Source organism: Astyanax mexicanus, chromosome 1, assembly GCF_023375975.1.
Source record: "Astyanax mexicanus isolate ESR-SI-001 chromosome 1, AstMex3_surface, whole genome shotgun sequence".
In the NCBI taxonomy this organism is placed as follows: Eukaryota; Metazoa; Chordata; class Actinopteri; order Characiformes; family Acestrorhamphidae; genus Astyanax; species Astyanax mexicanus.
The window spans coordinates 55,428,318-55,500,406 of NC_064408.1; the positions used below are offsets into that span (position 1 = coordinate 55,428,318).

General features: G+C 39.4%; 1 protein-coding gene and 1 pseudogene across 1 annotated transcript; one reads left to right on the top strand and one right to left on the bottom strand.

Moving 5' to 3' along the window:
- Positions 1 to 6,588: 6,588 nt before the first annotated feature.
- On the top strand, positions 6,589 to 30,395 carry LOC103036947 (desmoplakin). Its single transcript, XM_022662057.2, has 13 exons — positions 6,589 to 6,951; positions 12,411 to 12,504; positions 12,852 to 12,979; positions 18,090 to 18,240; positions 19,959 to 20,084; positions 21,252 to 21,311; positions 21,514 to 21,681; positions 22,069 to 22,173; positions 22,266 to 22,361; positions 24,531 to 24,656; positions 29,491 to 29,643; positions 29,772 to 29,926; positions 30,171 to 30,395. Exons 1-13 carry the CDS (start codon positions 6,773 to 6,775, stop codon positions 30,370 to 30,372), a joined length of 1,743 nt encoding a protein of 580 aa, XP_022517778.1. The 5' UTR covers positions 6,589 to 6,772; the 3' UTR covers positions 30,373 to 30,395.
- A 4,634-nt stretch (positions 30,396 to 35,029) lies between these two features.
- On the bottom strand, positions 35,030 to 45,212 carry LOC125782269 (uncharacterized; annotated as a pseudogene).
- Between the last annotated feature and the right edge of the window lie 26,877 nt (positions 45,213 to 72,089).

The window sequence follows — 72,089 nt, forward strand, 5'->3', positions numbered from 1 at the left end:
ACATGATACTTTACTGAAAACTATGAAAACACAAAGATTTTTTCAAGATTTTCTGGTCTTTTTTAGATGCACGAGTACAGGGGTATTTAATTAGAATTCAGTATGGTCCAGTTGGAGAAAATTTCATCAGTCCAAGGTCCGGACTGTCGCCAGTGTAAACTTGTATTATGATTCAGTGCTATAACCTATAATATATATATATATATATATATATATATATATATATATATATATATATATATATATATATATATATATATATATATATATATAATAGCTTATAGCACATAGGATATATACACCTGTCTTCGGCGTGTCTTTAGTTTCCGCCCGTTCTGTGTTGCTGAATGTCTGTTGTTGTTGAGTGTGTGTTGTTGAGGGTGTGTTGTTGAGTGTGTGTTGCTGAGTCTCTGTTATTGTTGACTGTGTGTTTTTGAGGGTGTGTTGTTGAGTGTCTGTTGTTGAGTGTGTGTTGTTGTTAAGTGTGTTGTTGTGTGTGTTGTTGAGGCTGTGTTGTTGTTGAGGGTGTGTTGTTGTTGAGTGTGTGTTGTTGAGGCTGTGTTGTTGTTGAGGGTGTGTTGTTGTTCAGGGTGTGTTGTTTAGTTTGTTTTGTTAAGGCTGTGTTGTTGTTGAGGCTGTGTTATTGTTGAGGGTGTGTTGTTGAGTGTGTGTTGTTGAGGGTGTGTTGTTGTTGAGTGTGTGTTGTTGAGGCTGTGTTGTTGTTGAGGCTGTGTTGTTGTTGTTAAGGCTGTGTTGTTGTTGAGGGTGTGTTGTTGAGTGTGTGTTGTTGGGGGTGTATTGTTGTTGAGTGTATGTTGTTGAGGGTGTATTGTTGTTGATGGTGTGTTGTTGAGTGTGTGTTGTTGTTGAGTGTGTGTTGTTGAGGCTGTGTTGTTGTTAAGGCTGTGTTGTTGTTAAGGCTGTGTTGTTGTTGAGGGTGTGTTGTTCAGGGTGTGTTGTTGAGGCTGTGTTGTTGTTGAGGGTGTGTTGTTGTTGAGTGTGTGTTGCTGAGGCTGTGTTGTTGTTGTTGCGGCTGTGTTGTTGTTGAGAGTGTGTTGTTGAGGGTGTGTTGTTGTTGAGTGTGTGTTGTTGAGGCTGTGTTGTTGTTGAGGCTGTGTTGTTGTTGTTGCGGCTGTGTTGTTGTTGAGGGTGTGTTGTTGTTGAGTGTGTGTTGCTGAGGCTGTGTTGTTGTTGTTGCGGCTGTGTTGTTGTTGAGAGTGTGTTGTTGAGGGTGTGTTGTTGTTGAGTGTGTGTTGTTGAGGCTGTGTTGTTGTTGAGGCTGTGTTGTTGTTGTTAAGGCTGTGTTGTTGTTGAGGGTGTGTTGTTGAGTGTGTTGTTGTTTAGGGTGTGTTGTTGTTGAGTGTGTGTTGTTGAGGCTGTGTTGTTGTTGAGGCTGTGTTGTTGTTAAGGCTGTGTTGTTGTTGAGGGTGTGTTGTTGAGTGTGTGTTGTTGGGGGTGTATTGTTGTTGAGTGTGTGTTGTTGAGGGTGTATTGTTGTTGAGGGTGTGTTGTTGAGGGTGTGTTGTTGTTGAGTGTGTGTTGTTGAGGCTGTGTTGTTGTTGAGGCTGTGTTGTTGTTGTTAAGGCTGTGTTGTTGTTGAGGGTGTGTTGTTGAGTGTGTGTTGTTGGGGGTGTATTGTTGTTGAGTGTGTGTTGTTGAGGGTGTATTGTTGTTGAGGGTGTGTTGTTGAGTGTGTGTTGTTGAGGCTGTGTTGTTGTTGAGGCTGTGTTGTTGTTGTTAAGGCTGTGTTGTTGTTGAGGGTGTGTTGTTGAGTGTGTGTTGTTGGGGGTGTATTGTTGTTGAGTGTGTGTTGTTGAGGGTGTATTGTTGTTGAGGGTGTGTTGTTGAGTGTGTGTTGTTGAGGCTGTGTTGTTGTTGAGGCTGTGTTGTTGTTGTTAAGGCTGTGTTGTTGTTGAGGGTGTGTTGTTGAGTGTGTGTTGTTGGGGGTGTATTGTTGTTGAGTGTGTGTTGTTGAGGCTGTGTTGTTATTGAGGCTGTGTTGTTGTTGAGGATGTGTTGTTGAGTGTGTGTTGTTGGGGGTGTATTGTTGTTGAGTGTGTGTTGTTGAGGGTTTATTGTTGTTGAGGGTGTGTTGTTGAGGGTGTGTTGTTGTTGAGGGTATGTTGTTCAGGGGTACGTTTCCCAAAAGCGTAGTTGCTAACTACGCAGGTGTTTCTCAAAAGCGTAGTTGGAACTATGGAGGTAACCACGTTAGTAACTTACATAGTGCGGACCTTAGTTAAGCTACTCAGGTGTTTCCCAAAACCATAGTTCCAGCGAACCTTCGCAACTACCGTGGTTCATCTGCGTCGTTCCAACTACAGCTCTAGACCTGTCGTTAGAAGCTTAGTTCCTGGTGATTAGTGCAGACGATGGACGGTAGGATTCAGAAAGCTGATAAATCACATTAATATTGCTGCACGAGGATTTAAGATGTCAAGTGTACCTAATTATTCTTTTTAATGTTTGTGTTTATTACATTTATTGAGCCACTTCACTTTTACCCATGTGCGCCCAAGGAAAATAATCAAATTCAGTACTCAAATGTATTTTGAAAATGTAAGTTAATGGCCGATTTTTAATGTATTTAACATTTAGCTTTATAAAATGTTAATAAAAGATAACTTGTGCTATGAACATTTATGAATTAGTTAATAATTATTTTTTAAACCCACTGTGCTATATGCACTCTCTGAATAAGGGGACCAAACTGTCACTGGGGTGATACTCTAAAATGGCTTTAACGTAAACACCTGTACCCTAAGGACCTTTGAGGGTATATTTGCATTGTTTGTACCCAGTAAATGTATCCATACAGTAGGCAAGAATGTGTCTTTTAATAATATGTTCATAACAAGAAAAAAACTAAGTAAAATGTGTCTTAAAATAAAAGTGAAAATTATAGAGACATGTACTAAGCAGAATTACCTAATTAATCCTCTGGAGGTAACAGGGCCAAACAGTGTGAATAAAGAAAATGGATCATTTACCCAAGACGTCGTGTGTGTTTCTAGGCCTATACAAATGTTATCAATTAGTCTTTGTTAAATAATATATATCACAGGAAATAAGTAGAAATGTGTAGGCTACATTAATAGATATTTTAAAAATAAGAAAATTAATTGCCATTATGAAAAAAACATTAAGAGAATAAAACCACGACTGGGATTTGAACTAGGTTTCCATCCGGTGTTCTGTCGAGTTTTGCTACTCTGTCAAACCATACTACCCTAGTGCATATTTAAATATAAAATTGCTAGAAAAAGCCCCATATTTAAACGTGCTTTCAGTAGGATATTTGGAAAGCCTGAATCAAAATATCAGGAGACACTTTAAAGTTATTAGGGGTGATTAAAAGCCTTATTTTTTTTCATTGCTTAAATTTTATGGCACTTATTTTTACTTTCATTATTATCAACTGTCATTTACGCATACTCAGACAAATAATGGCAAGGGTTTCTGGTTGTTTAATGCACCCAAGAAGAACAGAATTACCATAAAAATAATTTTTAAAAAATGGGCACTGGTGTTAAGAAGCACATCTCGATGGGTTGCACAATTTGACAGAACACCGCCCGCTGCACCGCCGTAGGTGCTCTGCTGAACCACTCAGTAACACCTATTTCTCAGGTCTCATATTAATAAGACTCATTCAGGGGTGCATTTCCCGTACAACGACGGAGCCTAGCATTGAACTAACGTGGTACGATGCATTGTTAAACTAACTAACATCTGAAGTACGACCGTTTCCCGAAACCATCGTACTTTGTTGGTACCACAGAAGTCTGAACTATGTTGGTTTGAACCACTGTGGTCTTAACTAAGGTGTTTCCAGATGTGTTCGGCCAGACTTTCCCAGCAGAAAATGTGCAAAACTCACAATCTTTAAAATATTATGCAAAAAATATGTTAATAATGTATCATTTAGGCTATTTATATTGTAATTATCACCAGAACATAACGGACAACAATACTATTGATAAAATAACAATGAACTGCAAGTAAAATGTACACAATAATTGCTATATATTAATTATTATTTGTAGCAGACAGTGTTACTTAAAAAAAACATACACATATTTGCTATTGCAATATTTTTTTTAAATAAAATAATCACCATTCTGAATGAGTCTTATTCAAATGAGACCTGAGAAATGTGTGTTACTCAGTGGTTCAGCAGAGCGCCTACAACGGTGCAGCGCGCGGTGTTCTGTCGAATTGTGCAACCGATCGAGATGTGCTTCTCAACACCAGCGCCCAAGCGTGGAAACATTTTTTATTTATTTATTGTTTTTTTTTATGGTAATTCTGTTCTTTTTGGGTGCATTAAACAACCAGAAACCCCTTGCCATTATTTCTGAGTATTACAAATGCGTAAATGACAGCTGATGATAATGAAAGTAATAATAAGTTAGCAATAATAAAAAACATAAGGTTTATAATCACCCCTAATAACCCTAAACTGTCTCCTGATATTTTGATTCAGGCTTTCCAAATAATCTACCGAAAGCATGTTGAAATATGGGGCTTTTTCTAGCAATTTTATATTTAAAAATTAAATATGCACTAGGGTAGTACAGTTTGACAGGGTAGCAAAACTCGACAGAACACCGGATGGAAACCTAGTTCGAATCCCAGTCGTGGTTTTATTCTCTTAATGTTTTTTTTTCATAATGGCAATTAATGTTATTATTTTTTACATATATATTAATGTAGCCTACATATTTCTACGTATTTCCTGTAATATATAATTTAACAAATACTAATTGATAACATTTGTATAGGCCTAGAAACACACGTTGTATTGGCTAAATGATACATTTTCTTTATTCACACTCTGTCTGGTCCTGTTACCTCCAGAGGATAATTAGGTAATTCAAAACACCTGCTTATTACATGTCTCTATTTATTTTAAGACACTTTTTACTTAGTTTTTTCTTGTTATGAATATATTATTAAAAGACACCTTCTTGCCTACTGTATGGATATATTTGTTTCACTGTGTACAAACAATGCAAATATACCCTCAAAGGTCCTTAGGGTACAGGTGTTTACGTTAAAGCCATTTTAGAGTATTACCCCAGTGACAGTTTAATAGCCTTATTCACAGAGTGCATATAGCACAGTGGGTTTAAAAAAATAATTATTAACTATTTCATAAATGTGCACAGCACAAGTTATCTTTACTCAAGAGATGCCTGCTTGAATAATTGACATACATCTTTCCAAGACTGTAAAATACATTTTAGCTAAAGAGCACTTCAGTGCACTCTTTTCACTACACTGAATTCATGTTTGCCAAATAAAGCTAAATGTTAAAGACATACATTAAAAAAGGAATGAATTTTATTATTTTACCTGGGCGCACATGGATAAAAGTGAAGTGGCTCAATTAATGTAATTAACACAAACATTAAAAAATAGGTACACTTGACATCTTAAATCCTCGTGCAGCAATATTAATGTGATTTATCAGCTTTCTGAGTCCTACCGTCCATCGTCTGCACTAATAACCAGGAACTAAGCTCCTAACGACAGGTCTAGAGCTGTAGTTGGAACGACGCAGCTGAACCACGGTAGTTGCGAAGGTTCGCTGGAACTATGGTTTTGGGAAACACCTGAGTAGCTTAACTAAGGTTCGCACTATGCAAGTTACTAACGTGGTTACCTCCATAGTTCCAACTACGCTTTTGGGAAACACCTGCGTCTCAGCTGCATCGTCCAGACTATGTAAGTTGCTAACGTAGTTAGCAACTACACTTTTGGGAAACGTACCCCAGAATGGTGATGTATATATATTTTATTTGAAAAATATAGCAATAACAAATATGTGTATGTTTTTTTTTTTAAAGTAACACTGTTACAATTAATAATTAATATATAGCAATTATTGTGTGGATTTTACTTGCAGTTCATTGTTATTTTATTAATAGTATTGTTGTCGGTTCATGTTGTGGTGATAATTACAATATAAATAGCCTAAATTATACATTAGTAACATATTTTTGGCATCATATTTTAATAGATTGTGAGTTTTGCACGATTCCTGCTGGGAAAGTCTGGCTGAACACTTCTGAAATCACCTTAGTTAAGACCATAGTGGTTCAAACCAACATAGTTCAGACTTCTGTGGTACCAACAAAGTACGATGGTTTCGGGAAACGGTCGTACTTCAGATGTTAGTTTAACGATGCATCGTACCACGTTAGTTCAATGCTAGGCTCTGTCGTGAAACGCACCCCAGGGTGTGTTGTTGAGGCTGTTGTTGAGGCTGTGTTGTTGTTGTTGAGGCTGTGTTGTTGTTGTTGGGGCTGTGTTGTTGTTGAGGCTGTGTTGTCGTTGAGGCTGTGTTGTTCAGGGTGTGTTGTTGAGGCTGTGTTGTTGTTGTTGAGGCTGTATTGTTGTTGGGGCTGTGTTGTTGTTGGGGCTGTGTTGTTGTTGAGGCTGTGTTGTTGTTGAGGCTATGTTGTTGTTGTTAAGGCTGTATTGTTGTTGTTGGGGCTGTGTTGTTGTTGAGGCTGTGTTGTGGTTGAGGCTGTGTTGTTCAGGGTGTGTTGTTGAGGCTGTGTTGTTGTTGAGGCTCTGTTGTTGTTGAGGCTGTATTGTTGTTGTTGAGGGTGTGTTGTTGAGGGTTTGGCTCTTGGGGCGCTCGAGAGCTGGTTCCTATACGGAGTTTCTCTGTTAGTTAGTCGACGCTTCTCTCTCTCTCTCGATCTGCCCGTGGATCTAAACTTCACCACTCGGGAAAAACTCTCCTCTTCCGGACTGAACCATGAGTCTGTACGGCTCTCAGCGGGGGCCGCCGACCACGACCCGGCGGATGGGCTCGCGAAGCGACCTGGCTGGGGGGAGCGGTGACAGCTATCAGCTAGTGCACAGCGGTAACAGATACACGCAGGAGTTCATGGAGGAGCAGAGTTTCAGTCTGCCCCGAGGATCAGCGCGATCACGGTAAACATTTATTTTCTGTATTCCGCTTTCCGCCGCTTATAGCTTTTAAACGGGTAACTTAATGGTAACAAGCAGATGCTTTCTTAAACATTACAGCAAAACGAAATTCACGCGCATCGGTTTTTTACTGGGTGGGTAAAGCTTTGTAGATACCGAACTTTTTGTAAAAGGTAAGTTTAGGTCAGTGCTGCTGGAGTTTTTAAACATCTCAGGGTCACTGCTGGACTAGAAAGTCCCCAAGCAACGTTCCTTGTGCGCTAATAAAGGACTAGAGAATAACCAACACAAACTGTGCAGCAACAGTCTCTAAATTTAAATCTAAAGGTGGAGCAGCTAACGTTACCTGTAGGTGTGTCTAATAGAGAGGACAATGCGTGGCACAATGATCCACTCATACCAGCACAACACACACTAACACCTCATACACCATACCAGTAAAGTCACTTCAGTGCAGAGAATAATGACCCACCACCAAAATAATAGCTGCTCTGTGGAGTCTGTGGTGGAGCTGGGTGATACCGGGAATTTTTGTATGATCCGATACCAAGTAAATGCAGGGCCAGTATTGCGATACCGATACTTTTTAATATCTAAGGTTCATATATCCAAAGTATCTAAAATATCAGGATAGAATTTCGCCAATCATTGCACATGACCACAAAATACTTAATCACAATCAACATGTGATGCACGTTCAACAACAAAAGAGGAGAGGAGAGGGGGGGTGCGCTGCTCTGTGCGGCGCAGCAACACTCTTACACACAGACTTTGATGAATCCGCGTGTGCAGCAGTTACTCGAGGATTGATGTTTTATAGGAGTATTGCTCAATATCAGTACCAGCTTTGGTATTGATATTTTTTTAATATTTGGATCGATCCGCCCACCTCTAGTCTGTGGGGTTCTGACCATTGAAGAACTGGGTGAAAGGAGGATAATTAAGTATGCAGAAAAAAACTGCATTTCCTATAGAATTATAGAACTAAGACTCACGGAGGTGGCCGTAAAGTTATGCATAATCTGTTTCATGGCTAAAATGCTGCTGAATTTTAAATTCCACCAAAGTTAATATTAAAGAAAGTTTGCATTGCATCCCAAATTTAAAACGACATAGCTAGCAAATAAATAAAAAGACATTCTTCATTTTTTGAGGTTGAAAATACTGAAAGTAGAAATCCAGCAGAATTTTGCTTACATTTTTAAAAACAATTATTCAAGTTTAAGTTAAAGTTGACCTGCTTCCTTCTTCAGTTGTGTTTGGGCCAGTGCAGGCCTGGGGGATATTCCAGAAAGCAGGTTAAGTGACAAAACCGGGTAAGTAAACTCAGAGTTAACGGAAACTCCGGATTTTCCGTTCCAGAAACCAAGCTTAGAGAGAACCTGAGTCAGTTACTATAGCAACTTACGCTCTGAAGCTAACCTGCTCACTGGCAGGTTAACTTACACTGAACTCAGAGTTACGGCCACTTTTCTCATGCAAGCGGATCCAGTTGATATTGAAGCACGTTACCGTTTTTTACTCGCTGTCAATTTTATACCTACACAATATTTTAAAGCCACACATTTAAAATATCACGCATCGTGAATAATCCCTTACATCTTTGAAGACTTGCGCTCTGTTTCTTTGCCAATGGGTCTTTTTTGTACAATGTAGGAGACGCTGACGCTGTTGGTCAGTCCGCAAAGTATGTCTAGCTTTAAAACAGTTTTGTGGTGTTCCCTGGGCATAAGCCTTTAATGAACATTAATTAAAGAGGAATTCCACAGAATTGCAGGTTTGTCTTTATAACAAAAATTACAAAATTATCAGACAAATGGGAAGTAAAAGATGAATAGCTCTGCAAAATTTTATATTTTAGGATTTCCAAGAGTCATTGGATGCATAGATGGAACCCACATTCCAATTAAAGCACCTGCCTTAAATGAAGGGGATTATGTAAACAGCAAATACTTCCACAGCATTAATATACAAGTATTGATCATAAATTTACTACTTTTTAAAAAAAAAAAAGGACTAATATTTAATACATTACAAAAACACATTTTCTCCTCTATTAAGATTATATGTGATGCTACCAACATTACTAATGCTGAAGCCAAATGGCCATGCTCTGTACATGATGCAAGGATTTTTCGAGAGTCTGCACTATACCGTAAATTTGATCAGGCCTATGTTTTTGATTTATTTATTTCCTAAAGAAAAAAAAATGCCAACAAGTGAATTTTCTTGTCCTTATTCTTGGTAAAAACAGATATATACACTCACAGCAACTACTCTCACCTTTAATTTATATTCCAGCAACTCAATTTCCAGTCTTGTCTGTTTTATTTGCCATTTTATGTGTTCCTTTTGTAGATCACACTTCTCAATTTATTTTTTTAGGTGAACCTAGTTTAAATCTTTAACAGCCATCTTGAAAGAAAGAGACAAAAATACCATGTTATGCTCAAATAAATAGCTTTGTGTTCAGAATAGTTTTGATATTTGTTGAGACATAAGCATTCTCACCGTTCCAAGCTGAGCTTTGGAGGTGGATAGTTCCTCATCAGATTCCTGATAATCAGTCACATTCCGTTATAGGACAGTCACGCACATTACTATGTTTAATCAAATGAAATATTATAATCAACATATTTAACATAGTGTACCTCCATAGGCCTCCCAGGATCATCCCATTCTTAGGCAGAAGAGACTGTTTCATCATCATCCTGAATTTAGATTTTTTTGTTAAACACTGATATTTATTCACATCAAGTAAGATTTGGGAACATTAAGGTAACTTACAACTGCAGAAGGCTCATTTAGTTGCATCATTTTAGTAGCATTAAACATGTTAAGAATATCAATGCAGTTCACAGTTTATAAACTATAAACTAATAAATGTAATGAACATGCCTTTAACATAATGAGGTGTGTTCTGGGGGGTTGATGGCTCAGATGAGCTCCCTCCAGTGATTCCATGAGGGATGGGCCTCGTACTGTTCTGTGAAAGTGCCAGCTCTTCTGCCCGGGTAAAAGGTGGCGATGGTGCCCCCCCTCTTGTTTTTCTTACCTCAGCCTTTTTCCTATTAGCTACAAAACCATAATCAACTGTAGGGCAAACTAAGCTTGATAAAAGTAAAAACATTAGGTAGTTGTGTACAAGTCATACCACTTTGGACTATGTTTTTATATTTCATCTTCACTTGCTGCCATGTGTGTTTAATCCCACTTGGATTACACCTAGATTAATTTAAAAAAAGAAAAGGGTACAAATCAAGACAAATAAAAATGTTTAAATAATAATAACAACTTAACAATTAAATTAAACAACAATTAAAATATTTTCCATGTCTTTTCACTAAGTGTATTGTTGTGAGTTTTTTTTTTTTTTTTTAACTCACGCATTTACTCTGTCAGCTATTTTTGCCCAAGCTGACTCATTTGCTTTGCTGCTGCTGCTGAATTGCTTTTATGTCTGAATATGATTTTATACTGCCTTGTGCTTTCCCTCATTCATTTTCATGGTCAATCCCTGTTTCAGCACTCCATTGAGAATGCCTGTTTGTAGGTAACCGTGAATGCGCTTCAGCTGGGTTTAACCTAATCAGAGTTGAGTAACCTAACTCTGATCAGCTGCTGTGGAACTGAAAACTCTGAGTATGACGCGGTGAGGTAAGTCAACTCGGAGTTCAGGGTTAGGTTTGGAGTTTGTTGAACCCGCTTTCTGGAATACCCCCCTGGTTTGTGATGAATTCAGTGGTATCCAGTGTTCAGGGCATGGGAAGGACACCAACAAAGACTGTGCGAAAAATGTAATCTCCACATTGTGACCACTGCATATCCAACGTGCTTCAGGCATTCACCTTTAGGAGACATTTTAACATTATACACACATACAGTGGCATGAAAAAAAGTTGTGGCACCCTGGTCAGAATATCTAAAACTGTAAATACATTAGTGAGTGGTTGCCTAATTTACAAACACTAATTAAAGGTGACATGTTTATATTTTAAACAAAGTAGTCATTTTGGGTCCATTTTTACAGCACTTAACATGGTCAGTATTAGAGGTAGAATATGGTTATTATTTTTGTGGCTTCTTTGGAACAGGAAGGGGACTGTGAGAGCCATGGCTTAACTCACTCTTTTGCAGTCAAACAAGGGTTTTATTTTGCCTTAATAGATGTCATGTGAGCAGTTTCCTCAAATTTCTAGATCTTCAATGTGTGATTAGCTTCCTACAGAAATTATGGTAGGGTAGGCTTTTAGCCTACTCCCCATTTTGTTCACAGTCTCTCCTCATAGATATTGTGCACTGCTTACACAGTCTAATGGATACCAGCAGGAGGTTTTTCTGTTAGCTCTTCTTCAAAGGGGACCTCACTCGGTTAGCTAGCATTACCTTGTACCCTTTTTAGCCCTGTTTCCACATTCTCCAAAAGCAGCCATTGCATTTAGCCCCAAAAGGCTAGTGGGGTGGTTTTGTTTTACAAAAGTATAGTAGAAATAACAAAGTTATATAGTTTTGGGTTTTACAGATTTTATATATGTGGCTTTGCTTTTTAAATGAGAATCACGATTCGATGTAGTTTGATGTTTGGGTCGCTTTTAGCTTTGATTTTGACAAACATTTGCTATTTCTTCATTTCCATAAGCTTCTACAATGCCCAACATTTATTTTTGAGTTGAATACAGTTTTTTTCCCTAAGATATGTATTGATGATGGGAGATTTGGATGACTGTACAAAGCCTTCAGCACATCCCAAAGATTCAGGTCTGGACAATTCATGTGTGAAAATGATTCCTTAATGCTTCCTGTTTCCTACTCTTTGTCATAATTTGAGCCCTTCACATCCGTTTGCATTGAAGATGTGGAAATACTCTTACTTTCACTATTAAACATATGTCTGTGTTACTACTGTTGTTTTTCTACCATTTGATTTAATAGTTCAATTGTAAATGTCTTTAAGTGATCTGTAAAGCTGTAAAGTACCCCTATAGCATATTCATGCTTGGCCATCAATGAAAACAACTGTGCTGGCTCAGTCCTATAATTACCTTCTGGTAGCTCTGTCTTTGTATAAACCTCAAAGAGTAAGAAGCTGTATAAAACTGCTACAGACCATATTACTAAATAGGTTATATGAATGACCTAAAAACTAGTCCCAAAAAATACTAAAATTGTCTCATGATGTTTAATTCGAAAAGGCTCTTTTGTGTTGATTTCAAATAAATATAAACAAACATACAATGTGATCAACATTATATTGGCATTCAACAAATGAACAAAATAACAAATGGCTTGTTTTTTAGCAAGTAGGTTATGCTGTTAATATACACATTACACATTTGCTGTTGTATTTTCTTGTGTTTATAAAAGTGTTAATGATAAGTGTATGTACTTAATCACAATAACAATCGCAATGTTGTTAGAAGTGCTTAAGTGATCCAGCTGACCCTATTTCCTTTCTCCTGCAGAGGGCCACCCTGGGTTATTATCCAACAGAAATCTTCCATTCTCAAGGACCAGTTCCACGACTCCCTGCGTAAAGCAGAATATGTTTTACAAACAGTGAGTATGGAGCATGACCAAAGAGAGTGAAAATATAAGCCAGCTACAATTTTTTTTATTAATGCTAGTACACTGACTGAATTCCATCGGGTTGAACTGCCAAAATGTCCTTTCTATAAATCCTTTTGTATGATTTTGTCTTTGGTGTGAAAGTATTGCAGTAATGTTATAATATGCTGTGAATTTTATTGTAAGCTGTCTCCTACCATTGTGGGAGTGTTTGTTATTGTAGTAAACTGTTGCGATATTTCTCTGTGTGAGGCTGTCAATTGATGATTTTCCTGTGTTTAGTGGGACAGTGCTATTGTACTGTGTGACCATTGTGTTTGTTTTTGATGGTGTTGCAGGGTGTAGATGGAGGACGGGGTGCATTTGAACAATACATGGCCTCTGCCAGAGAGATCATCGAACAGCTCAAGGGCCTTGCTGTGGAGCTCAAAAACACTGGGCAGTCCAATGACAGTGTGGTCATCAGGTTAGATACGTAAATACACAAAAAAGTTTATCTCACACATACAGACAATGACAAACTATAGGAAGCCTTAATAAATTAATACAGAGTATTCAAGACATGGTGAAATGCATGAGCAGAGAGGTTCAGTGAATGATTTGATCAAAGAGTGAATATTATATATCTAATTATATTTGACTTTCATATTAAATGGTTTTTGATTGACCAAATTTAATGTAAATTCAGTCTGAAGTATCTACTGCTGTGTCAAGTCAAGTGGTTTTTATTGTCATTTCAGCTATATACAGAGTACATAGTGAAACGAAACAACGTTCCTCCAGGGACCATGGTGCACATAAACACAGTGTAGACAGAACAATAGTGCAGCAGTACAAAAGTGCAGACAGACAATACAACACAATACAGACAAAGAATAATAAATAACAAGACAGTGTGCAAATTATGCAGTGTGCAAAAAAGACCAGTGAGGTAGTAATTACCTCTATTACACAGTGTGCAATAGAGTCCAGTGAGGTAATAGGGTTTTTAGTGCTTTCCATTTTCTGGGGTAAGTGGGGTAAGAGTGTGTGTGCGTGTACAGAAAAAACATCAGTTCAGTCTCTGCAGTTGAGGAGTCTGATGGCTTGGGGGTAGAAGCTGTTGCAGAATCTGGTCGTGCTGGACCGGATGCTGCGGTACCTTCTTCCCGAAGACAATGCTGGTTGCTTTGCGGATGCTGCGGGTGGTGTAAATGTCCGTGATGGAGGGGAGAGAGACGCCGATGATCCTCTCAGCTGTCCTCACAATACGCTGGAGGGTCTTGCGGTCAGAGACGGTGCAGGTCCCAAACCAGGCAGTGATGCAGCTGCTCAGGATGCTCTCAATGGTCCCTCTATAGAAGAGTGTGAGGATGGGTGGAGGGAGACGGGCCTTTCTCAGCTTCCGGAGGAAGTAGAGATGCTGCTGGGCTTTCTTGGCTGTAGAGCTGGTGTTCAGGGTCCAGGTGAGGTTATCTGCTAAGTGGACACCAAGGAACTTGGTGCTCTTAACAATCTCCACAGAGGACCCGTCGATGTTGAGTGGCGAGTGGGTGTGTTGTGCTCTCCTGAAGTCAACAACCATTTCCTTTGTCTTGTCCACATTCAGGTGAAGGTTGTTGACTGTAGACCAGTCTGTCAGCCGCTGCACCTCCTCTCTGTATGCTGACTCGTCGCCTTTGGTGATGAGACCCAGCACGGTTGTATCATCGGCCAACTTGATAAAGCTGTTAGACCTGTGTTTTGCAGCACAGTCATGAGTCAGCAGGGTGAACAGCAGAGGACTCAGGACACTGCCCTGGGGGGCCCCAGTGTTCAGTGTGATGGTGCTGGAGGTGCTGCCCCCGAACCGGACTGACTGGGGTCTCCCCGTCAGAAAGTCCAGGATCCAGTTGCAGAGGCGGGTGTTGAGGCCGAGCGAGCTTAGCTTCCTGATGAGGTTCTGTGGGATGATGGTGTTGAATGCTGAACTGAAGTCTATAAACAGCATTCTGACGTAAGTGTCCTTCTTCTCCAGGTGGGTGAGGGAGAGATGAAGGGTGGTGGTGATGGCATCGTCCGTGGAGCGATTGGGACGATACGCAAACTGCAGGGGGTCCAGTGAAGAGGGCAGTTGTGTCTTGATGTTCCTCATGACTAGCCTCTCGAAGCACTTCATGATGATGGGTGTAAGTGCAATGGGACGGTAGTCATTGTGGACTTCTTCGGCACGGGAACGATGGTGGTGGACTTGAGGCACGTTGGGACAGTGGCGCTGCACAGGGAGATGTTGAAGATGTCCGTGAGAACATCTGTCAGCTGGTCTGCGCACTCCCTGAGCACTCTGCTGGGGATGTTGTCTGGTCCTGCAGCTTTTCGTGGGTTGACTCTGCGCAGAGTGTTCCTCACATCCACTGCAGTCAGGCACAACACCTGCTCGTCCGGCTTGGGCATGGTCTTTCTCGCCATCGTGTTGTTTTGTGCCTCAAACCGTGCATAAAAGTTGTTCAGGGCATCAGGGAGGGAGGCATCACGTTCACAGGACGGTGGCATTGTCCTGTAGTTGGTGATTGCCTGCTCTTGACAGGTCGCATCTCGCTTTCCTCAGGGCCACCTTGTCACCCACTCTGAAGGCGGAGTCGCGGGTCCTCAGCAGCGCACGTATCTCAGCAGTCATCCAAGGCTTCTGGTTTGGGCGTGTAGTGATGGTCTTGGAGACAGTGACATCATCAATACACTTGCTGATGTAGCCAGTGACTGATGCTGCATACTCCTCCAAATCAACAGAATCGCCTTCAGTAGCAGCCTCCCTAAACATGTCCCATGCAGTGCACTCAAAACAGTCCTGAAGGGCAGAGATGGAGCCTGCCGGCCAGCGTCTGATGAGTGGTGTGTATGTTGGAGTCAGCCAAACACACATGTGGTCCGAGAAAGCGAGGTGGGGGCGGGGCTCCGCCCGGTACGCGCTGGGGATGTTTGTGTAAACAAGATCCAGCGTGCTCGCTCCTCTCATTGCAAAGTCCACATGTTGATGGAATTTAGGGAGCACTGACTTGAGATTTGCGTGGTTGAAATCTCCGGCGATAATAAACAGTCCGTCTGGGTGTTTGTTCTGCAGATCGCTGATAGTCCGATAGAGTTCACACAGAGCCTCTTTAGCATTAGTACCAATGCTAGCGCTGGGTGGGATGTAGACAGCAGCTATTAGCACGGCAGAGAACTCCCGTACTAAATAAAAAGGTCTGCACTTGACTATCAGGAACTCCACCAGCGGAGAGCAGTGTTTGGCGACAGTCACAGCGTTGTTACACCATTCCGTGTTGATGTAAACACACACGCCTCCACCGCGGGTCTTCCCGGATAGAGCCCGCGCTCCTATCCGCTCTGAACGCGGTTAGCCCGGCTAGCTGAATGGCGCTGTCCAGAATGTTGTCATTCAGCCACGATTCCACAAAAAACAAAGCACAGCAGTCTCTGAACTCACGCTGGGTTGTTCGCTGAAGTTGGATGTAGGCCAGTTTATTGTCAAGGGAACAGACGTTTGCCAGAAAGAGCGATGGTATAGCCGGCCGGCTAGGACTAGCCTTTAGCCTCGCGAGGATCCCGGCTCTCTTTCCGCGCTTCCGCTTACGCTCGCACCGCTTGCGATGACACTTCCGCTGGGCTCCGGCGTCAGGAAACACCGTGGGCTGGTGGCCTGGGTCTCTTAGCAGGCTAAGCTCAAGAACCTGTGTCTGCAGAACCTCGTCTGGTAGCGTGTTTTCTGGCTGATTTCTCCACTGTAGCAGGGTCTGGCGGTGGCAGAACATGTGCACGGGTGTTCCGATGCACATATTTGCAGGAAATAAACGGAAAAAACGACAAATAGTAACACAAAAGCACCATTTAACGGACCCGGAGCGGCCGCTGCGTGTTAACGCGCCGCCATCTTGGGTGGGTACTCATTATAAAGTTTCTATACATGGAACTTCTGTTTCCAGCTATTTGGGAGCATATGTGCGGACACCACATAGCTAGAGCTAGACTAACTAGAAAGTAGGGTTGCAGCGGTAACCGGTTTCACGGTATACCATGGTATTAAAATGCATGGTTATCATACCGTGTGTGTTTGCTTATTACCGGTAAAACGCAAGCCAGCGGAGAAACTCACCCGCGCATGCGCAACTCTGCTCCGCTTCAGCTACTCAGCACACAGCGGTGAGAACAGCAGAAAGTGCATCAGACTAAACAAATCTCCGTCCGCCTAAAAAAAGGCGAAACTAACATCAGCAGTGTGGGACTATTTCAGAGACCCGCCAAACGCACCCGAGGATGGTTATCCGATTTGTAATCAATGTGGCCGTAAAGTCACAGCTAAAGGTGGACATATGTCAAACCTGTTCTCCCATCTCCGAGAACACCACCCCGCTGTGCAGCGCGAAGTATGTGTTTAGTTTAAAACTTTAATCTGAACCTAAATAAAACCTCTTTGTAGTCGTGCACAACCCATGCGGGAAGCGCCCGCAAAAGCGCTGAGTTATCCGAAATTTGGGCACGCAGGTACAGGCGTGAAGTGCGTGCTACGATGGATTCACGTGTCCGTGTAAAGGTCCTGGCCGGACTGGATGTGAAAGACGCCATTCATTTACATGCGTTCATAGAAGTTCAATAGAAGTCTCTATTGTGAGGATCATGTCAGAAATAAATCCCCTCTTTCTGCAGTATCTGGTTATATACCAACTTGGCAGTAAAACGGACGTTTACAACAGTTGTTGATCAGACACTGACCCAGGCTCAGTTTATCAGATATTAAATAATTTAAACTTAAATAATTGTACTGTATATTTTAAATACAGGATCTTTACTTCTTAGAGGACATGTAATGTGTGTAACGTGTGTGTGTATGTGTGTATACATATATTATATATATTTATATATATATTTTTTTATATACACTCTTAATGCCCTTAAGAGTAGTGGAAAAAACTGGTTTCCTTCACCTGATAATTTTTTTAAGGAGACATTAAAATTATAATTGTTCCAGGTTTCTACAATAAATAATTAATTGAACAAAAAACCTTTGTTTTAATTTCTTTAAGGGTCAGTTTAATAATATATGTAACAAACTGTGATACCGTGATAACCGTGATACCGCGGTATTTTCTGAGACGGTTATCATACCGTGAAAATCTCATACCGTTGCAACCCTACTAGAAAGCTAAAATATTCACCCACTTTCAAAGAACAGGAGCTGTGTCTGTGGGCGAAGAAGCTAAAAAAAACATTCAAATGTCTGCTTTTAGTATTCTGTAGAAGTAAAATCTGTTCTGAAGCGCCAGTGAAGGGGATGCGCCAGTGCCGTAGTGAGGTTGTCGGAGATGACACTATCTTAATAGCTAATCCCAATTCCAACACAAAGTAAACAAACAGGGCCCCCTCCTTGTCATCAATCAAAAGATGTATATATTTAGTTTCAAAATGCATATATCTAATATATGTATAATATATAGTTTTCTATATTAATTACATGTTCCTACAATTACCTAATGTTGGTTCTTGGACAGTAAAGTCATTCTTATTATGTCTACCACGGGTCTCTTTTTCTCTTAATTTCTTTCTCTTTCTTTGTTTCTTTGCAGTGTGGAACAGTGCATTGAGCAGTTGACAGCAGTTCAAATGGCTGCAAGTGGCTCTCTTCAGAGGAAAAGTGGAGGCAGCAGAGAAAATGCAGACTGGGATGAGCCTGGCAAAAACTTCCATGATGCCATTGCTTGGATCAAGCAACAGAAGGTAGATAAAAAATGTGCCAAATATAGGAATGAGTTTTTTTTTTTATTATCTCATTTGATTAACTAATGTAGAACCATTCTAATTCTAATGTAGAACCATTTTTCCCACATATTAATGTGTCCTTTTACCACAGCAGTAGTCCTTTACATTGCGCGAATCAGTTATTTGCCTTCTGCTGTAGCAAAAACAACAGAATATACATATACAGTGGTGGTTGAAAGTTTAACCGTTTAGAATTTTCTATATTTATGCTTAAATATGACCTGACACAAAATCGCATTTGAAGTCCTAAAAGTAGAAAAAAAGAACCCAGTTGAATGAGACAAACCTATTATATTTAATAATTTATATATTGTGGAAAATAATCCAGTATTACAGATATATAATCAAAGTCTCCTCTTCAAAACACACATTTTTGAAGTGTATCATGGCATAAGCAAAGGGGATTTCTGAGGACCTCAGAAAAGTATAGTTATAAGGTTGAAAATGGTTAAAAACCATCTCTAAGGAGTTTGGACTCCAAAATATAGTCAGATTGTGTACAAATGGAGAAAATGTAAAACTATTGATATCCTTTCCAGGAGTGATCAATCAACAACTGCACTTTGAAAGTGCAGTTATTGCTGCAAAGGGCCGTCACACCAGATACTGAAAGCAAAGGTTCACATACTTTTGCCACTTACAAATATGTAATACTGGATCATTTTCTTCAGTAAATAAATTATCAAGTATAACTTTTTTGTCTTTGTTTAACTGGGTTCTCTCCATCTACTTTTAGGACTTTTGAGAAAATCTGATTATGTTTTAGGTCTTATGCAGAAATATTGAAAATTTTAAATACCTTTGCAAGGGTTCGCAAACTTTCAAGTACCACTGTATTTATATATTTTACAAGGGTCTGTACCTTAGAATAACACACACAAATAAATCAGTTCTCCAAGTTTAATTTGACTGCCTGTAAATTAGTTCTGTGTTCTTTATTTCATAATTTTGCCCCGTTCATTCTGAGAAAAAATACAGATATTTGAAAAACAACAAATACAAAATTTCCACCCCACAAAATGGGATAAACAGTCATGTACATTCCATATTCAGCCAAAACAAAATAAGGGATTCAAACAGAAGTCAGCTCAGGGCCTCTGATCCAAATAGAATGAAAAGAGTGGTTGACCCACACTATAAAGAGCAGAGTGAGTTAAGCCGATACTGGGCATACTGCCATTACTCTGTGAAACCCAGCTCATTGAAACAGCCTTTTCCTTGTGATTTGCAGTCCTCCCTCTCGTGGCAGGTGTGTTCTATAAAACAAAAGCCATTTTTTTAGTTTATCAGGTTCCCTGCTGCCTTTCATAAAGAATCCAAACAAGAATCTGGAGCAGCAGAGATAAAAAAACATTCAAAATTCCACTCTGTACATATATTGCATGCATACAAACCATACCATTCAGCAAGTGTGCCTTAAAGTTTACTTAAAATATACTGCTGTTCACAAAAGCTAAGCATAAATCTTTCAAGGAGAACAGAGGACAGGGAGAGGGACAAAGGAGACAGAGCGGAGAATGATGATACCATTTCCATAATACCCAGCCACATTGCATTGAATAGAATATAGAATTTAAGCAATGAATTCAAGAGATTTATATTAACAAAATGATCAGTACTCTACATCCTGTTAAATGAACAAGAACCTGTGATTGTCGCTTTTTTTTTTTTTTTAGCGTCTGATCGAGACATCACCGTGGGGAGATGATGCCAATTCCATAGATCAGCAGATAATTAATCATAACAAATATCATAGCACAATCCAGAGAAGGATGGAAGTGGAAAGGGCTCGAGAGGAACTGGTGAGTTCAATTCTGGTTCAAAAAGAAGACTGCATTATGCACTTCCAACATTTCTCTGATGTGTTCCCTCCCGTGTTTTTTGTAACTTATAAATCAGACATCTACGGACATCTGAGCTTCATTTTAAACACAATTGAGGTATTGAGCATATATAAGTAAAACAGATAAAACTGTGGTAAAACAATAAAGTATTGTGAAGAAAACAATTAGGACATACTTCATTACATTTTGTCTGGTAAGTTGTTCATCTCTCAATAGTGTTCATGAGGCTCATATGTCCAGATGATTTTAAATACCGTGGCAAGTGGCAATTCCCATTGGAATTTCATGTTTTGTTTTTTTCCCATAAATTTGTCATAAAATTTATACATGTCAAGGGTACTGACAAATGTAATGTGCCAAAAATGATTTAGATCAGTTTACGATTATTTTTGTCTTAATTAAGAACAACTATAAAAACAGTGCAAGGAGAAAAAGTATGTGGAGTTTTGAGTTAATCGGCTTAAAAAAGATAATTAGACTCAAGTTTTAGTATAACTAGAGTCTTGGCAGTTTGGAGGTTTATTAGAGTGGATTAGAGCTATTTTGACTGATAAACACTCATATCTTTGCTCCAAACACAAAGGCCATGCTGTGCTGAAAAGAGCTTTTAGAGTATCTATGGAAAAAGATGTAACATGATTTCACCAGTCTACAGTAAGACAAATAATCTAGAAATGGAGAAGAAATTTAGCTACTCCTGCCAAGAAGTGGAATCCCAGTGAAATTGACCCCAAGAGCACAATGTAAACAGTAAAGAGTCTATAATCCATAAAACCGTGAACAAGCAGGGTGTCTATGGCAGGACACTGAGAAGGAAGTCTCTGCTTCCTAAAGAAGCATTGCTGCATGCCTGAAGATTGCGAAAGAGCACATTGACACTTCACATTGGTACTGGCAAAATGTTTTTGCTTATTATATTATATATTATATTTATGACAAATGTATGCATAAGTCCATGGAATTCCAAAGGGTTCACATACATTTTCTTGCCACTGTATGTTTAAAACTAGAAATATTCCCATAAGGGGGAAAATGACTGTAGATATGAATATAAAACTGTTTAAAAATCTGGTTTAGGTAGGTAAATTACTGAGACCTATTCATGAGTTTTTTTTTTCTTTTTAGATGGACAGAAGAGATAAGGCCAACTTGTATTTGCTTGAACAGGAATGGGACAATCTACAAGTAAGACACAACATCTAAACAGCAAACATACTAACTATGTGCTTAAATACAGTCAATGTAAATAATGTTCCAGTGAACTGCATGTACTGTTGTAGTAAAACATTTTATTCAGTTTATTTTTTCATATTCTTTATTCATATTATTATTTAGATTTAGAAATATTAGTAGTCACGTATTGGCTCTGTTATTGTGTTCCTTGCAGAAGCTGTCATTTGCACGCAGTGCTCAGCTGCGTGAGCTACAGAGCATTATTGAGGAGATCTCTCGAGCGATAATGTGGGTAAATGATCGGGAGGAGGAGGAGCTGGTGTTTGACTGGGGCAACAAAAATGTTGATGTCTACATACCCAACAAGCAGGGAAGCTACTCTGTAAGACTATGAATACAATTGTTCACTTTTGATATTGTGGACTTACCATGATAATTAGGTTTTCTTTTCTTTTTTTTTCATTTAGAGACCATTACTGCCTGAATAGAAATGTGTATGTTTTTGTTCAGACAATATTCAGCAACTATTTCATTAATCTCTGTTTAAATTGCTAATTGCTGGTGTATTTCATGAAAAACTGCCACTGCCTGCTGGTCATTCTTCCTTTCAGCACAATTTTTAAAAAGTGTCCTTAAGGGGATGCAGATAGCAAGTTTGCACTAGGGAGGGATGAAATGTTTCATTTGGGGATTTTTTTATGTTTTATATTTATGTTACACTCAAATAGAGATAAAAAAAATTGTTAAATGTGTTCCGTTTCTTCCACAGAAACTGATGAGTGAGTTGGAGGAGAAAGAAAAAGATTTGAATAAACTGAAGCTGAAGGTGGACAGCCTGCTGATGAGGAAACACCCTGCCTCAGACAGGATTGAGGTGAGGAGCATTTGTCTTTGTGCACAGGCTGTCTGTCACACAGAGGATTACTTGTCCTCTTGAACCCTCCAATGCCTCTGTTTTTCTCTCAGGCCTACATGGAGACTCTTCAGACCCAGTGGAGCTGGCTCCTTCAGATCACTAAATGTATCTATGTGCATCTGAAAGAGAATGCAGCATACAGCCAGGTGCCAGACACACACACATTGTTTTAACAATGATCATTTAATTTGATTAAAATATACAACCTTTTTTTCTGAGAGTCTATCAATTATAAAACAAAATAAATTTGAACCTTGTACGATTTTGTAGTAAAAGTAATAAAAATGAAATATATAGCTTCTTCATTTTGTGGTGAATTACTTTATAATCCAATTACTTTCATCAAAGAAAAATTAGTAAATGTATTGAAATGTAATGCAAAACTTTGTAAATAATATAAGAGTATGTAGTACATACCATTTAGCTTAGTTTGCTAAGTGTTATCCCAGCAGTAACAATGCTATTGCCTGTTGTTAGAAATTTGGCCTTGAGGAATCAGGAGTCAGATTCAGGAGTCAGTTGAGTTTATTCTTGTGCAGACAGAAAACCTACATGGGCACAGGCTTAATTGTTCAATGCTCCCTCTCTGTGTCTGCCTGACTAGTCTATCTGACTTGTCTGACTGTTACTGTCTGACTTACTAAAACATTTTAGTAGGACTTTACATATAGTATAAATTGCTTGGAACATAGCAGGAGGAATTAGGGAAGGGGGTTAGGGAGGAGTATGTGGGGGGTGTTATTATTGGGTTGATGGTCATCAGGTGGCCGTCACCTTGGTTGGGATTTTAAATTATCATGTAAATGACTTATAAATAGTGCTGGACGATATGGCCAAAATTTATATCACGATATATTCCTTAAATTTCGGTCAATACGATATAATTTCGATATCGATATAAATACTTAAATAGGCCTCAGAAAACTGCTAAGAAGCCCTGCAATCCCTGCAGCACTGCGAATTTAAATTATTATGTAACTGTGTATTTGCACACTATCTATCAATCTATCTATCTATCTATCTATCTATCTATCTATCTATCTATCTATCTATCTATCGGAAATCTGTACCTACTACTGTCTGAAAATTTAATTTAAGCCTTTGAAACCTCCTTTCACAAAAACTTTAATACTTTAGAAATAAAAGTAGTCAAAATAAATCAATGCTCAATATTATTTGCATATAGCAAAATAATAACATGACATCCCTGTCAAACATAAGCCTATATAACTATTACCAATAAAAATAACTTTAAATTACAACAGAGGCCGAGCTTCTTATTCTTTGTGAACAAATTTAACAGATTAAAACAAAAGTGTTTCAACTACGATATAGAATACAAGAAGCCTTTATAAATAAAGCGACAAGATTTTCCCGTCAAATAAACAAACCTACAGGCTTTATCAACTATGAATAACTTAGTTACAACATAAGCTGTAAAAGTGCTTCAGTCAGTAACGTTATAAGAAAAATATTGTATGTAGTGGAGTTGCTTGAAGTGGTGGAACAGATTAGATGTATTAACATTACCGCTGCTGGTCGGCTGCACTCTCCGGCACAATTTGCAGCAAAGCGGCAAGGGAGCGAACCCGCGGCCGGCCTCGAGGACCCGCGGCCGAGCGAGCGGACTGGCGTCCGGCCTCAAGGACCCGCGGCCGGCCTCGAGGATCCGGGGCCGACCGAACCGAGTCTACCTTAGCCTTGGATCCGCTCGTCCCGGCTCCGTTTGGCTCCAGCGCGAAACATTTTTGCTGCGTAGCGAAGCGGACCCGAGCCTAGCCATTTTAACCTAGCCTTGCCTAGCCTAGCCTATTTGGCTACGTGCCTGTGTGGTTGCGTCATCACGCATTGATGTAGCCCAGCTACAGGGGCTGAATGTGTTGAGCTCTGCGGCGAGCTAACGCCAGTAAAAAACGCCTGTCCGTGATTCTGTAAATAATACATATCGATATACCACAAAACTGATATCACCGTTATTGAAACATTTCTTATCGCGATAAATACCGATATCGAATTATTGTCCAGGCCTACTTATAAACAATGTTGACTATCTGTAGAGACGTTTGACCATTAACTCTTTTTAGCAACGTTATGAGTGTAAAGGGGAATGGGGGTTATGAGTCTAAGGAAAGCTCTATTGCTGTTAACATAATCTCTCAATGTTGAAAACTTAATAAAAGTACAATTTGTTGTTGACAGTTTCTCTTACTGTGCAATGATCAGAATAGTAATTTTAAATAAATGCCTGGGTCTATGGTATACTTATTACAAACTGTAGTGGTATTATACTAACACATGTTTTACTTCTTTTTTAGTATTTTTCTGAAGCAAATGAGACATATAGCAAACTGCAGTGTCAGCATGAGACCATTCGCAGTAAATTTACCTGTGACAAAACAACACCCCTGCAAAATTTACAAGACTTGCTTAAAGATCTGGAGGTAACCTTCTCAAACACTCACTGCTTCACCTTTTTTTAAACAGTCAGTATTTCCTGTTGTTCAGTGTAGGGTTGGACCCGAATATTCGGGTATTCGGATATTCGTTCGTTGAGTAGGTATTCGGTTTTTAATTTTGGTATTCGGATATTCGTTTTTTTTCTCCTTTCCAGAGTTCCACCTCACTCTAACCACTTCTGTTCTCGCGGGTCCCGTCAGAATATCTTGCGCGCGGGACAGAACTGAACTGTTATTGGCTGGAGCGGGAGTTTAATCCAGACGATGCGGGAGCAAATTAATAAATAGTTAAGAAAACTGTAATAATTGTAAAAAAAAAAAACCTAAAGAAAACTCTCAACGCGCAGGACACACACACGCACACACCGATGGTGTTTGGACTGGGGTAAGGAACGGGACCGCACTATTCAGCGCTGCTGTTTTAATAAATATATAAGTAAATTTGAAGCATTAAATGTAGTTTATTTAATTTATATTAGGAACGTGGGGCGGGAGCGGCAGAAATGTGTATGTGGCGGGCGGGCGCGGGATTAAAAGAAGCAATTTTTTTGCGGCGCGGTAACGAGACAGAAACGCGGGAGCGTGGAAGAGTGGGTTTAAAAATCAGTCTCGCGCAGACCTCTATTATACATGATAAAAAAAAAATGCAGGCTCTTCGAAACTGATTTATATAATAAAACGTAAGGGGTAATGTGGCAACAGTAGGGGCTAAATCGGTTACAAAAGCCTGGCCTACAAAAATGATGTCTGAACGAATTTCCTCTTATCTAATATAATTTAAAATGGTTTAAAAATATAAAATAATTTCTAAGCAAACGAAATATTTAATATTGAGCTTATAGCCCAAGTGCAAAAATACAAAATCAGTAATACGGCTATGCCCTGCACAATCCTTAAACCGAAATAGACCAAGTACAATAACGTCATTAACAATGACTTTCCTCTACTCTAATATAATTTAACATGGTTTAAAAATATAAAATAATTTCTAAACAAACGAAATATTTAATATTGAGCTTATAGCCCAAGTGCAAAAATACAAAATCAGTAATATGCCCTGCACAATCCTTTAACCGAAATAGACCAAGTACAGTTTACAATGACTGTCCTCTAATATAATTAACAATGTTTAAGAATATAAAATACTTCCTGAACAAACGTTTTTTTTGTTTGTTTTTTAAGCAAATAGCCTAAGTGTGAAAACACAAACAGCAATTTACTGGGCTGGCTTGTGCAGCGGAGAAACCGTGCAGCAGCAGCCTCCTAGCCTGCTTACGCAGCGGATAAGCCGCGGTGTGGGGAAGCAGAAATTCCGGGATGAAAACACAAAGAAATCTGGGCTAAAAACACAGAAAAAATATGGGGTGAAAACACAAAAATCCGGGATAAAAACACCAAAAATCCGGGGTGAATATGTCTCGTCGGTCAGAGCAAATTGAACATTTTGCAGTGGATTAAAGGGGCCGTGATTTGCTTTTTTTTTTTTACCTCTTTTTTTAAAAACGAATATTCGAATATTCGCTTCGAATCAGTGCCGAATATCCGGAGCTCAAAAAACGCTATTCGGGCCAGCCCTAGTTCAGTGAACATGGCTCTCTTGGATATTTACAGTGGTATGAAAATTTTTTGATAATTTCCCTTTATAAATATATACAGTGCTGGCCAAAAGTATTGCCACCCCTGCAGTTCTGTCAGATAATACTCATTTTTTTCCAGATAATTATTGCAATCGCGAATGCTTTGGTATTAATATCTTCATTTATTTGTCTTGCAAAGAAAAACACAAAAGAGAATGAAAAAAAAGTCAAATCAATTATCATTTTACACAAAACTCCAAAAATGGGCCGGACAAAAGTATTGGCACCCTTAGCCTAATACTTGGTAGCACAACCTTTAGACAAAATAACTGCCAACAACCGCTTCCGGTAACCATCAATGAGTTTCTTACAATGCTCTGCTGGAATTTTAGACCATTCTTCTTTGGCAAACTGCTCCAGGTTCCTGAGATTTGAAGGGTGCCTTCTCCAAACTGCCATTTTGAGATCTCTCCACAGGTGTTCTATGGGATTCAGGTCTGGACTCCGGTCTCCAGTGCTTTCTCTCAAACCATTTTGTAGTGCTTTTTAAAGTGTGTTTTTGGTCATTGTCCTGCTGGAAGACCCATGACCTCTGCGGGAGACCCAGCTATCTCACAGTGGGCCCCACATTATGCTGCAAAATTTGTTGCCATGCACACGGTCAAGCAGTCCAGTGCCAGAGGCAGCAAAGCAACCCTAAAACATCAGGAAACCTCCGGCATGTTTGACTGTAGGGACCATGTTCTTTTCATTGAAGGCCTCGTTTTTTTCCCTGTAAACTCTATGTTGATGCCTTTTCCCAAAATGCTCTACTTTTGTCTCATCTGACCAGAGAACATCCTTCCAAAACTTTTTTTGGCTTTCTTAGGTAAGTTTTGGCAAACTCCAGCCTGGCTTTTTTATGTCTTTGGGTCTTCCCGCATGGGTTGTGTACGACTACAAAGAGGTTTTATTTAGGTTCAAATTAAAATTATAAACTAAACACATACTTTAGGCTGCACAGCGGGGTGGTGTTCTCGGAGATGGGAGAACAGGTTTGACGTATGTCCACCTTTAGCTGTGACTTTACGGCCACATTGATTACAAATCGGATAACCAGCCTCAGGTGCGTTCGGCGGGTATCCGAAATAGTCCTACACTGCTGATTTTAGTTTTGGCTTTTTTTTAAGCGGACGGAGATAATGTTTAGTCTGATGCACTTTCTGCCGTTCTCACCGCTGTGTGCTGAGTAGCTGAAGCGGAGCAGAGTTGCGCATGCGCGGGTGAGTTTCTCTGCTGGCTTGCGTTTTACCGGTAATAAGCAAACACACACAGTATGATAACCGTGCATTTTAATACCATGGTATACCGTGAAACCGGTTACCGCTGCAACCCTAGACGCCGACGGATAGTACAGGTTGACACTGTTGTACCCTCGGACTGCAGGGCAGCTTGAACTTTTTAGATGTTAGTCTGGTTTCTTTATCCACCATCTGCACAATCGTTGAAATCTCTGGTCAATTTTTATTTTCCGTCCACATCTAGGCAGGTGCCTTGGGCTTTAAACTTCTTGATGAAACTGCGCACGGTAGTCACAGGAACATTCAGGTCTTTGGAGATGAACTTGTAGCCTTGAGATTGCCCATGCTTCCTCACAATTTTGCTTCTCAAGTCCTCAAGTTCTTTGGTTTTCTTTCTTTTCTCCATGCTCAATGTGGTACACACAAGGTCACAGGACAGAGTTTGAGTCAACTTTAATCCATTTTAACTGGCTGCAAGTGTGATTTAGTTATTGCCACCACCTGTTATGTGCCAGAGGTAAGTAACTGGTGCTGTTAATTACACAAATTAGAGAAGAATCACAAGATTTTTCAAAGGGTGCCAATACTTTCGTCCAGCCCCTTTTTATGTTTGGTGTGGAATCATATCCAATTTGGCTTTTTGACAATTCTTTTTTGTGGTTTTCCATTGAAGACAAATTAAATGAACATTTTAATATCAAAGCATTTGTAATTGCAATCATTTTCTGGGAGAAATGGAGCATTATCTGACAGAATTGCAGGGGTGCCAATACTTTTGGCCAGCACTGTAGCGGATGAACACAGTTCAATTTGAGATGTGCAATGAAGTTTATAGGATTTACAGATGTGTTTAAGAAGGTTTTAAAACCAAATTAAGCAGGTGCATAAATTTGGGCACCCCAGCAGAATTATTATAAAACATCTCCAGTTGAGTCAGGTTTGATGGTTTCTGAGCATGAACAGTCTGCTTCAAATCACACCACAGATTTTTTTATAATATTCAGGTCTGGGGACTGAGATGATCATTCCAAAATGTTGTCCTTGTGTCTCTGCATAAATGCTTTAGTAGACTTTGAGCAGAGTTTAGGGCCGTTGTCTTGTTGAAGTATCCAGCCCCAGCACAACTTCAACTTGATTCTTGAACATTGTTCTCATGAATCTGCGGATATTGGCTGGAATCCATGAGACCCTTAACTATAACAAGATTCTTAGTACTTGCACTGATCACACAGCCCCACAGCATGATGAACCACCACCAAATTGTAGGTCTTTGGAGCTGGTCTGTGGGTTGACTATGACTGTTCTCCCCATCCTTCTCTTCTACTTATCTGAGATTTTTCTTATCCTGCCACTTCCGGCTTCAACTAGAACTATGCCTGTTGTCTTCCATTTCCTCACTATGTTCCTCCCAGTGGAAATTGACAGCTGAAATCTCTGAAATAGCTTTTTATATTCTTCCCCTAAACCATGATGTTGAACAATCTTTGATTTCGGGTCATTTGAGAGTAGTTTTGAGGCTTCTATGTTGCCACTTTTCAGAAAAGATGCAAAGAGAAGAAAAACTAGCAATTGGCCACATTAACCCTTTCTTATAATTGGATTCACCTTTGTATGTAGGTCAAGGATTAATAAGCTTAACAAACTAAAAACTAGTGTTTCAATAATTGGAGCTAAAGGTATTCAAATCAATAAAACAAGGGTGCCCAAATTTAGGCACCTGCCTTATTTTGTTTAAATAATTATTGCACACCTTCTGTAAATCCAAAAAACTTCATTTCACTTCTTAGATATCACTGTGTTCATCTGCTATATTAAATATTTACTGAAATTGCTGATCTAAACAACTAATGATTTATAAAGGAAAGTAATGAAAATGATCAGGAGTGTCCACATTTTCACATTTCACACTACTGTATAAGACTTGAGTCTTGACAAGGTAGTGTGCTTTATGTGTGTATGCAGAGAGAGCGTGACTGTCTGATGGAGCATAAGCAACAAGTACAGCACCTTGTGAGTAAATCCAAGAGCATTGTGAGACTGAGACCAAGAAACCCAGAGGACAAGAGCAGTGGTCCTGTTATAGTACAGGCATTGTGTGACTTTAGACAAGATCAGGTAAAAGACAGAAACGCACACAAACAATTTAACATACTGTTATTAGTATAGTAGGTAGATTTTGATTAAAGGGTCTTGTATTATTGTTTTTCTCTTGTCCTCTTTTTGTTGCTTTTTCTCGCATACAGAAGGTGATCTGTAAGGGAGATGAAGGAATTCTAAAGGATAACACTGTGCGCAGTGTCTGGCGTGTGACTGGACCTGGAGGTTTGGATATGCAGGTTCCCTCCATCTGTCTGCTAGTGCCCCCACCCAACCCACTGTCCGTCAGCATAGCCAACAAGTATGAAACCCATTTCTCAATTTCTCCTTTTCTAACCTTAAAAAGCCTTTGAGTTATTGTGGTAGAGCCATGCATGATTATGGGTCTATAAATAGTCAACAAAATTATTTCTTTTTAGGACCACCGCCAATATGAAAACATTTGTGTTTGTTGCAAAATGTCCAGTTTGCTTTGATCTTTAACTCTGCAGGAGCACCATTGAGTGATTAATGTAATAAATATCTGCTTACTTGTTGCATTGCAGGAATGAGCAGTATTATGAAGCTATTCTATCACTGTGGAACCAGCTTTACATCAACATAAAAAGCCTTATCTCCTGGCAGTACTGCCTTCAGGACATCAACCGCATCAACTCCCTTACAATCTCCATGGTAAACCACATGTACACAGCTTGTGTTCATAAGAAAGGCCTTTTTCTCTCAAATTTTGTTCGCTGTTGGGTCTAAATCTGTGTTCGTGAGCCCTTCTCCTTTGCTGAGATAAACCATCCACCAATCACAGGTGTGGCATATCAAAATGCTGATTAGACAAAGTGATTATTACACAGGTGTGTAACAGCAAAAGACCACTCTGAAATGTGCAGTTTACTGTGTTGTGAGAATCTAGGGGGTTCAGGAAACTAGTCAGTATCTGATGTGAACATCATTTGCCTCTCGCAGATACATAAATGTCCAGATACATATACGCTGATACGCTGACAAGAACAGCTTCCAGGAACTGGGTACAGATCCTTGCAACATGGGGCCGTGCATTGTAATGCTGCAACATGAGGTTATGGTCATGGATAATTGGCACAACAATGGGCCTCAGGATCTCATCATGGTATTTCTGTGCATTCAAAATTCCATCCAAAAACGCAGCTGTGTTCGTTCTCCATAACTTAAGCCTGCCCATACCATAACCCCACTGCCACCAAGGATTACTCGCTACAATACTAACATTTGCCCACTTGCCCAAGTCGGTTGCGACGATGAACTGCAGTCATGTGGACCCCCGATGAGGATGACAAGCATGCAGATGAGCTTTCCTGAGACGGTTCCTGACAGTTTGTGCAGAAATAATTTGATTATGTAGAGAGTTTGTTACAGCAGATGTACACCGAGCGGGTGGTCTCAGACAATCTTGGAGCTGGTTTGTTTACAAGTGGTCTGCGGTTGTGAGGCCAGTTGGATGTGCTGCCAAATTTTCTGGAACGTCGTTGGAGAAGGATTATGATGGAGAAATCAAATCAAATCAAATTTATTTGTATAGCGCTTTTTACAACAGGTGTTGGCACAAAGCAGCTTTACAGAAACATGATTACAGGACAAAGAATCAGGCAAAACATTACACATAGAAAATACAGAATACAGAACCCCCAGTGAGCGCGGAGGCAAGGAAAAACTCCCTCAGAGCTGTAGGAGGAGGAAGAAACCTTGGGAGGACCAAGACTCACATTTGAGGGGGGACCATCCTACCACTGGTCAAACGACTTTTAAATTAAAATTTAAAAAGTCTTTTATACATCCATATAGGTTTTATGTACTCAGGAGTGTAATAGCGCAACTAATGGCTTGGATGTAATCAGTAGTGGAGAATAAGATGGACGATGAGCAGCTGATCTGTGGTGGTGGTGGAGAAGAGCTGACTTCAGAAACTTCCATCAGTCTGGCCGGACAGGAGACGCGAGAGCCTGAGGGTCCAACATCGGTATCGGGTCAGACAGGTGGGCAGTCAGTAACTCGGAGGAAAGCAGAGAGATGGAATTAGTTTTGACTGGATTTATGCAAAACTGAGAATATTAAAACATTATCAGAGTGTGGCTAATGACTCCGGCAGATCTAAATAAAACAGCCTAACTAAAGGCAGAGAGCCAGAAGGTAACATAGACATGGAGGCTCCCTGAAACACTGGCATTCACCCACTCCACCGTCCACAAACCTGAGTGACCGTGTGCAGTGGGAGAACAACAGCACCAGCATCTCAGTTTACCCACAATTCCCTCTGTCCATGAACCCCTGGATCTGCAGCCTTATCTAAAGGGAAAAACATTAATTACCAAAAGCTAAACTAAACAAGTAAGTTTTCAGTCTAGACTTAAAGATTGAGACTGTGTCTGAGTCCCGAACATATTTGGGGAGATTATTCCAGAGTTGAGGCGCTTTATAAGAGAAAGCTCTTCCTCCTGCAGAGCTCCTCTGAATTTTAGGAACTACTAATAAACCAGCACCCTGAGATCTAAGTAATCGTGGTGGTTCATAATAGGAGATGAGGTCTTGTAAATACTCAGGAGCGAGCCCGTGTAGGGCTTTATACGTTAACAGGAGAATTTTATAGTCTATGCGGAATTTGACTGGAAGCCAGTGCAGTGCTGATAGTACTGGACTAATATGGTCAAATTTTCTCGTTTTAGTAAGGACCCTGGCTGCAGCATTTTGAAGTAGCTGAAGTTTATTTAAGTTACTGCCGGAACATCCAGACAGTAGCGCATTACAATAATCTAGCCTTGAGGTAATAAAGGCATGTACTAATTTTTCTGCGTCATGCAGTGATAGGGCATTTCTTAGCTTGGCAATATTACGGAGGTGTAGAAAAGCTGTTCTAGTAACATTAGATATGTGTTTATCGAATGCTAGATCTGAATCTATATCTATGATAACTCCAAGGTTTTTAGCTGCTGAACCAGGGGTGGCTGAGAAGTCAGCCAGATTTAGCATCAAGTCTGATAATTTATTTCTAGCAGCTTTGGGGCCTAATAGGAGAACTTTTGTTTTATCACTATTTAATAGGAGGAAGTTGTGTGACATCCATGATTTTACATCTTCTACACAGTCCTCGATTTTCTTTAATCTCACTCTGTCATCAGGTTTGGCTGATATGAAGAGCTGCGTGTCATCCGCATAACAATGAAAATTCACATTATGTTTTCTAATAACTTTGCCCAGTGGGAGCATATATAATGTAAATAATAACGGTCCTAATATAGAGCCTTGTGGAATTCCATATCTTACCTTGGTAGACTGGAAGACATATCATTTAACCTCACAAACTGATAGCAATCGGTTAAGTACGATTTAAACCATGCTAAGGCAGTTCCAGTTACACCGACCATGTTCTCTAGTCTTTCTAAAAGGATAGTATGATCTATTGTATCAAAGGCTGCGCTCAGATCGAGAAGTACGAGTAGGGAAACACAGCCTTGGTCGGCGGCTATAAGTAGATCGTTTGTTATTCTAACTAAAGCTGCCTCAGTGCTATGATAAGGCCTAAATCCAGATTGAAATTTTTCATAGATCTGGTTTCTTTGCAGGTAAGAGCAAAGTTGTTGGGCTACAGCTTTTTCTAAAATCTTAGAAATAAAGGGTAAGTTTGAAATAGGTCTATAGTTAGACAGTACACTAGGATCAAGATTTGGTTTCTTGATCAGAGGTTTAATTACAGCTGTTTTAAAGGCTTTGGGTACATGGCCCAGGGTGAGCGATGAGTTTACTATCATTAACAGAGGTTTAATTATATCTGGCAGTACCTGTTTTAGTAATTTTGTGGGAACAGCATCAAGTGTGCAGGTTGTGCTGTTTGAAGAGGAGATAATTTTCTCTAGTTCTAGCTGTGGAAGTGGGTTAAAGACTTCCAACCTAACTTCAGTAACAGGGTTTTGTTCTAGATCAGCCAGACCAGATGACAGAGAGGATGTAATATTTATCTGTTTAATTTTATCGCGAATGTTTTCAATTTTACTATTGAAGAAGTCCATAAAATCGTTGCTGGTGTGAATGGCTGGAATCTGTGGTTCAGTACCTGCCTGGTTTTTAGTTAATTTGGAAATAACACTAAAGAGAACTCTAGGATTATTTTTATTTATCTCGATCTGTGAGGCCAGATACGCTGAGCGGGCTTTATTTAGTTATTTTCTATATTTAACAAGACTGTCTTTCCACGCAGAGTGAAACACTTCCAGTTTAGTTGAGCGATATTTACGCTCTAAATTTCGTACTAACTGCTTTAAGGTACGAGTTTGATCATTGTACCACAGTGCGAGCTTTTTCTGTCTCTCTATTTTATGTTTAAGGGGAGCTACAACATCTAAGGTAGAGCGAAAGGTATTTTCTAAACCTTCGGTTAGTTTGTCTAGTTCTACTGGGTCTATAGGAGAATACATTAGAGTTGATAAGTCTGGAAGCTTATCTGTAAATTGTTGGGCTGTAAAAGGCGTAATTGAACGTTTTACAGAGTAGCTAGGGGATGTACATATATTATGACTGAGATGTAATTTAAATGAAATAAGGTAATGATCTGAAATTGCGGAGGTTTGAGAACGAATATTCGGGTTATCTATGCTCACACCCAGGGTCAAAACTAAATCCAGAGTATGATTACAGTAATGAGTAGGTCCTGTTATATTTTGAATAATACCAACTGAGTCTAAAATCGATGTGAATGCCTTTTTTATCATCCACTTTTTCGAAATGAATGTTGAAGTCTCCAACTATAATCACTTTATCATTACTTACTGCTAAGTCTGTGACAAAATCACTAAATTCTTTTAAAAATTCTAAATAGGGCCCTGGTGGTCTGTAGATGTTAATTAAAGAAAATGCATTCTTTTTTGTAACTGGATTAATTATACTGGTGTAAAGAAGCTCAAAAGAAGTAAAATTTTCATAGTGTTTCTGATTGCCAACTAAGGTACTTAGGTACTTAGAAAAATATGCAGACCCCACCTCCTCTACCGGACAATCTCGGATTGTGTATATAATTATAGCCTGCAGGGGTGGCTTCATTTAATGCTACATTTTCATTTGGCCTAATCCAGGTTTCTGTCAGACACAGAACATCGAATTTCTGATCAGTTATCATTTCATTCACTAGAACTGCTTTTGAATTTAGAGATCTAATATTAAGTAAACCAATCTTTAGGCTTGAAATGTTAGTACTACAGTCTGGATATGATTGTTTAATATAAGTTAAGTTATTTAGATTTACTGTTTTAGTTTTTTGATGTTTTTGTTTGACTCGGGGGACAGACACAGTCTGAATACATTGGTATCTAGGTAACGTCTCTATGCAGCTCGCAGACGGTCGGTTAAGCCTCTCTGTCTGCGGCCTGGTCCCGGCTCTGGATTGTCAGCAGCTTCTAATACTACTCTGCCGACTAGCTAAAAGACTATGAGCTATGCTGCATGAAAGTAAGGCAGCACCCTCCCGCGTGGGGTGGACACCATCCCTACCTAAAAGACCAGGCTTGCCCTCAAAGTGTAGCCAGTTATCTATAAAGCCTTACATGATTTTCTGCACACCACTTGGACATCCAGCGGTTCAGCGAAGAAAGCCTGCTGTAAGCTTCATCACCACGCCTCATTGGGATGGGGCCAGAGCAGATTGCCTCCTCGGACAGCGTCTGGGCCTGTTTAATCACCTCTTTAATATTAGCCTTAGTTACTTCAGACTGCCGCAGACGAATATCATTGGCCCCTACATGAATTACTACCCTCGAATATCTCCTATTCCCTAACCTGAGGTTGCCACTAATGTCCGGTGCTCTGGCTCCCGGTAAACAAGTAACTGTTGCCGCTGGTGCCCCTAAAGGAGTAGCTAATTTCACGTGTCGGACGATAGAGTCTCCTATCACCAGAGTACCTTTAACAGGCTCCTCAGTTGGTGCTTCACTGAGCGGGGCAAACCTGTTTGACACGTGAACTGGGGGAGCGTGGTGTTTAGGTGGGCTGGCTGCAGGGGTGATAGCGTTCCGGCGCCGCGCCGGAAATCCGGCGTAGCGTGGCTCTGTAAAAAAAAAAAAAAAGCTTTCCCCCCCCCCCACGTTTGACGTGTGCAGACCATTTAAAGCTCAACGCAAGCCATCCATCAAATCAGAAATAGGACGCCGGCGGGTCTTGTCTTGGCCGCTCCGAGTCCTTGTCTTGTTTTGGGGCTCCGAGTCCTCCAGGCATGTTAGTTGAAAAAATTTGTTACGGCCCAGATACATTAGTGGCAGCTTAAATTCTGCGCATTACGACTTCCTAACTGTAATAAGCAGAGGCGGAAAAAGTACTACAAATTGTAATTAAGTAAAAGTACATTTACTTTGCTAAAATGCTACTGAAGTAAAAGTTAACGTGCTTTTTTGTCTAATATATTTTTGTTAAGGGGCTAACGAGCTTCACACGTGTTTTACTCACCCAAATAAACTTAAAGCTTAGTACAGGGCAGCTGCATACCAGCATGAATCGCGCATTTGAAGTGGAGCTCTGAGTTGAGTGGACGGGTTTGATGAAAAGCGCGATATATAATTTAATTAAAATGTATTTAAATCATATTATATATAACAGGTGTGCCGAATTTTGAATCCCAGGCAGAATCCGACTCTCTTTTGCGTGCACACGCGTCTGGTAGTGGGCGCTAAAAGTTACTCTCGCGATGTCCGTTAATATTTTTATAATATTTCCCTCAGAATACAGCAAGATATAAAGCCAAACAAAGACTCCTGTAAGACAGTGCTAGTTTAGTTGTATAAAAAGCGAAAGAAAGACGGGTATTGCAGAACTAAATAACTCGTAGGACTTAACGCGCATCGAGACACGTCCAGTCGGGAGAGCGCACGGTGCTCAGCAGTTATATTTTCTTTATAACTGGCTTTAAAGAAATTACTTTCAAAAACACCCGTTTTAGTCTCCCATTAATTTATATTAGGCTTACAAATGAATTCAATAAAAAGGATAATATAGTTTTTTAATGTAATGTGATGATATAATTTGTCCTACATCTTACATTTGGTCACATCTAAAACACATTTAATATTGGAATAAATTATCGGATTAATCAAAATTGCAATATAAATTCCCTTCTAAAATAAACATTTTAAAAACATTGTATTATTTTTATTTTAGGCCAGCAATTATAATTTAATATAGTGTTACAGATCTAAATCAGATTTAGGTCATCATTCATCATAAAGCAGGTCTCATGTGAGCCATTTATAGAACTGTCCCTAATTCCATTATACATATATTTTTTATTTTTTTTTTTTTCTTTCCTCATTTTTACAGCGTACAGTTGGAACTAAGTCAATAAACAAAACTCTAGGTTAACACGCATATAATGCTTTACAGTTGATAACACAGAGACAGTCCTCCTGCATCAGTAAAAGGTTTATTTCATTTATTCATGACTGGAACTGATTGTATTTACGTTCCTTTGATCGCAATAACTTGAAGTGAAGCAGCTGACGACCTCCGCGGACCAATGCGCGCTCTCGGCATCGCGCGCTCTTACGACGCAGCATCGCGCGGCGGGGGGTCCCGAAGCCGAAGCGCAATACAGGCGAGGCTGCAGGTAGAGACGGCCCGCAAAATCTAAATACTGTATTATTTAACTATAACAATACAACAGTGTCAATGCCACCGCGTGTGATGCTCCTTGCGATTGCTTTGCTGAATTTCATAATCGGCTGAATTTTAGCTTCATCATGCGTCGTTTGTCGTGTAGTGTGAGAGGGGCAGGATGTCCGATTAACTGCCCAAACGAGCAGCCGATTGTTTCAAATATAAAAGCGAATTCAGTTAAATAATAGCGAAGTGAAATAAAATAGATTTATCTTCAGTCAAAGAGCTTTTTTTCTGCTCATTTTTTATTTCCAAAACTGCGCTTTCACGATGTGAGAGAGAATGAGTGAGAATAAGCATCACGTGTATCTGTCTAATTCGCAAACGGCAAATCTCCTTTGTTAATCTAGGAGTAAGTCCGTGTAGTAAGCATAACTATAAATCCTTATAAATGTTAAAAATATATAGCTAGTAACTAATAGTTACTGTGCACATTTTAAAGATATTTTTTGGCTGGTAAACAGAGGCATCTCCGCTTCCCGACGTCGGTCAGCAGGAGGCTTTCTATTCGCGATGTCTTCAGGATTTGCAAAAATAAAAATAAATGATTTTCAACGCATCATTCAAGCTTCCACAGCAGTAGAGTTTAGATTGTCAGCCGGAGCCTGACCCGATTTCCGACCCGAACTCACACATGCGCTCCTCCTCTCCGCAAAATGGAGCCTTCTGAAGTGAGGAGGAACATTACATAAGGTGAGCTAAATTTGGTCCAATGCAAAGGACAGTCAGATGTATGGAGCTAATTCAAGTTAGTTGTTGATAGAAACAGCACGTGTGTCGGCTTCGTAGAGTGTGTTAAGCACAGAGTGCTATAAGCTTAAAATAAAGGCTAAATTAATCTATATGCTTAAAAAAAATCGTGTGTTCGTAAACATTGTTAAGCATATTAGAGAAGAAGAAAAGTAATTGTAAATTATTGTTATTTTGGTTTAATGAGTGTGCAGGGCATAAGGGGGCAGAACGTGCATAATCATGTTTAAAAAAACACTGCATTAAAAAAAAATATATGCACTCTTAGTGCTTCCTTTTCATTTACTGGATAGAAACTGAAGCTGAAAGCTAATCTCCGAGTTGTAGCTTGAAGAATTAGCACACAGAGGCACAGCAGTGTAGAGCTGTTCTCTTGGCACTGGTACGTTAATCGTGTCTCTTGGGTTTATATGAATTGATCAGATAAATAGTCGTCTATAAACAAAGGTAATGTTATTCCATTAAAAAAGTATTGCTTAATTAATTGGTAATCACCTCCTCTATTTTAGACAGAGTGTAGTTACTGTACTTTGGAGTAGTATTGCCCCCTACTGACCTGTCTTGGTATGGCTGCTGCATATGCAGCTTTGAGTTAATGCATTCTGGTGTTGAAATGTTGCATTGTGGTTCAATACACACCTCAATTTCTAACTATACTGCAACATCACAAGCCTTGAATGCATTTTTAACGCATACGCTGGTATTCGTTTTAACAGGTAGAATCGAACGTGGCCAGTTTCTTTCAGTCAATCGTAAGTCCTATAACAAGATGGAAATTATCTGTTTTCGTGAATAACACTATAGACATAAGACAAAAATTAAAACATCTAAAATGTGTCACTTGACAATAAGGTCATACACAGACTATTAAATGTTTGAATAATGTATCAAAATGTATGCCTACATTACGTCTCATATGCAGTATGTTGTGCCCCCCTCACCCCGTTGGAACAGGAAAAAAAGTTCAGGCTCAGGATTTTTTTTCACTATCACCCCTGTGGCTGTGGCCTTTGCGGTAGCATTAGCCTTAGCCTTTCGACTATGCCGCCGAGACGTTACCCATTCGCCCCGCTGTGAGGGCTCTAAGGCCGGAGTCGAGGGGGTAGTAACTCTCCCTGAGACACCCGGGGCTGCTAACAGTGAATCCTGCTGTCTATCCCTTATTAAACCCCGGACGTGCAGCTCTAACTTATTCACCTTATCCACCAAGGTGCTAACTATCTCACACTTAGTACAAATACCACTATTGTTACCAGTATCGGTGGATAAGGGTTCTAAGCTATACATGCCACACTCTAAACAGGTGTAAACCTGAGCAGAAGCCATGGAGAAAAAAAGCACTCACCTTGTTTCAGTTGAAATTAGAAACTTACACAAACAAACTGCAGCAACAAACAGCTAATCCAGCGAACCTGAGGAAAAAGTCTATAAAAGTAGACTGAGAGTGGATTAATAGGTGTGTAGAGCAAAGAGGAAGCAGACTAAAAGTGGATTAGTAAGTGTGAAGAGAGTAAAAGAGAAGAAAACAGAGAAAAGTGTAGAAGCTGAAGATTAAAGCAAGCTTTCAGCAGCAGAGCAGCACAGCAGCAGACCAGCACAGCAGCAGACCAGAGTAGTAGAGAGCAGAGCAGGGAGCAGAATTGAATGAACATTCAATTCACAGACAACAGCTCTGGAGGACATTCCAACTGCACTTTGGATGTAAACTGGACAGTAGAGCTGGGCGATATGGTCCCAAAAAAAAAAAAAATCAGATTTTTGATTTTAATAAATTTTTTTCCCCTACTAAAATCTCCTAAAAGTCGCTAGAAGTCGCTAAATGACGTGTGGGAGGGAGGGAGAGAGGGGCAGGGCTAAACTCAGGGAAGCGTCCCGGTGGTGAAAATTAAAACTCAAAGAAAATCTATTTTCATAAAAACACATCGTCCTTAACTGTACAGTCGAATTAATCGATAAAATCAATTAATCGCCCAGCTCTACTGGACAGTAAGAATACAATTTGTTCCACCTCATGTACTACATGTGATGTAAATGACAATAAAGTCTCCTTGAATCCTTGAATTGCCAACTGCACACTCCCTCAAAATCTGTGGCATTGTGCTTTGTGACAAAACTGCACATTTTAGAATGTCCTTTTATTGTGGCCAGTCCAATGTACACCTGTGTAATAATCACTGTGTCTAATCAGCATCTTCATATGCCACACCTGTGATTGGTAGACGGTTTATCTCAGTAAAAGAGAAGTGCTCACTAACACAGATTTAGACCCAATTGTGAATAAAATATGAGAGAAAAAGGCCTTTGTGTACATAGGAAAAGTCTTAGATCTTTGAGTTCAGCTTAATGATCTATGACCAAAAGTGTTGATGTCATGATGTCAACATTTATTCCTTCCATTACAGCATAGCTGTAGCATCATCAGTTACCATTTAGGAAACTTCATATACAAACACATAAATAAAACAATCCAATCAAAGAGAGATTAATAAAGTTATTTTATACAGCTTAACAAACTTACTTTATTTATAAACAATAAATGTCAAATTTCTGTTCTATTTTCATACACAAGGCGCACCTGATTTTAAGGCGCGTTATGCAACACTAAGGAACAGGGGTGTCATATTTTCTTTCTAATTCAGCACCTCTCGCCGCTGGGTGGTGAGAACTGTAATGCTAAGCTAAGTTAAAAGGTTGTTTTAAAGTCAAGTGAATGCTGGATGTTAATCTACATAGATTTTTCTCCTTCAGCCTGTTTATTTGGGTGAGTAAAGTGCTTCTTTTTATTTACAGTAAGCCAATGCTGACTGACAGCACTTCAATGAGGAACCCTAAATGTTCTGGTAAGCCAGGGCGATATTAGGTAGAGGTTCGTCCAAAGTAGCTTGTTTTAACATGGTAAACGTGCATACCGGGCTACAGGCCAATAATACTCAGCTCTAAACGGTGAAAGAGCTAGCATGGTAAGCATTAGCGGGTAATGCTTAGGCTGCTCCAGCAGTGCTAGCCAGGGTTAGATGCAGGCTACAGGTCAATAATACATGCCTCTAAATGGAAAAAGATGTAATGCGGTTAACGGGTAATGCTAATGCTTCTCCAGCAGTGCTAGCCAGGGATAGATGCAGGCTACAGGCTAATAATACTCAACTTTGAATGGCCAAAGGGCTAGCTCGGTTAGCTGCTAATGCTAATGCTGCTCCACCAGTGTTTTCAGTGGAGTAGCTTTACTGCTCCTTACAACCTAACTGGTAGAATTCCTACATAAGGCGCACTGGATTATGAGATGCACTGTACATTTTGGGGAACATTTTATTATTTTTTGTGTGCCTTATAGTGCAAAAAATGCGAAATGATGAAATTAATGAAATTTAAACACATTCCAACAAAAAGTCATGTAAAGCCTGGAGACCTGAAGAGGCGTACAAGACACAGTGTCTTGCACCCACTGTGAAATTAGATGGCAGATCGATGATAATCTGGGAATGCAGATTAGTTTTTTTGAAGGAGGGATGAATTAAGCCACACAGAAGATTATCCTGGAAGAAAACTTGCTTCCTTCTGCTCTGGCAATGTTCGCCTACTCTGAGTACTTTTCTATCCGGCAGGAAATTGCTCCATGCCACACAGCTAGAACATGAAGTGTTGATGAAGGACATATATATATATATATATATATATATATATATATATATATATATATATATATATATATATATATATATATATATGTATATTAGGGGTGGGCAATATTATATCGTATACAATATATCGTGACGCGAAATATCGTGATATTAAAAATCCATATCATGATAATAGGGCTGTTCTGTCTTAAAAGTAGTCTATTATTTACTGTGAAGCTTTAGGTGTATTTATTGTATAATTGTTTTAGTTTGCAGTTTATTTGCATGCACTAAATATTCTGCAATATTTTTTGCTGCATTATATTATTTTATGCTATATTATTTATTTTGCCACATTATGATTATTCTGTTATACTCTTATACAATATTCCTGAAATGAATAATTTTTTTTTCTGTTTTCCTATATCGCCAAGTATATCGTTATCGCAAAAATAGCCTGAAATATCGTGATATTATTTTAGAGCCATATCGCCCACCCCTAAAATATATATATATATATATATATATATATATATATATATATATATATATATATATATATATACACACACACAATTGTGTGTACATATATATATATATATACACACACACACACACAGCAACACATGAGATTGGGCGCGCCATGACACCAACAAACCAATTGCCCTTCATCAACATATATATATATATATACATATATATATATATATATATATATATATATATATATATACTAGGGTTGCAGCGGTAACCGGTTTCACGGTATACCATGGTATTAAAATGCATGGTTATCATACCGTCTGTGTTTGCTTATTACCGGTAAAACGCAAGCCAGCGGAGAAACTCACCCACGCATGCGCAACTCTGCTCCGCTTCAGCTACTCAGCACACAGCGGTGAGAACGGCAGAAAGTGCATCAGACTAAACATTATCTCCGTCCGCCTAAAAAAAGGCGAAACTAAAATCAGCAGTGTGGGACTATTTCAGATACCCGCCGAACGCACCCGAGGCTGGTAGCCGTAAAGTCACAGCTAAAGGTGGACATACGTCAAACCTGTTCTCCCAACTCCGAGAACACCACCCCGCTGTGCAGCCTAAAGTATGTGTTTAGTTTAAAACTTTAATCTGAACCTAAATAAAACCTCTTTGTAGTCGTGCACAACCCATGCGGTAAGCGCCCGCAAAAGCGCTAAGTTATCCGAAATTTGGGCACGCAGGTACAGGCGTGAAGTGCGTGCTACGATGGATTCACGTGTCCGTGTAAAGGTCCAGGCCGGACTGGATGTGAAAGACGCCATTCATTTACATGCGTTCATAGAAGTTCAATAGAAGTCTCTATTGTGAGGATCATGTCAGAAATAAATCCCCTCTTTCTGCAGTATCTGGTTATATACCAACTTGGCAGTAAAACGGACGTTTACAACAGTTGTTGATCAGACACTGACCCAGGCTCAGTTTATCAGATGTTAAATAATTTAAACTTAAATAATTGTACTGAATATTTTAAATACAGGATCTTTACTTCTTAGAGGACATGTAATGTGTCTAACGTGTGTGTGTGTGTGTGTGTGGGTGTGTGTGTGTGTGTATATGTGTGTATATATATATTATATATATTTATATATATTTTTTATATACACTCTTAATGCCCTTAAGAGTAGTGGAAAAAACTGGTTTCCTTCACCTGATTATTTTTTTTTAAGGAGACATTAAAATTATAATTGTTCCAGGTTTCTACAATAAATAGTTAATTGAACAAAAAACCTTTGTTGTAATTTCTTTAAGGGTCAGTTTAATAGTATATGTAACAAACTGTGATACCGTGATAACCGTGATACCGCGGTATTTTCTGAGACGGTTATCATGCCGTGAAAATCTCATACCGTTGCAACCCTAATATATACATAGACAAAGACGGAAAAAAAACAATAATAAAATAAATAAGATAAATACACAGAATAATATAAAGGAGTAGGGAAGTAGCAGCAACATGAAGTCCAAAGTGCAAATTGCTATAGCAGCATGATGATTAAATGGATATTAGTGACATGAAGTGAAAAGTTGAAAAGTGATGTCTCAGTGCAGGTAAAGTGATAGTGTTGTTTGTTATGTATTGTCCTTGTTGGTGTGTTGGTGCAGCGTGTTTGTCTAGGTAAAGTTTAAGAGTCTAACAGCTTCTGGAATTAAGCTGTTTCTGAGTCTGGCCGTTTTGCACTGGATGTTCTGCAGCTTTCTGCCTGAGGGGAACCTGAGGATTATAGTGGGGGAGAAGATGTTGTGAATTCTTACAGACTGCGGCCTGTTGGTCAGGAAGTCTAGGACCCAGTTGCACAGGGAAGAGCTCGGTCCAAGTGAGGAGAGTTTAGTTATCAGGGTCTGAGGAATCATGGCGTTAAAAACAGATGTGAAGTCCACAAAGAGCATACGGACGTAGGAATCCTTCTGCTCTAGATGGGTGAGGGCAGTGAGGACCATGGAGGAAATGGCATTCTCTGTGGATTGATTCTTTCTGTATGCGTACTGGTGTGGATCCACAGTGAAGTTGATGGTGGCTTTGATGTGGGTCTTTCAAAGCACTTTGTGACTATCGGAGTGAGGGCCGCTGGCTGGTAGTCATTCAGACCTGTCATTGCTCTTGGGGACTGGGATGATGGTGGCAGTCTTCAGGCAAGTGGGGACATCTGCCTGGATGAGGGAGGCGTTGAAGATGTCTGCCAGGACATCAAAGAGCTGGTAGGCGCAGTCTCTTAGCACCCGTCTGGAGATGTTGTCTGAAACAGCAGCTTTCCAGGGGTTGATCCTCCTTAGCGTCCTCCTTACTTCTGCTGGTGTCATGCTGAGGGGCTCCTCTCCTGGTGAGTGTGGGAGTCTGGTGCTGGGTGGTTGTTAGGGTTCTCAAAGTGGGCGTAGAACTTGTTGAGGCCCTCAGACAGGGTCTTTGGAGCTTTGTGCAGTGTTGGATTTGTAGTCTGTGATGCACTTGATGCCCTTCCTAATGCTTTGTGCATCCTGGGATAAAAAGTGTCTCTGGATTTTCTGAGCATGTGCAGCTTTTGCCCTCTTAACTCCTGCAGTGAGCTCTCTTTGAGCTCCCCTGAGTTCATGTGAGTCACCAGACGTGAAGGAAGCTTCTGGTTCAGGTAGCAAGTCACAGTTGTTGGTGTAATCACGGTCCAGCGTGTTATTACCTCGTGATGGGATGTTCACTAGTTGGTAAAATCTTGGCAGGGAGTTCTTTAGTTTCTACGTGGTTAAAATCCCCCACTACCACGTAGAACGCTTCTGGATGCTTGTTCTGAAGAAAGCTGGTGTTCTCATAAAGCCCCTTTAGGGCGTTGTTAGCATTAGCATTCAGTGCTATGTAAACAGCAATCACGAACACTAGCGAGGCAGATAGTGAGGGCGACACTTTACAGTCAGCTGTTCTGTCGCCTCTGAGCAGTGGCTATTTACCAACACACAGTTTTTGCACCAACCTTTGTGTACGCAGGTGCAGAAGCTGACAGGAGTGGCACCCGGTGTGTTTTTCTGCTGCTGTAGCCCATCCACCTCTCGGTTCATTGTGTTGTGCGTTCAGAGATGCTCTTCTACAGACCTCGGTTGTAACGAGTGGTTATTTGAGTTACTGTTGTCGTTCTATCAGCTCGAACCAGTCTGGCCATTCTCCTCTGACCTCTGGCATCAACAAGGCATTTGCACAGAACTGCCACTCACTGGATATTTTCTCTTTTTCGGACCATTCTCTGTAAACCCTAGAGATGGTTGTTCGTGAAAATCCCAGTAGATCAGTAGTTTCTATTCTCAGACCAGCCCGTCTAGCACCAACAATCATGCCACGTTCAAAATCACTTAAATCACCTTTCTTCTGAGATTGGCTGATTCAAAATCTGCGTTAGTTTGCAGTTGGGGAGGTTTCAAACCAATTTAAATATTAGTCAAAGACAACACAGGTGAACACAAAATGCTATTTTTAAATGAAGGTATTTATTATTAAGGGAGAATAAAATCTAACCTACATGGGCCTGTGTGAAAAAGTGATTGCCCCCTAAACCTAATAACAGGTCGGGCCACTCTTAGCAGCAACAACTGCCAGTGTTTGCGATAACTTGCAATGAGTCTTTTACAGTGTTGTGGAGGAATTTTAATTAATCTTTTTTATTTCTTTGACTAATATTTAAATTGGTTTGATGTTCTGAAACATTTATGAAAAAAATTAGGGAAATCAGGAATGAGACAAAAGTATAACTCTTTGAAAGGTGTGTCCCAGTACATCTGGCATTAAAAAAAAAGAAAAAGAAAAAGAACATTATACCAACAGTAAAAAATGTTGGTGGAAATGTGATGGTCTGGGGCGGAGACCTGAATATATATATATATATATATACAGGTAAACACAAAATGCTATTTTTAAATAAAGGTGTTTATTATTAAGGGAGAAAAAACTCAAATGCAACCAAGCGTTTGTGATAACTTGCAATGAGTCTTTTACAGCTTTTTGGATAGATTTTGGCTCCACTTATCTTTGCAGAATTGTTATAACTGGAGGGTTTTCAAGCATGAACGGCCTTTTTAAGGTCATGTCTCAATCAGATTCAGGTCAGGACTTTTACTAGGCCACTCCAAAGTCTTAATTTTGTTTTTCTTCAGCCATTCAGAGGTGGACTTGCTGATGTGTTTTGGATCGTTGTCCTGCTGCAGAACCAAAGTTTGTTTAAAGTCACAAACAGATGGTCGGACATTCTCCTTCAGGATCTTTTGGTAGACAGCAGAATTCATAGTTCCATTTATTACAGCAAGTCTTCCAGGCCCTGACGCAGCAAAACCGCCCCAGACCATCACATTTCCACCAACATTTTTTACTGTTGGTATAATGTTCTTTTTCTTTTTCTGTTTTTTAATGCCAGATGTACTGGGACACACACCTTCCAAAGAGTTCTACTTTTGTCTCAGATCCACAGAATGTTTTCCTATGCCCACAATGTTTTCTTTTTGCTCAGCAGTGGTTTTCGTTTAGGAACTCAGTCCCTTTCTGATGGTGGAGGCATGAACACTAACCTTAACTGAGGCAAGTGAGGCCTGCAGTTCTTTGGATGTTGTTGTATTTTGTGACTTCTTGAATGAGTAAGCGCTACGCTCCTGCAGTAATTTTGGGCGGCCGGCCCACTCCTGGGAAGGTTCACCACTGTTCCGTGTCTTCGTTATTTGTGGACAATGGCTCTCACTGTGGTTCGCTAGATTCCCAAAGCTTTGGAAATGGCTTTATAAACCTTTAAAGACTGATAGATCTCAGTTACCTTCTTTTTCAATTGTTCCTGAATTTCTTTGGATCTCGGCATGATGTGTAGCTTGTAAGGATCTTTTGGAGGACTTCACTTTGTCAGACAGGTCCTATTTTTTAATATGAATTTTATAAGTTGTCCAATAGGGCAATAGGCTGTGCAAAGCAGTAATCCCAGCAAAGGGTGGCTATTTTCAAGAAAAAATTTTCAGTTATTTTAACTTTTTTTGTTGAGTACTTAACTCCACATCTTCATTCATAGTTTTGATGTCTTCAGTGAGAATCTACAATGTAAATAGTCATGAAAATAAGAAAATGTATTAAATGAGTAGGTGTGTCCAAACTTTTGGCCTGTACTGTATGTATGTGTGTGTGTGTGTGTGTGTGTGTGTGATTGCTGATTTTGTAAGTTTGTTCTTTGATAAAGACATGAACAGTCTATAATTTTAAGGGTAGGTTAATTTAAGCAGTGAGCGTAAAAACAATCCAGAAAATCACATTGTATAAACTATATACATTTATATGCATTTTGCAGAGAGAAATAAGTATTTGATCTCTTTGGTAATACTTGGTTGCAAAACCTTTGTTAGCGAGCACAGCAGTCAAGACATTATTTGTAGTTGATTATGAGTTTTGCGCACGTCAGGAGGAATTGGGTCCACTCCTCTTTGCAGATCATCTCTAAATATTAAGATTCTGAAGCTGTCGCTTGGCCACTTAGAGCTTCAGCTCCCTCCATAAGTTTTCCTAAGGAATTAAAGTTTGGAGGCTGGCTGAGCCTCTCTATGACCTTGATATGCTTTCTTATTGAGCCACTCTTTTGTTGCCTTGGCTGTATGTTTCATGGTCATTGTCATGCTGGAAGACCCAGCTCCAGGCCTATTTTAAGAGGATTTTATGGTACATGTCTCCATCCATTCTCCCATTGATGCTGTGAAGTAGTCAAGTGCCCTTAGCAGAGAAACACCCCAAAACATAAGGTTCCCACCACAGTGGGATGGTGCTTTTGGGTCATAGTCAGCAATTCTCTTCCTCCAAAACGGCAAATTGAGTTAATGCCAAAGAGCTTGATTTCTGTCTCACCTGACCCCAAGCACTTTCTCCCAATCATCCAGGTGTTCATTGGCAAACTTTAGATGGGCAGGAGGACCTTGTGGGCACTCTAGGATTTTAATCTATTACTGCATAATGTGTCACCAATGGTTTTGTTGGTGACTGTGAGATGATTAACAAGAACCCCTCATGTAGTTTTAGGCTGATCTCTCACCTTCCTTATGAATAAGGATACCCCACAAGGTGAGATTTTTTATGAAGCCTTTGTTTTTGGTCTGTTTATTATTAGGGTTCAAGCACCGAAGGTGCATAGAACCCTATTGTTTTTGCTAAGATTTTTCTTCTTCTTATTAGGGGTTCGAGCACGTAGTGCTAGAAACCCTATTGTAATTGTTCTGATTATTAGGGGTTCGAGCACGTAGTGCTAGAAACCCTATTGTAATTGTTCTGATTATTATTATTATTATTAGGGGTTCGAGCACGTAGTGCTAGAAACCCTATTGTAATTGTTCTGATTATTAGGGGTTCGAGCACGTAGTGCTAGAAACCCTATTGTAATTGTTCTGATTATTAGGGGTTCGAGCACGTAGTGCTAGAAACCCTATTGTAATTGTTCTGATTATTATTATTATTATTAGGGGTTCGAGCACGTAGTGCTAGAAACCCTATTGTAATTGTTCTGATTATTATCATTATTATTATTAGGGGTTCGAGCACGTAGTGCTAGAAACCCTATTGTAATTGTTCTGATTAGGGGTTCGAGCACGTAGTGCTAGAAACCCTATTGTAATTGTTCTGATTATTATTATTATTATTAGGGGTTCGAGCACGTAGTGCTAGAAACCCTATTGTAATTGTTCTGATTATTAGGGGTTCGAGCACGTAGTGCTAGAAACCCTATTGTAATTGTTCTGATTATTATTATAGTTCTTATTCTTTTTCTGCCATAGAAGTGATTGGGCAGAAGAAACCGTAAGGCCTACAGGGCTGAGACTTGGTCATATGGTAGTATGGTTGGTTAATGGCAAATCAAAAAGGTCAATAGAACCACTAAGCTCCGCCCACTTAGATTTTTTGCTATTTAGCATAATATGCAAAACCTACTTTTGAGAACTTGTCCTAGGGTCATTGACCAATCCTGTCATATTTGGTGTCAAACAACTCAGCAGAGTCCCAACCTCAATAATTATCAAAAAAATTGTGAAATTTGTAAACAATATGGCCGCCATATGCAAATTAATCTTACCGTGGCACACCCAAATTTACTCTAACAGCTGTAACTTTTGAATGCTTAAACCTACACTAATGCCACTTTAGACCTTTGATGCCAACATGATTCTGAGGTAGCCCGTCAATCTGTGTAGACATACGCCTCCAGGGGGCGGAGCCAAAGCTAAAAATCTGTTTCTCAGGAACCGTACAAGCTATGAAGCTCTCCTTTGGCATGTATCATCTATGGCCTATGTCCTAATGTTTTACAGAAGGAAAATTTGATATGCAAATTTTTGCGATCGTTATTAGCCAATCAGTTTCCAGCAAGCTTTTGACATGCTAAACAATGACCAATCAGGACGATACTTATACCCTACATGTATCTCAGGGCCTTCTATCATCCATTAAAATATGCCGTTGATTGGCCTCAAGGGGGCGCTATAGCAGAAAATCAGTTATATCTAAAGGTACAAGTGGCCTAGGCTTGTTATTCTTTTTTAGTTGTATACTTTGCTGTAGCCTTTACAACTTTGTAATTACATGTATTTACCAAAAATGCAAAGATTTTCATCAGTGGCCAAAAGAGTAAAAATGGCTCTTTTCGAACTTGTCTTTAAGTCCTTAATCAATCCAAACAAATTTGGTCTTTATGCAATCTTGAGACCCTGTAGGTAAATAATTATCAAAAAAATCTTGACATTTTAACTATTTGAGGCCCATACACCTTCATCAAACATGTACGTGAAAGCCTTTTCAGAGTTATTTGGCCAAAACTCTGTCAAAGTTTAAAACATGCCAAAACTGTTGAAGCTACTAATTAACAATGACATTTGAAGTACATGTGCCAAGTATGAGCCAAATAAGTCTTCAGTAGGCTCTACAGTGAAAAAATAACTATTTTCAATTTATTCTATTTATCGCTATTTTCCAACCTAAATGGACAGAAGACAGGAACCTTTCACCCTATCAACACACAAATTTATACACATATATAGACTGATAATTTGATCTTGATTGCAAATTTTCAGCCAAATCGGACATGTTTTGCCTCTACAACGGCTGGAAAACTACAGCGATTTTGTAGGACTCAAGCCTGTATTATCGCTTTTTTCAAATCTAAATGGACAGAAGTCAGGAACCTTTGACCCTATCGACACAGAAATTTACATACATGTATAGACTGATATTGTGATCCTGATTGCAAATTTTGAGCCAACTCTGATATTTTTTGCCTCTAATATGGCCAAAGAGCAACAGCCATTTTGTAGGCCATAAGCCTGTATTATCACTTTTTTCAAACCTAAATGGTCAGAAGTCAGGAACCTTTGACCCTATCGACACACAAATTTACATACATGTATATACAGACCACTTGATCATGAGTACCAATTTGGAGCCCAATCAGACTTTTCTTCTCTTTTTAACAAATAGAAACACACTGATAGGGAATGTTCTGTCTTTCTGATAGAGTGATAGATTTCCAGCAGGTTATATGTGGTCTCTTGCTGCGCTCTGGTGGTCATTTGGTGAAACAGCTACAGGTGAATTATTCTAAATTAAAGCTCTGCTGAACTTATTCAATCTTGCTTGTCTTTCTTAATTGAACATCTCTATCCTTCTTGTTCATGATGTTCAGCCGCCTAGGTCATTCTTGTTTATGCTCCACCCACTTAATTTTTTTTAAATTTGCATAATATGCAAAACCTACTTTTGAGATCTTGTCCTTGGATCCTTGACCAATCATGACATGTTTGGTGTCAAACAGTTCAGCAGAGCTTACTCCTCAATAATTATTAAAAAAATCTTTACATTTATAAACAATATGGCCGCCATAAGCAAATGAGTTCTACCATGGTGCAGTAAAATGTCTGTAACACTTATAACTTTTGAATGCTTAACCTGACACTAATACCACTTCAGTCCTTTGATCATTACATGATTCTTAGATACCCTGTCAGTTTAAGTAGACATACACCCCTACCGGGCGGGGCCAATGCTCGATAGCTGTTTCTCTAGAACCATACAAGCTATCAAGGTCATCCTAGCCAATTATCATCTATGGCCCATGCACTAATGGTACACCAAATGAAAATTTGATATGGACACTTTTGTGGTCACTATTAGCCAATCACATTCCAGCAAGCTTTTAACAGGTGGAATGTTAATCAGGTCAAAACTTATATACTATATACGGGTTATTTATATGCCCTTTTTATGCCTTGTGTTTTTTCAATTTAAGAACTGAATTTGTTTCACCAAATGCGCACTAGAGCGCAGTAAGACACCACATAAAACCTGATGAACACTACAGCTCAATTTATCAATGCTTTTCAACTAGTTTACTCACACCACTCATCTAGCATTGCCATTATGGTCTTTATGGTCACGCTGGTCACCCAGCTTGGTTATGCTGGCCATCCAGCTTGGTCATGCTGGCCATTCACATTGGTCATTATGGTCCTGCTGGTCATTCAGCTTTGTCCTCATAGTAATGGTGGTCTTCCAGCTTGGTCATACTGGCCAACCACCTTTGCCATGCTGGTCATCCAGTTTGGTCATTATGGTCTTCCAGCTTGGTCAATATGGTCAACAAGTTTGTCATCCAGATTAGTCATGCTGGTAATCTAGCTTGGTCTTCACGGTCATGATGGTCATCCTCATCCAGTTTGGCGATGCCGGTCAACCGGCAACATGTTTTAAGCCTAACTGGCCTCCAGGGGTCTCTTTGCCTGTAACGCTCGAACCCCGTAAATCGCCGCTTGCGGCTATATTTAGGGGTTCGAGCACGTAGTGCTAGAAACCCTATTGTAATTGTTCTGATTATTATTATTAGGGGTTCGAGCACGTAGTGCTAGAAACCCTATTGTAATTGTTCTGATTATTATTATTATTATTATTATTATTATTATTATTAGGGGTTCGAGCACGTAGTGCTAGAAACCCTATTGTAATTGTTCTGATTATTATTATTATAGTTCTTATTCTTTTTCTGCCATAGAAGTGATTGGGCAGAAGAAACCATAAGGCCTACAGGGCTGAGACTTGGTCATATGGTAGTACTTCTCACCGCTACTCAGATTCAAAAGATGAGCCCGATCGGCCTCAAGGGGGCGCTATGGCAAAGGTCAACGCGTTTGGCCTCGTAACTCCCACGCCCTGATAGCTAAAGCAAAAATTCTTGCATTATATGATTCCTTGGTTAATGGCAAATCAAAAAGGTCAATAGAACCACTAAGCTCCGCCCACTTAGATTTTTTGCTATTTAGCATAATATGCAAAACCTACTTTTGAGAACTTGTCCTAGGGTCATTGACCAATCCTGTCATATTTGGTGTCAAACAACTCAGCAGAGTCCCAACCTCAATAATTATCGAAAAAATTGTGAAATTTGTAAACAATATGGCCACCATATGCAAATTAATCTTACCGTGGCACACCAAAATTTACTCTAACAGCTGTAACTTTTGAATGCTTAAACCTACACTAATGCCACTTTACAACTTTGATCCCAACATGATTCTGAGGTAGCCCGTCAATCTGTGTAGACATACGCCCCCAGGGGGCGGAGCCAAAGCTAAAAATCTGTTTCTCAGGAAGCGTACAAGCTATGAAGCTCTCCTTTGGCATGTATCATCTATGGCCTATGTCCTAATGTTTTACAGAAGGAAAATTTGATATGCAAATTTTTGCGATCGTTATTAGCCAATCAGATTCCAGCAAGCTTTTGACAGGCTAAACAATGACCAATCAGGACGATACTTATACCCTACATGTATCTCAGGGCCTTCTATCATCCATTAAAATATGGCGTTGATTGGCCTCAAGGGGGCGCTATAGCAGAAAATCAGTTATATCTAAAGGTACAAGTGGCCTAGGCTTGTTATTCTTTTTTAGTTGTATACTTTGCTGTAGCCTTTACAACTTTGTAATTACATATATTCACCAAAAATGCAAAGATTTTCATCAGTGGCCAAAAGAGTAAAAATTGCTCTTTTCGAACTTGTCTTTAAGTCCTTAATCAATCAAAACAAATTTGGTCTTGATGCAATCTTGAGACCCTGTAGGTAAATAATTATCAAAAAAATCTTGACATTTTAACTATTTGAGGCCCATAAACCTTGATCAAACATGTACGTGAAAGCCTTTTCAGAGTTATTTGGCCAAAACTCTGTCAAAGTTTAAAACATGCCAAAACTGTTGAAGCTACTAATTAACAATGACATTTGAAGCACATGTGCCAAGTATGAGCCAAATAAGTCTTCAGTAGGCTCTACAGTGAAATAATAACTATTTTCAATTTATTCTATTTATCGCTATTTTCCAACCTAAATGGACAGAAGACAGGAACCTTTCACCCTATCAACACACAAATTTATACACATATATAGACTGATAATCTGATCTTGATTGCAAATTTTCAGCCAAATCGGACATGTTTTGCCTCTACAACGGCTGGAAAACTACAGCGATTTTGTAGGCCTCAAGCCTGTATTATCGCTTTTTTCAAATCTAAATGGACAGAAGTCAGGAACCTTTGACCCTATTGACACAGAAATTGACATACATATAAAGACTGATATTGTGATCTTGATTGCAAATTTTGAGTCAAATCAGATATTTTTTGCCTCTAATATGGCCAAAGAGCAACAGCCATTTTGTAGGCCATAAGCCTGTATTATGACTTTTTTCAAACCTAAATGGTCAGAAGTCAGGAACCTTTGACCCTATCAACACACAAATTTACATACATGTATATACAGACCACTTGATCATGAGTACCAATTTGGAGCCCAATCGGACTTTTCTTCTCTTTTTAATAAATAGAAACACACTGATAGGGAATGTTCTGTCTTACTTATAGAGTGATAGAGTTCCAGCAGGTTATATGTGGTCTCTTGCTGCGCTCTGGTGGTCATTTGGTGAAACAGCTACAGGTGAATTGTTCTAAATTAAAGCTCTGCTGAACTTATTCAATCTTGCTTGTCTTGCTTAATTGAACATATTTATCCTTCTTGTTCATGATGGTCAGCCACCTGGGTCATTCTTGTTTATGCTCCACCGACTTAATTTTTTTTTTAATTTGCATAATATGCAAAACCTACTTTTGAGATCTTGTCCTTGGATCCTTGACCAATCATGACATGTTTGGTGTCAAACAGTTCAGCAGAGCTTACTCCTCAATAATTATTAAAAAAATGTTTACATTTATAAACAATATGGCCGCCATATGCAAATGAGTTCTACAATGGTGCAGTAAAATGTCTTTAACACTTATAACTTTTGAATGCTTAACCTGACACTAATACCACTTCAGTCCTTTGATCATTACATGATTCTCAGATACCCTGTCAGTTTAAGTAGACATACACCCCCCAGGGGGCGGGGCCAATGCTCGATAGCTGTTTCTCTAGAACCATACAAGCTATCATGGTCATCCTAGCCAATTATCATCTATGGCCCAGGCACTAATGGTACACCAAATGAAAATTTGATATGGACACTTTTGTGGTCACTATTAGCCAATCACATTCCACCAAGCTTTTAGCAGGCGGAATGTTAATCAGGTCAAAACTTATATACTATATACGGGTTATTTATATGCCCTTTTTATGCCTTGTGTTTTTTCAATTTAAGAACTGAATTTGTTTCACCAAATGCCCACTAGAGTGCAGTAAGACACCACATAAAACACCACATAAAACCTGATGAACACTACAGCTCAATTTATCAATGCTTTTTAACTATTTTACTCACACCACTCATCTAGCATTGCCATTATGGTCTTTATGGTCACGCAGGTCACCCAGCTTGGTTATGCTGGCCATCCAGCTTGGTCATGCTGGCCATTCACATTGGTCATTATGGTCCTCCCGGTCATTCAGCTTTGTCCTCATAGTAATGGTGGTCTTCCAGCTTGGTCATACTGGCCAACCACCTTTGCCATGCTGGTCATCCAGTTTGGTCATTATGGTCTTCCAGCTTGGTCAATATGGTCAACAAATTTGTCATCCAGATTAGTCATGCTGGTAATCTAGCTTGGTCTTCACGGTCATGCTGGTCATCCTCATCCAGTTTGGCGATGCCGGTCAACCGGCAACATGTTTTAAGCCTAACTGGCCTCCAGGGGTCTCTTTGCCTGTAACGCTCGAACCCCGTAAATCGCCGCTTGCGGCTATATTTATTATTATTCTTTTTCTGCCATAGAAGTGATTGGGCAGAAGAAACCGTAAGGCCTACAGGGCTGAGACTTGGTCATATGGTAGTACTTCTCACCGCTACTCAGATTCAAAAGATGAGCCCGATCGGCCTCAAGGGGGCGCTATGGCGAAGGTCAACGCGTTTGGCCTCGTAACTCCTACGCCCTGATAGCTAGAGCAAAAATTCTTACATTATAAGATTTCTTGGTTAATGGAAAATCAAAAAGGTCAATAGAACCACTAAGCTCCGCCCACTTAGATTTTTTGCTATTTAGCATAATATACAAAACCTACTTTTGAGAACTTGTCCTAGGGTCATTGACCAATCCTGTCATATTTGGTGTCAAACAACTCAGCAGAGTCCCAACCTCAATAATTATCGAAAAAATTGAGAAATTTTTAAACAATATGGCCGCCATATGCAAATGAATCTTACCGTGTCACACCCAAATTTACTCTAACAGCTGTAACTTTTGAATGCTTAAGCCTACACTAATGCCACTTTAGAACTTTGATGCCAACATGATTCTGAGGTAGCCCCTCAATCTGTGTAGACATACGCCCCCAGGGGGCGGAGCCAAAGCTAAAAATCTGTTTCTCAGGAACCGTACAAGCTATGAAGCTCTCCTTTGGCATGTATCATCTATGGCCTATGTCCTAATGTTTTACAGAAGGAAAATTTGATATGCAAATTTTAGCGATCGTTATTAGCCAATCAGATTCCAGCAAGCTTTTGACAGGCTAAACAATGACCAATCAGGACGATACTTATACCCTACATGTATCTCAGGGCCTTCTATCATCCATTAAAATATGGCGTTGATTGGCCTCAAGGGGGCGCTATAGCAGAAAATAAGTTATATCTAAAGGTACAAGTGGCCTAGGCTTGCTACTCTTTTTTAGTTGTATACTTTGCTGTAGCCTTTACAACTTTGTAATTACATATGTTTACCAAAAATGCAAAGATTTTCATCAGTGGCCAAAAGAGTAAAAATTGCTCTTTTCGAACTTGTCTTTAAGTCCTTAATCAATCAAAACAAATTTGGTCTTGATGCAATCTTGAGACCCTGTAGGTAAATAATTATTAAAAAAATCTTGACATTTTAACAATTTGAGGCCCATAAACCTTGATCAAACATGTACGTGAAAGCCTTTTCAGAGTTATTTGGCCAAAACTCTGTCAAAGTTTAAAACATGCCAAAACTGTTGAAGCTACTAATTAACAATGACATTTGAAGTACATGTGCCAAGTATGAGCCAAATAAGTCTTCAGTAGGCTCTACAGTGAAAAAATAACTATTTTCAATTTATTCTATTTATCGCTATTTTCCAACCTAAATGGACAGAAGGCAGGAACCTTTCACCCTATCAACACACAAATTTATACACATATATAGACTGATAATCTGATCTTGATTGCAAATTTTCAGCCAAATCGGACATGTTTTGCCTCTACAACGGCTGGAAAACTACAGCGATTTTGTAGGCCTCAAGCCTGTATTATCGCTTTTTTCAAATCTAAATGGACAGAAGTCAGGAACCTTTGACCCTATTGACACAGAAATTGACATACATATATAGACTGATATTGTGATCCTGATTGCAAAATGAGCCAAATCAGATATTTTTTGCCTCTAATATGGCCAAAGAGCAACAGCCATTTTGTAGGCCATAAGCCTGTATTATCACTTTTTTCAAACCTAAATGGTCAGAAGTCAGGAACCTTTGACCCTATCAACACACAAATTTACATACATGTATATACAGACCACTTGATCATGAGTACTAATTTGGAGCCCAATCGGACTTTTCTTCTCTTTTTAATAAATAGAAACACACTGATAGGGAATGTTCTGTCTTTCTGATAGAGTGATTTCCAGCAGGTTATATGTGGTCTCTTGCTGCGCTCTGGTGGTCATTTGGTGAAACAGCTACAGGTGAATTATTCTAAATTAAAGCTCTGCTGAACTTATTCAATCTTGCTTGTCTTTCTTAATTGAACATATTTATCCTTCTTGTTCATGCTGGTCAGCCGCCTGTGTCATTCTTGTTTATGCTCCACCCACTTAATTATTTTTTAAATTTGCATAATATGCAAAACCTACTTTTGAGATCTTGTCCTTGGATCCTTGACCAATCATGACATGTTTGGTGTCAAACAGTTCAGCAGAGCTTACTCCTCAATAATTATAAAAAAAAATCTTTACATTTATAAACAATATGGCCGCCATATGCAAATTAGTTTTACCATGGTGCAGTAAAATGTCTTTAACACTTATAACTTTTGAATGCTTAACCTGACACTAATACCACTTCAGTCCTTTGATCATTACATGATTCTCAGATACCCTGTGGGTTTAAGTAGACATACACCGCCCCAGGGGGCGGGGCCAATGCTCGATAGCTGTTTCTCTACAACCATACAAGCTATCAAGGTCATCCTTGCCAATTATCATCTATGGCCCATGCACTAATGGTACACCAAATGAAAATTTGATATGGACACTTTTGTGGTCACTATTAGCCAATCACATTCCAGCAAGCTTTTGACAGGCAGAATGTTTATCAGGTCAAAACTTATACACTATATATGGGTTATTTATATGCCCTTTTTATGCCTTGTGTTTTTTGAATTTAAGAACTGAAGTTGTTTCACCAAATGCCCACTAGAGTGCAGCAAGACACCACATAAAACCTGATGAACACTACAGCTCAATTTATCAATGCTTTTCAACTAGTTTACTCACACCACTCATCTAGCATTGTCATTTTGGTCTTTATGGTCACGCTGGTTACCCAGCTTGGTTATCCAGTTTGGTGATGACGGTCAACCAGCAACAGGTTTTAAGCCTAACTGGCCTCCAGGGGCCTCTTTGCCTGTGACGCTCGAACCCCGTAAATCGCCGCTTGCGGCTATATTTATTAGGGGTTCGAGCACGTAGTGCTAGAAACCCTATTGTAATTGTTCTGATTATTAGGGGTTCGAGCACGTAGTGCTAGAAACCCTATTGTAATTGTTCTGATTATTAGGGGTTCGAGCACGTAGTGCTAGAAACCCTATTGTAATTGTTCTGATTATTATTATTATTATTATTATTATTAGGGGTTCGAGCACGTAGTGCTAGAAACCCTATTGTAATTGTTCTGATTATTATTATTATTATTATTATTATTATTATTATTATTATTATTATTATTCTTATTCTTTTTCTGCCATAGAAGTGATTGGGCAGAAGAAACCGTAAGGCCTACAGGGCTGAGACTTGGTCATATGGTAGTACTTCTCACCGCTACTCAGATTCAAAAGATGAGCCCGATCGGCCTCAAGGGGGCGCTATGGCGAAGGTCAACGCGTTTGGCCTCGTAACTCTTACGCCCTGACAGCTAGAGCAAAAATTCTTGCATTATATGATCCCTTGGTTAATGGCAAATCAAAAAGGTCAATAGAACCACTAAGCTCCGCCCACTTAGATTTTTTGCTATTTAGCATAATATGCAAAACCTACTTTTGAGAACTTGTCCTAGGGTCATTGACCAATCCTGTCATCTTTGGTGTCAAACAACTCAGAAGAGTCCCAACCTCAATAATTATCGAAAAAATTGTGAAATTTGTAAACAATATGGCCGCCATATGCAAATTAATCTTACCGTGGCACACCCAATTTTACTCTAACAGCTGTAACTTTTGAATGCTTAAACCGACACTAATGCCACTTTACAACTTTGATGCCAACATGATTCTGAGGTAGCCCGTCAATCTGTGTAGACATACGCCCCGAGGGGGCGGAGCCAAAGCTAAAAATCTGTTTCTCAGGAACCGTACAAGCTATGAAGCTCTCCTTTGGCATGTATCATCTATGGCCTATGTCCTAATGTTTTACAGAAGGAAAATTTGATATGCAAATTTTTGCGATCGTTATTAGCCAATCAGATTCCAGCAAGCTTTTGACAGGCTAAACAATGACCAATCAGGACGATACTTATACCCTACATGTATCTCAGGGCCTTCTATCATCCATTAAAATATGGCGTTGATTGGCCTCAAGGGGGCGCTATAGCAGAAAATCAGTTATATCTAAAGGTACAAGTGGCCTAGGCTTGTTATTCTTTTTTAGTTGTACACTTTGCTGTAGCCTTTACAACTTTGTAATTACATGTGTTTACCAAAAATGCAAAGATTTTCATCAGTGGCCAAAAGAGTAAAAATTGCTCTTTTCGAACTTGTCTTTAAGTCCTTAATCAATCAAAACAAATTTGGTCTTGATGCAATCTTGAGACCCTGTAGGTAAATAATTATCAAAAAAATCTTGACATTTTAACTATTTGAGGCCCATAAACCTTGATCAAACATGTACGTGAAAGCCTTTTCAGAGTTATTTGGCCAAAAACTCTGTCAAAGTTTAAAACATGCCAAAACTGTTGAAGCTACTAATTAACAATGACATTTGAAGTACATGTGCCAAGTATGAGCCAAATATGTCTTCAGTAGGCTCTACAGTGAAAAAATAACTATTTTCAATTTATTCTATTTATCGCTATTTTCCAACCTAAATGGACAGAAGACAGGAACCTTTCACCCTATCAACACACAAATTTATACACATATATAGACTGATAATCTGATCTTGACTGCAAATTTTCAGCCAAATCGGACATGTTTTGCCTCTACAACGGCTGGAAAACTACAGCGATTTTGTAGGCCTCAAGCCTGTATTATTGCTTTTTTCAAATCTAAATGGACAGAAGTCAGGAACCTTTGACCCTATTGACACAGAAATTGACATTCATATATAGACTGATATTGTGATCCTGATTGCAAATTTTGAGCCAAATCAGATATTTTTTGCCTCTAATATGGCCAAAGAGCAACAGCCATTTTGTAGGCCATAAGCCTGTATTATCACTTTTTTCAAACCTAAATGGTCAGAAGTCAGGAACCTTTAACCCTATCAACACACAAATTTACATACATGTATATACAGACCACTTGATCATGAGTACCAATTTGGAGCCCAATCGGACTTTCCTTCTCTTTTTAATAAATAGAAACACACTGATAGGGAATGTTCTGTCTTTCTGATAGAGTGATAGATTTCCAGCAGGTTATATGTGGTCTCTTGCTGCGCTCTGGTGGTCATTTGGTGAAACAGCTACAGGTGAATTATTGTAAATTAAAGCTCTGCTGAACTTATTCAATCTTGCTTGTCTTGCTTAATTGAACATATTTATCCTGCTTGTTCATGCTGGTCAGCCGCCTGGGTCATTCTTGTTTATGCTCCACCCACTTATTTTTTTTTTTACATTTTGAGATCTTGTCCTTGGATCCTTGACCAATCATGACATGTTTGGTGTCAAACAGTCCAGCAGAGCTTACTCCTCAATAATTATTAAAAAAATCTTTACATTTATAAACAATAAGGTCGCCATATGCAAATGAGTTCTACCACAGTGCAGTAAAATGTCTTTAACACTTATAACTTTTGAATGCTTAACCTGACACTAATACCACTTCAGTCCTTTGATCATTACATGATTCTCAAATACCCTGTCAGTTTAAGTAGACATACAACCCCCCCAGGGTGTGGAGCCAATGCTCGATAGCTGTTTCTCTAGAACCATACAAGCTATTAAGGTCGTCCTTGCCAATTATCATCTATGGCCCATGCACTAATGGTACACCAAATGAAAATTTGATATGGACACTTATGTGGTCACTATTAGCTAAATCACATTCCAGCAAGCTTTTAACAGGCTGAATGTTAATCAGGTCAAAACTTATATACTATATACGGGTTATTTATATGCCCTTTTTATGCCTTGTGTTTTTTCAATTTAAGAACTGAATTTGTTTCACCAAATGCGCACTAGAGTGCAGTAAGACACCACATAAAACCTGATGAACACTACAGCTCAATTTATCAATGCTTTTCAACTAGTTTACTCACACCACTCATCTAGCATTGCCATTATGGTCTTTATGGTCACGCTGGTCACCCAGCTTGGTTATGCTGGCCATCCAGCTTGGTCATGCTGGCCATTCACATTGGTCATTATGGTCCTGCTGGTCATTCAGCTTTGTCCTCATAGTAATGGTGGTCTTCCAGCTTGGTCATACTGGCCAACCACCTTTGCCATGCTGGTCATCCAGTTTGGTCATTATGGTCTTCCAGCTTGGTCAATATGGTCAACAAGTTTGTCATCCAGATTAGTCATGCTGGTAATCTAGGTTGGTCTTCACGGTCATGCTGGTCATCCTCATCCAGTTTGGCGATGCCGATCAACCGGCAACATGTTTTGAGCCTAACTGGCTTACAGGGGTCTCTTTGCCTGTAACGCTCGAACCCCGTAAATCGCCGCTTGCGGCTATATTTATTATTATTAGGGGTTCGAGCACGTAGTGCTAGAAACCCTATTGTAATTGTTCTGATTATTATTATTATTATTATTAGGGGTTCGAGCACGTAGTGCTAGAAACCCTATTGTAATTGTTCTGATTATTATTATTATTATTATTATTATTATTATTCTTATTCTTTTTCTGCCATAGAAGTGATTGGGCAGAAGAAACCGTAAGGCCTACAGGGCTGAGACTTGGTCATATGGTAGTACTTCTCACCGCTACTCAGATTCAAAAGATGAGCCCGATCGGCCTCAAGGGGGCGCTATGGCGAAGGTCAACGCGTTTGGCCTCGTAACTCCTACGCCCTGATAGCTAGAGCAAAAATTCTTGCATTATATGATTCCTTGGTTAATGACAAATCAAAAAGGTCAATAGAACCACTAAGCTCCGCCCACTTAGATTTTTTGCTATTTAGCATAATATGCAAAACCTACTTTTGAGAACTTGTCCTAGGGTCATTGACCAATCCTGTCATATTTGGTGTCAAACAACTCAGCAGAGTCCCAACCTCAATAATTATCGAAAAAATTGAGAAATTTTTAAACAATATGGCCGCCATATGCAAATTAATCTTACCGTGGCACACCCAAATTTACTCTAACAGCTGTAACTTTTGAATGCTTAAACCTACACTAATGCCACTTTAAAACTTTGATGCCAACATGATTCTGAGGTAGCCCGTCAATCTGTGTAGACATACGCCCCCAGGGGGCGGAGCCAAAGCTAAAAATCTGTTTCTCAGGAACCGTACAAGCTATGAAGCTCTCCTTTGGCATGTATCATCTATGGCCTATGGCCTAATGTTTAACAGAAGGAAAATTTGATATGCAAATTTTTGCGATCGTTATTAGCCAATCAGTTTCCAGCAAGCTTTTGACAGGCTAAACAATGACCAATCAGGACGATACTTATACCCTACATGTATCTCAGGGCCTTCTATCATCCTTTAAAATATGGCGTTGATTGGCCTCAAGGGGGCGCTATAGCAGAAAATCAGTTATATCTAAAGGTACAAGTGGCCTAGGCTTGTTATTCTTTTTTAGTTGTATACTTTGCTGTAGCCTTTACAACTTTGTAATTACATGTGTTTACCAAAAATGCAAAGATTTTCATCAGTGGCCAAAAGAGTAAAAATTGCTCTTTTCGAACTTGTCTTTAAGTCCTTAATCAATCAAAACAAATTTGGTCTTGATGCAATCTTGAGACCCTGTAGGTAAATAATTATCAAAAAAATCTTGACATTTTAACTATTTGAGGCCCATAAACCTTGATCAAACATGTACGTGAAAGCCTTTTCAGACTTATTTGGCCAAAACTCTGTCAAAGTTTAAAACATGCCAAAACTGTTGAAGCTACTAATTAACAATGACATTTGAAGTACATGTGCCAAGTATGAGCCAAATAAGTCTTCAGTAGGCTCTACAGTGAAAAAATAACTATTTTCAATTTATTCTATTTATCGCTATTTTCCAACCTAAATGGACAGAAGACAGGAACCTTTCACCCTATCAACACACAAATTTATACACATATATAGACTGATAATCTGATCTTGATTGCAAATTTTCAGCCAAATCGGACATGTTTTGCCTCTACAACGGCTGGAAAACTACAGCGATTTTGTGGGCCTCAAGCCTGTATTATCGCTTTTTTCAAATCTAAATGGACAGAAGTCAGGAACCTTTGACCCTATTGACACAGAAATTGACATACATATATAGACTGATATTGTGATCCTGATTGCAAATTTTGAGCCAAATCAGATATTTTTTGCCTCTAATATGGCCAAAGAGCAACAGCCATTTTGTAGGCCATAAGCCTGTATTATCACTTTTTTCAAACCTAAATGGTCAGAAGTCAGGAACCTTTGACCCTATCAACACACAAATTTACATACATGTATATACAGACCACTTGATCATGAGTACCAATTTGGAGCCCAATCAGACTTTTCTTCTCTTTTTAATAAATAGAAACACACTGATAGGGAATGTTCTGTCTTTCTGATAGAGTGATAGATTTCCAGCAGGTTATATGTGGTCTCTTGCTGCGCTCTGGTGGTCATTTGGTGAAACAGCTACAGGTGAATTATTCTCAATTAAAGCTCTGCTGAACTTATTTAATCTTCCTTGTCTTGCTTAATTAAACATATTTATCCTCCTTGTTCATGCTGGTCAGCCACCTGGGTCATTCTTGTTTATGCTCCACCCACTTAATTTTTTTTTAAATTTGCATAATATGCAAAACCTACTTTTGAGATCTTGTCTTTGCCTCCTTGACCAATCATGACATGTTTGGTGTCAAACAGTTCAGCAGAGCTTACTCCTCAATAATTATTAAAAAAATCTTTACATTTATAAACAATATGGCCGCCATATGCAAATGAGTTCTACCATGGTGCAGTAAAATGTCTTCAACACTTATAACTTTTGAATGCTTAACCTGACACTAATACCACTTCAGTCCTTTGATCATTACATGATTCTCAGATACCTTGTCAGTTTAAGTAGACATACACCCCCCCAGGGGGCGGGGCAAATGCTCGATAGCTGTTTCTCTAGAACCATACAAGCTATCAAGGTCATCCTAGCCAATTATCATCTATGGCCCATGCACTAATGGTACACCAAATGAAAATTTGATATGGACACTTTTGTGGTCACTATTAGCCAATCACATTCCAGCAAGCTTTTAACAGGCGGAATGTTAATCAGGTCAAAACTTATATACTATATACGGGTTATTTATATGCCCTTTTTATGCCTTGTGTTTTTTCAATTTAAGAACTGAATTTGTTTCACCAAATGCCCACTAGAGTGCAGTAAGACACCACATAAAACCTGATGAACACTACAGCTCAATTTATCAATGCTTTTCAACTAGTTTACTCACACCACTCATCTAGCATTGCCATTATGGTCTTTATGGTCACGCTGGTCACCCAGCTTGGTTATGCTGGCCATCCAGCTTGGTCATGCTGGCCATTCACATTGGTCATTATGGTCCTGCTGGTCATTCAGCTTTGTCCTCATAGTAATGGTGGTCTTCCAGCTTGGTCATACTGGCCAACCACCTTTGCCATGCTGGTCATCCAGTTTGGTCATTATGGTCTTCCAGCTTGGTAAATATGGTCAACAAGTTTGTCATCCAGATTAGTCATGCTGGTAATCTAGCTTGGTCTTCACGGTCATGCTGGTCATCCTCATCCAGTTTGGCGATGCCGGTCAACCGGCAACATGTTTTAAGCCTAACTGGCCTCCAGGGGTCTCTTTGCCTGTAACGCTCGAACCCCGTAAATCGCCGCTTGCGGCTATATTTATTATTATTAGGGGTTCGAGCACATAGTGCTAGAAACCCTATTGTAATTGTTCTGATTATTATTATTATTATTATTATTATTATTATTCTTATTCTTTTTCTGCCATAGAAGTGATTGGGCAGAAGAAACCGTAAGGCCTACAGGGCTGAGACTTGGTCATATGGTAGTACTTCTCACCGCTACTCAGATTCAAAAGATGAGCCCGATCGGCCTCAAGGGGGCGCTATGGCGAAGGTCAACGCGTTTGGCCTCGTAACTCCTATGCCCTGATAGCTAGAGCAAAAATTCTTGCATTATATGATTCCTTGGTTAATGGCAAATCAAAAAGGTCAATAGAACCACTAAGCTCCGCCCACTTAGATTTTTTGCTATTTAGCATAATATGCAAAACCTACTTTTGAGAACTTGTCCTAGGGTCATTAACCAATCCTGTCATATTTGGTGTCAAACAACTCAGCAGAGTCCCAACCTCAATAATTATCGAAAAAATTGTGAAATTTGTAAACAATATGGCCGCCATATGCAAATTAATCTTACCGTGGCACACCCAAATTTACTCTAACAGCTGTAACTTTTGAATGCTTAAACCTACACTAATGCCACTTTAGAACTTTGATGCGAACATGATTTTGAGGTAGCCCGTCAATCTGTGTAGACATACGCCCCCAGGGGGCGGAGCCAAAGCTAAAAATCTGTTTCTCAGGAACCGTACAAGCTATGAAGCTCTCCTTTGGCATGTATCATCTATGGCGTATGTCCTAATGTTTTACAGAAGGAAAATTTGATATGCAAATTTTTGCGATCGTTATTAGCCAATCAGATTCCAGCAAGCTTTTGACAGGCTAAACAATGACCAATCAGGACGATACTTATACTCTACATGTATCTCAGGGCCTTGTATCATCCATTAAAATATGGCGTTGATTGGCCTCAAGGGGGCGCTATAGCAGAAAATCAGTTATATCTAAAGGTACAAGTGGCCTAGGCTTGTTATTCTTTTTTAGTTGTATACATTGCTGTAGCCTTTACAACTTTGTAATTACATATGTTTACCAAAAATGCAAAGATTTTCATCAGTGGCCAAAAGAGTAAAAATTGCTCTTTTCGAACTTGTCTTTAAGTCCTTAATCAATCAAAACAAATTTGGTCTTGATGCAATCTTGAGACCCTGTAGGTAAATAATTATCAAAAAAATCTTGACATTTTAACTATTTGAGGCCCATAAACCTTGATCAAACATGTACGTGAAAGCCTTTTCAGAGTTATTTGGCCAAAACTCTGTCAAAGTTTAAAACATGCCAAAACTGTTGAAGCTACTAATTAACAATGACATTTGAAGTACATGTGCCAAGTATGAGCCAAATAAGTCTTCAGTAGGCTCTACAGTGAAAAAATAACTATTTTCAATTTATTCTATTTATCGCTATTTTCCAACCTAAATGGACAGAAGACTGGAACCTTTCACCCTATCAACACACAAATTTATACACATATAAAGACTGATAATCTGATCTTTATTGCAAATTTTCAGCCAAATCGGACATGTTTTGCCTCTACAACGGCTGGAAAACTACAGTGATTTTGTAGGCCTCAAGCCTCTATTATCGCTTTTTTCAAATCTAAATGGACAGAAGTCAGGAACCTTTGACCCTATTGACACAGAAATTGACATCCATATATAGACTGATATTGTGATCCTGATTGCAAATTTTGAGCCAAATCAGATATTTTTTGCCTCTAATATGGCCAAAGAGCAACAGCCATTTTGTAGGCCATAAGCCTGTATTATCACTTTTTTCAAACCTAAATGGTCAGAAGTCAGGAACCTTTGACCCTATCAACACACAAATTTACATACATGTATATACAGACCACTTGATCATGAGTACTAATTTGGAGCCCAATCGGACTTTTCTTCTCTTTTTAATAAATAGAAACACACTGATAGGGAATGTTCTGTCTTTCTGATAGAGTGATAGATTTCCAGCAGGTTATATGTGGTCTCTTGCTGCGCTCTGGTGGTCATTTGGTGAAACAGCTACAGGTGATTTATTCTAAATTAAAGCTCTGCTGAACTTACTTAATCTTGCTTGTCTTGCTTAATTGAACATATTTATCCTTCTTGTTCATGCTGGTCAGCCGCCTGGGTCATTCTTGTTTATGCTCCACCCACTTATTTTTTTTTTATAAATTTGCATAATATGCAAAAAATACTTTTGAGATCTTGTCCTTGGATCCTTGACCAATCATGACATGTTTGGTGTCAAACAGTTCAGCAGATCTTACTCCTCAATAATTATTAAAAAAATCTTTACATTTATAAACAATATGGCCGCCATATGCAAATGAGTTCTACCATGGTGCAGTAAAATGTCTTTAACACTTATAACTTTTGAATGCTTAACCTGACACTAATACCACTTCAGTCCTTTGATCATTACATGATTCTCAGATACCCTGTCAGTATAAGTAGACATACACCCCCCCAGGGGGCGGGGCCAATGCTCGATAGCTGTTTCTCTAGAACCATACAAGCTATCAAGGTCATCCTAGCCAATTATCATCTATGGCCCATGCACTAATGGTACACCAAATGAAAATTTGATATGGACACTTTTGTGGTCACTATTAGCCAATCACATTCCAGCAAGCTTTTAACAGGCGGAATGTTAATGAGGTCAAAACTTATATACTATATACGGGTTATTTACATGCCCTTTTTATGCCTTGTGTTTTTTCAATTTAAGAACTGAATTTGTTTCACCAAATGCGCACTAGAGTGCAGTAAGACACCACATATAACCTGATGAACACTACAGCTCAATTTATCAATGCTTTTCAACTAGTTTACTCACACCACTCATCTAGCATTGTCATTTTGGTCTTTATGGTCACGCTGCTTACCCAGCTTGGTTATCCAGTTTGGTGATGACGGTCAACCAGCAACAGGTTTTAAGCCTAACTGGCCTCCAGGGGCCTCTTTGCCTGTGACGCTCGAACCCCGTAAATCGCCGCTTGCGGCTATATTTATTATTATTCTTATTCTTTTTCTGCCATAGAAGTGATCGGGCAGAAGAAACCGTAAGGCCTACAGGGCTGAGACTTGGTCATATGGTAGTACTTCTCACCGCTACTCAGATTCAAAAGATGAGCCCGATCGGCCTCAAGGGGGCGCTATGGCGAAGGTCAACGCGTTAGGCCTCGTAACTGCCACGCCCTGATAGCTAGAGCAAAAATTCTTGCATTATATGATTCCTTGGTTAATGGCAAATCAAAAAGGTCAATAGAACCACTAAGCTCCGCCCACTTAGATTTTTTGCTATTTAGCATAATATGCAAAACCTACTTTTGAGAACTTGTCCTAGGGTCATTGACCAATCCTGTCATATTTGGTGTCAAACAACTCAGCAGAGTCCCAACCTCAATAATTATCAAAAAAATTGTGAAATTTGTAAACAATATGGCCGCCATATTCAAATTAATCTTACCGTGGCACACCCAAATTTACTCTAACAGCTGTAACTTTTGAATGCTTAAACCTACACTAATGCCACTTTAGACCGTTGATGCCAACATGATTCTGAGGTAGCCCGTCAATCTGTGTAGACATACGCCCCCAGGGGGCGGAGCCAAAGCTAAAAATCTGTTTCTCAGGAACCGTACAAGCTATGAAGCTCTCCTTTGGCATGTATCATCTATGGCCTATGTCCTAATGTTTTACAGAAGGAAAATTTGATATGCAAATTTTTGCGATCGTTATTAGCCAATCAGTTTCCAGCAAGCTTTTGACATGCTAAACAATGACCAATCAGGACGATACTTATACCCTACATGTATCTCAGGGCCTTCTATCATCCATTAAAATATGGCGTTGATTGGCCTCAAGGGGGCGCTATAGCAGAAAATCAGTTATATCTAAAGGTACAAGTGGCCTAGGCTTGTTATTCTTTTTTAGTTGTATACTTTGCTGTAGCCTTTACAACTTTGTAATTACATGTATTTACCAAAAATGGAAAGATGTTCATCAGTGGCCAAAAGAGTAAAAATTGCTCTTTTCGAACTTGTCTTTAAGTCCTTAATCAATCAAAATCACTTTGGTCTTGATGCAATCTTGAGACCCTGTAGGTAAATAATTATCAAAAAAATCTTGACATTTTAACTATTTGAGGCCCATAAACCTTGATCAAACATGTACGTGAAAGCCTTTTCAGAGTTATTTGGCCAAAACTCTGTCAAAGTTTAAAACATGCCAAAACTGTTGAAGCTACTAATTAACAATGACATTTGAAGCACATTTGCCAAGTATGAGCCAAATAAGTCTTCAGTAGGCTCTACAGTGAAAAAATAACTATTTTCAATTTATTCTATTTATCGCTATTTTCCAACCTAAATGGACAGAAGACAGGAACCTTTCACCCTATCAACACACAAATTTATACACGTATATAGACTGATAATCTGATCTTGATTGCAAATTTTCAGCCAAATCGGACATGTTTTGCCTCTACAACGGCTGGAAAACTACAGCGATTTTGTAGGCCTCAAGCCTGTATCATCGCTTTTTTCAAATCTAAATGGTCAGAAGTCAGGGACCTTTGACCCTATCAACACACAAATTTACATACATGTATATACAGACCACTTGATCATGAATACCAATTTGGAGCCCAATCGGACTTTTCTTCTCTTTTTAATAAATAGAAACACACTGATAGGGAATGTTCTGTCTTTCTGATAGAGTGATAGATTTCCAGCAGGTTATATGTGGTCTCTTGCTGCGCTCTGGTGGTCATTTGGTGAAACAGCTACAGGTGAATTATTCTAAATTAAAGCTCTGCTGAACTTATTCAATCTTGCTTGTCTTGCTTAATTGAACATATTTATCCTTCTTGTTCATGTTGGTCAGCCGCCTGGGTCATTCTTGTTTATGCTCCACCCACTTAATTTTTTTTTAAATTTGCATAATATGCAAAACCTACTTTTGAGATCTTGTCCTTGGATCCTTGACCAATCATGACATGTTTGGTGTCAAACAGTTCAGCAGAGCTTACTCCTCAACAATTATTTAAAAAATCTTTACATTTATAAACAATATGGCCGCCATATGCAAATGAGTTCTACCATGGTGCAGTAAAATGTCTTTAACACATAACTTTTGAATGCTTAACCTGACACTAATACCACTTCAGTCCTTTGATCATTACATGATTCTCAGATACCCTGTCAGTTTAAGTAGACATACACCCCTACGGGGCGGGGCCAATGCTCGATAGCTGTTTCTCTAGAACCATACAAGCTATCAAGGTCATCCTAGCCAATTATCATCTATGGCCCATGCACTAATGGTACACCAAATGAAAATTTGATATGGACACTTTTGTGGTCACTATTAGCCAATCACATTCCAGCAAGCTTTTAACAGGCGGAATGTTAATCAGGTCAAAACTTATATACTATATACGGGTTATTTATATGCCCTTTTTATGCCTTGTGTTTTTTCAATTTAAGAACTGAATTTGTTTCACCAAATGCCCACTAGAGTGCAGTAAGACACCACATAAAACCTGATGAACACTACAGCTCAATTTATCAATGCTTTTCAACTAGTTTACTCACACCACTCATCTAGCATTGCCATTATGGTCTTTATGGTCACGCTGGTCACCCAGCTTGGTTATGCTGGCCATCAAGCTTGGTCATGCTGGCCATTCACATTGGTCATTATGGTCCTGCTGGTCATTCAGCTTTGTCCTCATAGTAATGGTGGTCTTCCAGCTTGGTCATACTGGCCAACCACCTTTGCCATGCTGGTCATCCAGTTTGGTCATTATGGTCTTCCAGCTTGGTCAATATGGTCAACAAGTTTGTCATCCAGATTAGTCATGCTGGTAATCTAGCTTGGTCTTCACGGTCATGCTGGTCATCCTCATCCAGTTTGGCGATGCCGGTCAACCGGCAACATGTTTTAAGCCTAACTGGCCTCCAGGGGTCTCTTTGCCTGTGACGCTCGAACCCCGTAAATCGCCGCTTGCGGCTATATTGGTATTTATAATCGCTTCCCCTGCTTTTTCTGACCTAGAAGTGATTGCACAGAACAAACCGTAAGGCCTAGAGAGCTGAGACTTGGTCATATGGTAGTACTTTAGACCCCTACTCAGCCGCATGACATGAGTCCCGATCGGCCTCAAGGGGGTGCTATGGCGAAGGTCAACGCGTTTGGCCTCGTAACTTCCACGCCCTGATAGCTAAAGCAAAAATTCTTGCATTATATGATTCCTTGTTTAATGGCAAATCAAAAAGGTCAATGGAACTACTAAGCTCCGCCCACTTAGATTTTTTGCTATTTAGCATAATATGCAAAACCTACTTTTGAGAACTTGTCCTAGGGTCATTGACCAATCCTGTCATATTTGGTGTCAAACAACTCAGCAGAGTCCCACACTCAATAATTATCGAAACAATTGTGAAATTTGTAAACAATATGGCCACCATATGCAAATTAATCTTACCGTGGCACACCCAAATTTACTCTAACAGCTGTAACTTTTGAATGATTAAACCTACACTAATGCCACTTTACAACTTTGATGGCAACATGATTCTGAGGTACCACCTCAATCTGTGTAGACATACGCCCCCAGGGGGCGGAGCCAAAGGTAAAAATCTGTTTCTCAGGAACCGTACAAGCTATGAAGCTCTCCTTTGGCATGTATCATCTATGGCCTATGTTCTAATGTTTTACAGAAGGAAAATTTGATATGCAAAGTTTTTGCAATCGTTATTAGCCAATCAGATTCCAGCAAGCTTTTGACATGCTAAACAATGACCAATCAGGACGATACTTATACCCTACATGTATCTCAGGGCCTTCTATCATCCATTAAAATATGGCGTTGATTGGCCTCAAGGGGGCGCTATAGCAGAAAATCAGTTATATCTAAAGGTACAAGTGGCCTAGGCTTGTTATTCTTTTTTAGTT

Bases quoted from the DNA above. Each gene is read 5' to 3' on its own strand.
- LOC103036947 (XM_022662057.2), top strand. From the start codon at position 6,773: ATGAGTCTGTACGGCTCTCAGCGGGGGCCGCCGACCACGACCCGGCGG. The intron at 21,312-21,513 runs GTAAGACACAAC...TGTTCCTTGCAG, and splicing joins AGGAATGGGACAATCTACAA to AAGCTGTCATTTGCACGCAG. The intron at 29,644-29,771 runs GTAAAAGACAGA...TCTCGCATACAG, and splicing joins GTGACTTTAGACAAGATCAG to AAGGTGATCTGTAAGGGAGA.